This window comes from Camelus dromedarius, chromosome 3, assembly GCF_036321535.1.
Source record: "Camelus dromedarius isolate mCamDro1 chromosome 3, mCamDro1.pat, whole genome shotgun sequence".
NCBI lineage: Eukaryota > Metazoa > Chordata > Mammalia > Artiodactyla > Camelidae > Camelus > Camelus dromedarius.
This window is the reverse complement of record NC_087438.1, coordinates 62,890,947-62,963,035: the sequence shown is the minus strand read 5'-3', so window position 1 is coordinate 62,963,035 and position 72,089 is coordinate 62,890,947.

The following is a 72,089-nucleotide window of genomic DNA, read 5'->3' as shown; positions in this document are numbered from 1 at the left end:
TATCATCACTGGGCCAAAGGTGAATTGCCTAGAGACAAAGTTGGAATGAATTTTTTGCAGTCCCATTTCGCCAGACATTCAAACCACTTCATTCTGAAGAGTGGAGACCTTTAACTCTGTCACATATTTATGTATGCTTATAAGGCCAGGGAAGGGTCTTTCCGCACACCCTGCTCTGGGTAGTGGTATTCTAGAAGAAACGGTGTCTGCTCCCAAACCTTTGTTCTCCAATGTTATTAGTCTGAGTGAAGAGAGATACTGTTGCTGGTGTTTTCATTTACTTGCATTTTGAAACTTGAATGTGTATGCTTTTGTCTCCTGGCAGTCAGCACAGAATTTCAAGTCCAAACACAACCTAGACCTGGAGTAGGGTGAGGGCTGCACGAATGTCCATCTAATCCTGGGGGAAAAGAAAAAACCCAACCAAAGATTTTTTAGCTGATGTCTGCTTTCCATATAAAATGTGGCTTTGTTTTCTTATAGTTTTTTTTTATTCCCTACAGCAAAAGAGGCTAATATTCATTTAAAACCCAATAACAATTAAAACCCCCAATAACAATTAAAACCTACAATGAACAACTGCTCTAGCTTTGTTTATTGCATGCATAAATAATCATACTTCAACGAACACGTTAGTATCTATGATGCCTTCCCAGATTAGGGTTGCCTCGAGTCTGCTTGCTTTGGCTACTGTAAATGTGACATGAATTACGCTCAGGAAAATGTGTCTAACATGCTGGGTTTGAAGTAAATTATTTTCTTCTAATATACCTACACAACTGTCACAAGGAATTACACTGCAGATTTAGTGATGTTAAGTGTCAATTGTAATTTGGTGACAGCCATTTTATTGGCTATGCATACTGCTCTGCTAGGACTGCTGCTCAGTATGGAGGCCACCGTATCATTAAAAACCAGTGATCCTTCACTGATGACATAATTTGACTGGCAGAGAGAGGAACAGAGAGGGGCTTGCTTCCACCTGCACAGAATCTGCTGTATGTCAGAGATGAATTTGCCTTCAAATTAGAAACAGCACTGCAGATGAGGGGCTGTGATTTTGCTTGAGTTCTTTTAAGGCGTTTTTCTGGAATGGTTACTGAGCAGCTGATAGAAGTCTCCTTTAATATGTCAAACATATATATTATGCAGCCGGTAAACATTTCAAATATTTTTAGTCATAGCTTACAGTGAGTTATCTGTGAAACGGTTTCAGCTGAACTGAGCCACATGTATTTCTGCACTTATCCATCCATTCTTTTGTCTATAACTCTGTCTTTGGCATAGGTTCTGGGAGTAAAATTTATGTGATAAAATGGTAACCAAAAAAAAAAAAAAGAAAAAAAAAGCCCGACAAAACCCCACCAAGTTCTAATATGTGCCTATATTATGTGTTTCGGCAGGTAGGATAAATCACTAGTGCTATGTAAAAATTTACAGTAAGAACAGAACTATAATCATACATTCTGAAAATTTTATAAACTGACAATTCAAGTTATGTGTTTTATGCTAATATACGTTGTGGTTGGGTCTAATAAACTGGGACTCACTCATAAATAGTGGAAAAGCTGGTGGCACTCACAGGCAAGCACATACACAGACTCACACCCATTCTATACTTATGCAGGAAACAGGAAATAGAGTCCAAGACTTTCTTAGCAAATTTAAATCAATATAACTGCATTCCATTTTCAGTATTTAAATTAAATTTTTGGCTGCAAGGCACTGTAAGGAACAAAGCAAAGTACCTTAAAAGAAAGTGTATCGCTCATAATTTTACCTCATTTCACACCTATTTGACAGCTTCTCTTAGCCAATTGGTTTCATTGAAAACGCTGACAATACTCACCTATTAGAGTCCTGCCCTTCTATGTGGAGACCATTCCTCTTAGATACACTTTATTACCTTTCAACACGGAAAAATAACTTTTTCTCTCATCACACCGCTGACACCTGCCACTCTTCCCCCTTTCTCTTAGCACAGCATTATTTACTTATTTATTAAGCAAAGAAACTTTCCAGAACAAGAAATAGCATAAATTATTCAGCCAATTTCAGGCCAGCTGCATAAATCATACTGAGGCTGACAAGCTACTTATGACAAACGCTTTGTCTAAGAGAAATACACCGCTGAAGGTTTAATCAGAGGCGCTCAGCATTTCAGCCTTTCCAGTTTTCCTTCTTGGCCAGGAACTCTCCTTCTCTGACTACAGAGGCTCTCGAGAATGCTCTTTTTTTCCCTAGGAGGATATTGAGCCCGTTTTATCCACGGGAGGGAGGAGGGTGTTCATAAAAGTACACTTTTCTGCAGGAAAATTCTAAAAGGGGTTGGCAAATCTTCTCAATTTTTGCACGCATATTCCGGGGCCAACTAGTTGGATATGTTAATAGCTGTTCCCATGATGGGTCATCAAGTTCTACTTTTCAAGACTGGTCAGGGTGTTTCCGCACTGACCTCAGAAAAGGCCGATGGGATCAGAAGCCGGGGGACTCGGGTAGCTGGCACAGCAGGAGCCGCCGCTCAGCCTCTCGTCTCGTCGTGGGCTCCTAAGGCTTCTGCCACTTATGTTTTTTAACTGAAGCTTCCTCCTTTACTGCCTTGTTAATATAGATGGGCCCCATAAAAATGCTTGATGACAGCATGGTAGGCTAAAATATGCCCGTAAAAAATCTTTTTTTTGAGTAAGCTTCTAATAATGGTGATATTTTTTCCAGTAAGAGGAATGAAATCTTAATTCCCCTAAATACTTTAATTGCCAACTCTTTCTTTGTGTTACCACTGGATTCCTAGACCATCACTGATTCCAGGCATATATGTTTGTTATTGGGGACATCAGATATTTGGAACGACTTTGAAACTTAAAAAATATATGAGGTCTGTGCTTGATTTTGATCACCATTTACTCTGAAGGGAACGTTTCTACTATGTGAAAGCAGTTAGCGGAGTGATTTTTCCTTTTTTTAAATTTGGGGGTTTTTGTTTTGTTTTGTTTTGTTTTTGGCAACAGAAGACTTGTCACTTACTAAGGAAATCCAGCCATTTCTTCAGTGAGAATGGTCATGGCTGAGCAAAGACTAGCTCACCCAGTTCCCTCACCCAGTTTTAGTCCAAAAGGGGACTAAAACCACTGGGAAACACTGGGAGAAGGCGGAATTATGCTGGTAGTAGCAGTGGCAGAAGCATGAGGGATTGTGGTTTTGGAGGACAGAGGCGGGGAAAATGTCAGGAGAGATTCGTCCACACCTGCAGTCCCCCCAGCTCTCTGTGGAAGCCAGTCTGAGTGGCCAGCGCCTCCAGCCAACCTGAGGGCTCTCCTTCGGTGATGCCAGTAGAAAAGCAGGACCCAGTGCACAGCCTGACTTCCCTCTGGGCCTGTTTTTCACTGTAGTTTCCGGACTCAGCCCTGTTCGTCTTATAAGCTCTGAGTGAACTGTGGCCCAGGCAGCTGTGGCCCTGGGCCACGTGACCGAGTACTCCTTTTCTAGGGGACAGGTGGCATTTTGCCATAAAAAGTTACAGTGCGTGGCTCTCCTGAGGAACATGCATCAAGTTTATTTTCTGACTAGTAAATGAGTAAGTTTTTCTGACTCAATTGGGAATGAAAGGGAAATAACCTGCCTTTGGAGCTATCCCAGGATCTGATTCGTTTGGAGTGGTTCATGCAATTTAACAACAACAACCCAGTCTTCAGAGGACTCTGCTGTACGTAAGCCTTGCAGATGAGGAAACTCTGGCTCCACAGGCGCTGAGGGAGTCGTGGGTAACTTCGAGCAATGCTGGGGGAGAAAATTTAGCTCAGAAAAATGTCAGTAAAATTCCAGGTACCCCCATTCTAGACAGACTCATTTAAATCCCCAGGTTTTTAGGGGATGGTATTACAGTGCACTCTTAGAAATAGTTTGGTTGTGATTATTGTCTGTCCAGGGTTTATGTCCACTTGATTATATTTGTCGTTTATTTTGTTAGAGAAGTTGGGGAGAATCTATGTAGGCTAGTAAAGAAACTAGAGGAGGCAAGTGCAAGGATTGAGATCTTATCCTAGCAAGAGTTTAGAATTTTAAATAAAAGGAAAAAAGTCAGTACAGTGCAGAATGTATGACTTCTTCATTGAACAACTTAATTTCTCTTAGACCAAGTTATCATTGTCTGTAACTAGGGTGAGCCTCTCTCCCAGTTTTCCCAGGACAGTCCCAGTTTATGTCTGTTGAACAGGCTTAGTGATAAATAATATCCCCTTTTATTCTTAAAAGTGTCCTAACTTGGGAAATCAATTATGTACTCACCCTAACCAGAAAGAAAGTTCCCTTGGGAGCTAATAGATTTGTATAAAGGATGAAAGTGGAAATGTTTTGATTTGGTTTTCAAATCTGGTTTCCTGAAGTGATGGAGTGAGCAGGCAGGGAACGTGAAAACCAGAGCAAACCATGCCTAGGTGATAACACACTGAGGTCTGCATCTTTCCTCCAACTGTTGTCACATGTCCTTTGTCTTTCCTCCCTAGGCAAACTCTGAGGATATTTTGAAATGTTTTCAGATAAACAATTTAGGACTCTAAGTAGTTTCAGGTTTTCTTTTATGGTTATAATATTTTTTTTTTTTAAAAAGTGAGGAACTGAATTTCATATGTCTTGCTTAAATTAATTAGGAAGTTAGGAGTGACATCAACTTTCACTTTATTCCATTGTGAGAATTATCCTGGATAGAGTATTAGAGTAGATGCTAGCCTTCTGAGAGCAGTCATCAATGAATTATAAGTAGAATATGACCAATAGATTCAATTTTTGTGTGATGTGGAAGAAGTTCTGATTCTGCCAAAGTTAAAAGAGACTGCCAATGAGTTAACTTAAGAAATAACGTGATTAAAAATATTTGTAAGCGTGGACACTACTTACTTTTAAATATTTAAGCAATATTTTTCATAAATTTAGAAATTTCAATTTATCATATCATTTATGTTTAATTCTCTAGAAGTTAAAAATTACACTTAATTGCCTGACAGGTTTTTTGTTTGTTTGTTTGTTTAAACATATTCTCATTAACATGAGGTTGCTGTGAATAATGACTTTTTTGGGGGTATTTTTGTTAGTGAAGCTTGCATTAAATTAATTACTTGAAAAATGTGTACATGAAATGATACATTCAAGGTCTTTGGGAAAATAGGAAACGTACAACATGGGTATGTTTTGCTAGGAATATTATCTTCTATTTTGATTAACATTTTTCGTGTAACAAAACTCTAAATTGTTAATTGAGGAAACACCTGTTTTACCTGATTTTCTTAAGTGCACTGGATAGATAGTGGATGCCTTGCAGCAAAATTCTCGTTAAACCAAGGATCCCATAATATGAGCTACAATGGCTGAATTATTGCATCCAAGAGGATATTATACTAAAACTTTGCTGCATCGTGATCCTCAGGGGCTTTGCAGTAGAATTACTTGTAAATGGAACCATTTTATAAAAACATCCTTCTGATGCTTCAGGATTTTCACAGAATTGGATGAGAAGAGATACTTTGTTACAGATAGGGAACTGATTTGGGAAGAAAACAAACATTAGAAACAAATGAACATTTCTTGGGGTGAAAAAAAATACAGGATACATAGAGCCTAATTTATGTAACCTGTCTATCAACTGCCTGGAGAAGCTTAAATGATAGAAATATCCAAGCCCTGTGCTGCTCTTCTCTTGCATCCATCAGCATGTTCTCTTCTTCTGGGACAGTCTCTGATGGGTGGGCAGTATGTGACCTGAGCCAGCCCGGCCAGGGTGCTTTGAATACTGGACTAGAAATGCTTTCTCTGGGAAAGTTTGCACCTCATCTGCAGCTGAACCATCCTACCATCCCAAGGGGAGCCAGTTTTAGAAGAGTCTTATTGGATACTCTGAGGATAATGATACCAATAGGATTGCTGTGGGGATTAAATAAAGAGATGGTACATTATGAAATTTTCAAGCTTTATGATGACTTACAGCCTCTTGGTCAGTGGAAAGGCAAGGTTGCATGAAGATTTTGTAACCCAAGCAAAATACCCATCCCAGCAGAGGCTCAATAAATGTTTGTTGTTTTCCTTCGTTGCTGATCAGTGTCCATTCTCTGGTTTTGTCTCCACTTCACCTTTCAGTTTGATGCACGGATTGGTTCCCTTCTAGCTTCCATGGCCCTGTGCCTGGGAATGCCCTACCTATCTACCAAGGGGCATGGGAAAACCCCGCTATCAACCTTCACACATTATTGTGGCTGATGAATGAACTGTACCCTGCTAGCCCAAGTCATTAGATAGGGCAGTTTTACCCAATCACAGAGCAGCTGGACATTCCGAGCATTCTTTGGTTAAGTACAAATTTCCTTTGAGGAAAACCAGATTCAGGGACACAGGTTGTGGCAGATTGTAGGTTCCCAGAATGACCACAACAACACTTCCTCTCCCTCATGCTCTTCCAGAACGTCGCCACTCCCTCAGTGAGAGGCCGAGCCTGCATCTCTTCCTTATAAAGCTCAGTGACTTTGGTAACTGTTTCCAGATTAATGGAATATGGCAAAAGTGATGCCGTGGGATTTCCAAAGTGTAAGTTAAAAGAGGGGATACCGTCTCTGGAGATGCCCCCCATTAGAACCCAGCCAGTTTGCTGTGAGGACATGTAGGCTACCTGGGGAAGAGCCGAGACTCCTCCCAGCTGACAGGCATCCCAGCTTGTCAGCCAAGTGAGCGAGCCATCTTGTATGCTGTAGAGTGGAGGACAGATGAGCTCGCCCTGCCAAGCCTTACCCAAACTGCAGACTTGTGAGTAAAAATAAACGGTGGTTCTTGTTTGGAGTCATTGTTCTTGGTGGTCTGTTACGCCGCAGTAGGTGTTGATCCTCACCCCTTTATAAGGTCGTGCTAGTATTATGCTCACTTTATAGAGAAGGAAATAGAGGCTCTAACAGGAAAATAACTTGTCAAGGTCGTCCTGGTGGTAAATGATGGGGGCAGATTCTAGAGTCTTCCTCAAAGCACAGATTCTCACAGAGGATGCAATACCAGTGTATCAGTCAGGGTATGTTGGTAAATGGTGTGGGCTTTGGAGACAAACTACTGTAATGTGAGTGCCCAAATCATGCAAAGCACTGTTCTTAGATCCAGGGGCAATCAGGGATCAGAAATCCCTGCCCTCATGGAACTTCTTTTCCCGTGTGTGAGGGATAATAATATAAAGCCCTTAGCATGTAAAATGCCTACCACAGTCCCTGGCATACAGATGCAACATGAATATTGGTTACTGGTATGATTATTGAACAAGAAAACACTCTGGTTATCATCTGTGACCTTGATGTTACAAACACAATTGTCTGTCCATTTTGACAGCCACATTTCAATAGCTTGGATGGGAAATAACATTTGATTTGTGTGAGCAACATGCAAGTTTGAAACTGAGATAATTCTAGCAAATCATAGTGTTTAGTGTTTAATATTCAGCAATATTATATGGTGGCCTCTAGGACCTCACAGATCTATAAAGGGTTGTCAAGTGGGGTGATGAAAATAATCTCATAGATACTAAAAATAAACTCCAACAGAAAAATAAAGTAAAAGCTTGATTATCTGTGGTGTGATGGTGGGGAGGGAATGTGTCCATAATCGAAGTCAACAGATAGCCCTCAGCTTCCTGGTTCATCAAACCGTTTCCCAGAGCTTATAAGCAGCAAAATTGGCCGCTTTAAATTTCACATCCTTTTGTTACTCCCGTGGTGATGATGATAAATAATATGCAAGAATCCAGGTAATTAGTCCTTGTGGATGTTTGGAGCTGGAGGAACTTCAGAGGCTCCTCTGGTCTGGTTCCCTCATTCTAGAGTTTAGGAACCTGAGGCTTGGAAATGCTGTGTCCTGATGGCACGTGGTTGGTAAGCATCAGAGCTGAAACAAAGTCCCAAGGCCCTGACTTCCAGTATTACATTTCCTTACAGCTTTCTCTGATTTTCCTTTACACTGTCTCCCTCCTCTTCTTTCCGTATCTGCAACCGCTAAGCATCTGGGGTCTACACACAAGTAACTGAATTAAATGGAAACTAAGATTTATTTTTCAGTGTTGTGGTCGGTAAACATAGGACGGTAGAGGAACGTTGATTTTCCTTAAGCTAGAGTTGGAATTCCAGCCTCTGTGCCCTTGCTTAAGTGATTGACTCTACCCGGAGTGCCCTTGTGGCTTGAAAGTTCTCATCTAGCTTCTTTCCCACATAAAGAAAGCTCGTTCATCCTCATGGTTGTTGGCAGAGGTTGTTGAGAGGATGTGACCACTGGTTGACCTGTGAGCTGGACCCAGGCAACTGGAGGTCCTCACCCCTTCCCCTGTCCTTGGAATGTACATTCTGCCCACCATTCTCACAGTGGGAGCTGTTTTCAAGGACACAGCCTTGAGAGAGAAAGGTGTTGAGACATCTGGACGGTATACTGACTGAATCTAGTTAAAGCCATTAAATAAACTTTCAAGATTCTGGCTGGTGGGTGCAGAGATCTACCTGTTTGCAGATTCTCAGGACAAGCCTCAGATGTAAGTTCCCTTGCTTATCAAACCTGCCACCTACCAATCTGGAGAGGTCTACCTCTTTGGTCTCTTCTTACCCTCTGTGTAACAGAGGCCAGTTTTCAAACCAACAAGCCAGCTGAAATGCCATGAAGTCTTCCCTGACCACTGTGGCTGAGCTACACAGTTGGTTCCTCCCCCAACTGACCTTGTGTCACAGTCCCATATAATTACTTCTGTTCTAAACTGTAAGCTCCCTGAAGGAAGAAAGGCATCACAGTGACCGGGACAACAGAGAATCATTCATAAGTACAATAAGCTGTACATGCTCAGATGTATATTGTGTATCCTTCCTAGTTTAGTAACAAGTTTTCCACATGCCCCTTTCAGGACTTTATAGCTAGCCACCTGTATTTGGCCTATTATTAAATTTCAATCAATGCCAAATTACATGATCATGTGTTCTGAGTGTCAGTGGCAAGAGTAATAAGTGATAAGAGGGAAATGCAGTTGGCATTATAAAAGGGTTTAATAGAAATATTTGGATGACTCACTAGGTAAAAGGCAACATGTTAGGCTCTATGTTAAATAAAAAGCTGAAAAAAGGTACATAGTTTCTTCTAATAGTGTATGATAGTATGTCCAAATCATATTTTACCTAATGCTGTTCCTTCCCCTTCTTATAGGAGATGGAAGTAGGAATAGGGGCTGGAGAGGTAGGTTGTTATAGTTTTAATTTCCCTTTACAGCCATTCAGGAACCATGTAGAACCAGCTGTGCTTGTGTAACGTGTAACATATGTAGTCAGGATTAGGAGCTGACTAGTCAGTTCTTTAGAGTTCTCTTTTCTTTCTCTTGCCACTTTGGGCATCAGATCCTTGGTTTCAGTAGTCATTTGTATACACCCAACTCAGATATCTATCTGCAACAATGTGTGAAAGGGCTATTGCACATTTATAAAGAAAGTTGAAAAGCTTAATTGAATAGACTAGACCATATACAAGAATACGTATGTATATTCTGAATTTTTGAGGTTAGCTTTTCATTTTTCTCTGCTAGGCATTGGTAAACTCTTCAGTAAGATGTGGTATAGAGAATTTTCTTTTTCTTGTATGGTCTGAATTTACTTTCCCTTTTTTTTTTTTTTTTGCCAAGTTGTATTAATTAGGTTGCTGAAAATGAAACTGTGCGTAATCATTAGTCAAATCCATTTCACTTACGATTTTTTTTTTATTTTTTAACATTTTTTTATTGCGTTATAGTCATTTTACAATGTTGTGTCAAATTCCAGTGTAGAGCATAATTTTTCAGTTATACACGAACATACATATATTCATTGTCACATTTTTTTCTCTGTGAGCTACTGCAAGATCTTGTATATATTTCCTTGTGCTATACAGTATAATCTTGTTTATGTATTCTACATATGCCTGTCATTTTGAACTCCCAGTCTATCCCTTCCCACCCTCCTGCCCCTTGGCAACCACAAGTTTGTATTCTATGTCTATGAGTCTGTTTCTGTTTTGTATTTATGTTCTTTTTTTTTTTTTTTTTTAGATTCCACATATGAGTGATCTCATATGGTATTTTTTTTCTCTTTCTGGCTTACTTCACTTAAAATGACATTCTCCAGGAACATCCATGTTGCTTCAAATGGCATTATGCTGTCATTTTTTATGGCTGAATAATATTCCATTGTATAAATATACCACATCTTCTTTATCCAGTCATCTTTGATGGACATTTAGGCTGTTTCCATGTCTTGGCTATTGTAAATAGTGCTGCTATGAACATTGGGGTGCAGGTGTCTTTTTGAAGTAGGGTTCCTTCTGGATATATGCCCAGGAGTGGGATGACTGGGTCATATGGTAAGTCTATTCCTAGTCTTTTGAGGAATCTCCATACTGTTTTCCACAGTGGCTGTACCAACCTGCATTCCCACCAGCAGTGTAGGAGGGTTCTGTTTTCTCCACAGCCTCTCCAGTATTTGTCATTTGTGGACTTTTGAATGATGGCCATTCTGACTGGTGTGAGGTGATACCTCATTGTAGTTTTGATTTGCATTTCTCTGATTTCACTAAGGTTTTAATTGTCACTTGGAAAGACTTGCATGTCCTCCAAGTGGCACATCGCCCAAACAAGAAGATATTTCCCTCAGTTATTTTACAGGAACTTGGAGTCAGCTGGTTGAAGCTGAGCTGGTTAAGGCTGGATTGGACCACTGACCCTCCAACTGGGCATGCTTAAGTGTCTGGTGACCTTTTGACATCACGGGCTGGAAAACTCCACCCTCATATTGTGCTAAGTGCCTCCATCTTTCAACATGCAGAGGCCTGTAGCCTGTAACGCCTGTGCAGAAGGAGGATTACTGCACCTTTCCCCACATTCTCCACACCCTGCACATATTTGACACCCTCCATGCCTCAGACATCCCTGCTGCTTTATTCCTTATCTTATAAATACCCCAGCCCCCTGCCACGTGCCTTTTTGGTGGGAAGCTGGGATGCCTTATGCCATTAAGTTTGCTCTAATTTGTATAGTCTGTCAGTTTCAACAGTGGGAAGAAGACACAAGTTGTGAGGCTACTGTAGTAAGTCAGGCAAGAGAAAATGTACACCAGGACTCGCAGTAGCAGAAAGGAGAGAATGAAACTTGTATTGATTTGATGTGAGGTTAAAGAAAAAGAATAAATCTAGGATAAATATAAATAAAGGCCAAATTTCTGGTTTTGCAATGAGTGGGAGGTGGAACTTGTAGATCAAATACAGTTTTGAGGGAAAGATGATGAATCACCATCCATTGGCATTTTCAAGATGAATATATATCTACTGAGAAATTAGATTTAAGAGTCTGAAGACAGAAGAATGCTCTGGGCTAATTAGGTTGGGGAAACTGAAGCAGGGTGGTAGTGGCGGGGGGACACCGCTTGGGAAACATGCAGAGGGTGAGAAGAGGGACGAGGACAGAGTTTTGGGAAGCCTCACGATTTAAAAGAAGGGTTGGAGAAGTCAAGCTTAAATGGATGCTGGGAAGAAGAACAAACAGAACTTCATGTCAGGGAAATGAGAGGAAAGCGTCTTAAGGCAGGATTGTTTCACCGTTGGACTCTAGAGAGAGAAAGGAAGGTGAAGGCTAAAAACTACCTATTGGGTTTTATAAGTGGGTCACTGATGGAAGTAGTGATAGAAATTCCTTTCTGTGGAGGGAACGAAGCTATGTTAAACCAGGTTAAGGAATAAACAAGAGGTGCTAAATTGAGATTTTGAAGGTGGATTCCTTTCTATAGAAACTTACACGAATAGAAGCTCCTATTTAGGGTAGTGCCTCTGGGTGGTTGCATGATTAAAAGACTTTTTAAAGATACGGCTTTGATGTTCATAGGTTTACATACTGAGGGAGAAGGGCGGTTAAAAGATGAAAGAAGGAGTGGGGATAAGTTGAGAGAACAATATCTCTGAAGAGGCAAAGGGGGATGAAATGAGGTTACTGATTCTTCTCTGTCTGTCCCATGCTGTTCCTGTCCCATAACACACTGAGCCGGGCAGGTCACTTCCTTGTCAAACCTGAATATCAATTTGGTCTCCATATTGGTGCAGCCTCTGTGGTGTTGAATTAAAAGAAACAGCTCAGCTACCAAAGAAGTAAAAATTTTATTGATGTCCCTCTAAAAATGGTAGGGACCAGAGTATAGTCCTAACTTTAAGTAAGATTTAAATTTCTCTTGACTTCAGTTTGTATGTATCATAGCTGCATTTACTGTAGCTTTTCCACAGTATAATTGCACAGCAAAGCATACTATCATTCCTTTTTCAACCTCTTTCCCTCTTGCCAGAGTCAAACACTTGAAACTGGCATAAAAATCTCTCCTGTTACTTCTCTCTTTTGCAAAAGAAGTTTTCTGTTAGAAAGACTAGAAGAGAGCAGAGGAGGCTAGAGAAGTAAAAGGAATTGTAGTTAAGAAACTAGCCTAGGAGTTCTCAAACTTTAGCATTCATCAAAATCACCTGGAGAGTTGGTTAAACTACCAATTACTGAATTGCACCTCCTGAGTTTCTGATTCGATACATCTAGGTTGGGGCTGAAGAATTTGCATTTCTAGTAAGTTACCAAGTGATGTTGATGATTCTGGTCTGTGGACCACACTTTGGGAAGCACTGGACTAGCGAGCTGAAAGGGAAGCAGATCAGAAGGAGACTTGGGTGCAATGGAATGCCGTTACTAAAACCAAGGTATGAGGCACGGTTTTTATGAAGGGCAAAAAGCCGTATGTGGTTATTAGAAGATACAGAGCAAGGCCTGCTCAGTGCTGAGCTACTGAGTTACTTGCCCAGGTTCTTCTTCCAATGGGGCTGAAGCTGGCCGCACAGTGTGAGGAAGGGAAATATGCAGGGGTGGTAGCTGGCTGGGTTCAGGTTTCACGATTGGAAGTTTTCAGAGGCAGAGATAGCAAGGCAATTTTTTACACAAAATTTACAAAGGACAAACTGAGGTGAGATGGAAGTTAGTATTCTGTTTTTCCCCAGGGAGAGTGTCAAGCAGTTTTGTGAGTCTTCCAAGTTTAGTATGCACCCAGACTGAAGTCGCTTTTCTGCTCCCACAGATGAGTGTTTTTTCAACTTACAAAGTACTTAAAGGTGTCTACTTACAAGCAGTTATGTAGAGTAGTTTGGTTCTAATGTCTGACAGCTTTACCCAGTGTTGAGAAGTGATAAATCTGGAAACACATTTCTTAATCTATATAATCATGTATAACTTCAGTGAAATTTGAGCCATCTATTTTCCAGTTCAAATTAAATAATCAAGTTCCCATATTGTTGAACAGCTAAAAATTTTTAAGTAAAATTTAAAGTATCCCTTAAGAGTTTGTTAATATACTCTTTTACAGTGTTCTGTTGAGCAGAAAATGTTGACTTAAGCCAGATAAACAGACAGCAAAGCAGGGAAGACTACTAGGTGAATGAGACTGTATTTTCGTAAAATCTGGTATAAATTAAACACATGTCAAAAAAAAGTTCCATTCCCGTTAAGATAGGTCTTTGTGAAGTAAATAATACTTAGAATGCCTCATCGTGTTGTCTACTGCTATACAGCCGAGCAAGTTAGGTCGTAAGGAAATAACTGCATTTGTGAGAGGAGAAAAACAACAGGCACATAATCACCTAAACGTGGGGCAAACCTCTAAAATGGAAGCCAACCTAGCAATGAAATCACAATGAAATTATAAATTTATGGAGGAAAAGCTGGGAGGTTAATTTTACCCTTTAAAACCTCAATGAAGCACAAAATTCAGGGGAAAAACTAATAATTATGAGTAAGAATTGTAAGATTTGGAACATCAACTCGGCAAATGAAGACATTACCACATGGCCGACATTAGCCAATAAAAGGCATCCAATCACTCAAAAATGAGCTCATAACGCAAAATGTGAGCACTGTGGGTTTCCAGCGAGATGGTGCATTTATGAAAAAAATTCACTTATTACTTTCTGTGACTGAGCTCATTCAATCCACATTTACTGAGCACAGACAACGGTCTTGCATTTTGTGTGAGGTGTTTCGGGGGGCTAAAAAATGCATCCTGACCTTAAGGAGATTACAGTTTAGTTGGCATGTGTGACTGGAGGGAAAAGAAAGGAACAAAGAACTGTAAGATAAGGAGAGATGCGAAAGATAAAAAGAAACCAATGTGAAGAGGCAGAGGAAGTAGTAGGAGGGGTCAAGGAAGGAGGCAGAGTTTAGGACAGTCTTCAAGGAGAAGCAATTGTAGTGCGCCTTATGGCATATGTGGTACTCTGACTTTTATTTCAGATTTTCTTAAAGTACACACTAACTCATTAAGCTGAAAATGCCATGATGTACATGTATTCAGGTGGCGATTTGATACCAAATCAACACACCTTAACATGTGAATTAGATAAAAAATGCAGGAATGTAAAACTCATTGATGAATACAAGACAACATAGGCTAACTTATGCATCAGCAAGAAACTTCCCCTCTACCCCAGTGGTTTAACATAACTACTGTTTATACAGGATAGACTGCATGTAGAAAAGTAACTTTGTAAAAAAAGGGTGGAGAGTATCTTGAAGACAGGGAGAAGTTTTACAAGTCTCCTGGAAGAAGTTGGAGAAAGTAGCAGTGAGGGTTTGAACTGGTGCTGTCCTAGAAAGGGTGAGATGGAGTCAAGAGACTTTCACGAGTAGTCAGTGGGAACTCCTTGAAGGAGGGCTGAGGGAGAAAGAAGACATGGATATGATCACGTGCAGCTGGTTGAATGGCCGTTAACTGACAAGATACCTTTTACCAGAAGCAGCAGCAGGTTTGGAGGGAACTTGATTGCAGTACTTGCAGGAAAAGTACTTGGAGCTGTTGACAAAGCTGTTATAAATGCATATTTGGATCAAAGAAGAGAGATTGGACTAAACGTAGACTGGGAAATACTTGATCTCCAGGTGACAGCAGAAGCTGCGGTGGCCGAGATTTCCCTGGGAGGAGAGGGTTCAGTATGAAACTTGGGGAAAGGTCTCTACTGTGTGAAGGGGTGAGTCTAGTCCAGCTTTGCTATATTCTAGAGTAGGCTTTTATTAATTTTCTTGGGCTGTTGTTAGCAAAGTACCTCAAACTGGGTCACTTAAACAGCATAAACTTCATCAAGTTACTATTTCCCAGTTCTGGAGGCTAGAAGCCCAAGCCAGGTGTCAGCAGGATTGGCTCCTCCTGAGGGCTGGGAGGGACACTGTGGTCCCCGCCCTGTACTGGCTCTCGGAGGCGTGCGGGCAGTCTTCGGCATCCTTTGGCTTGTAGATGCAACACCCTGATCTCTGTCTTCATCTTTCGTCTTCACGTGGGGTCATCCTTGTGTATGTGTCTCTCTGTGTCCAAATGTCCCCTATTCATAAGGACACTAATATTTGATTAGGGCCCACCCTAATGACCTCATCTTTATCATTTGTTAAGACCATGTTTCTGAATAAGGTCATGTCCTGAGGTACTGGGGATTAGAACCTCAACATGTGAATCTTGAGGGTACAAAATATGACCCGTTACGAGTTTCTTTTACCCTCTCCTCCTAGCGTGAGTTACAGAGTCTGGAGAAAGGAAGCCAGACCGCAGTAGGCTGAGAATTAAAGGCGGTAAGAAAGTCAAGGCTGTGAATGCAGACTATTTGTTTGGAACTCTGTCCATTACAAGTCAAATGGTAAGGGCTCGGGCTCCACGGATGATACAATTTCCAGAACAAAATGCTTTACAGTTTGCCAAAGAATCCTTCAAAGTCTGCGGTATCTTAGCAGAGCTTCCTGCGAGATAATTTCTTCAACCTAAAACATACGGGCTTGCTTATTTGGTGAATAACAGCGCATATCCCTAGAACGTGAGTTCAACAGTCATTCACTTTGCATCTAGTGTAATGTGCTGTTTTCTGAGAAACGTGGAAGTTTGAGTTTGAAAAATGATGTGTCTAAGAGAGTATGGACTAAGCAGTTTCGGATATGGCAGAGCAATAAAAAACGTTCTTGCCGTGGATTCGTTGGAGGTGCAAGGACACAGGTTAACCTTGGGAGGTGTGTTCTAGCATTTATTTTTTCAAAGAAAGGAAAGACTTGGTATTTAAATTCTCGCTTTCCTGTGAGGAGGGAAAAAGATAAATTTTGGGATGTCTGAAAAATATTAAAATGTTGGCAGAATTAACCATCAGTGATAATATCAAATGTCACTCTTCTACTCCCTCACATCCTGGGAGAAACTAAAATATGTAACCAAGTGGTGGCATACCAGGCTGTTCTCTGCACTGTGGCGTGTTAATTTTATACCAAAAATGGCTGGGTGTAAATGTGTATACAGTTTTGTTTTGCATCTCCAATGATGTGGTTTATGATTTGCAGTTGGATTTAAGATAAACACCAAGGAACTGAAGTGTTTCTGTAACAGAATTTTAATAGTATTTATCTTTCAGTGGCATTCGTTTATCCTCCGAATTTTCCATTTTTATTTGCCTTTGGTTTACAAATTACACATGTTGAGAGAGCAACCAATGGAATATATTTTTCCTAAACTTTATACTTTTAAATCAGTGATGCTTCTAGAGCATTATGATTCTGGAAGAGCAGTTTCATATCTTATGGTTTTGTTTTTTTTCCCATAAATTATATAAGTGGAATGGACTGTTCCTGGGGAAAATAGCGATAATGAAGACAGATACTAAATTTATTTCTACCCTGGTGAAAAGTCAGAGCATCCAGCCATTTGTATATGGTACATTTTCCATAAATGGGCGCAGAGTGACCACAGTACAAACCGAGCTTGTGATGTAACCATGTCCAGTGTTACTACCCTCCCATGCTTGCCTGATTTCTCTGCTTTCTAATTGGTCTTGAGGACTCTACTGTTGCTTTGAACCCTGTGCTAGATGCTGAACCCTTTCCTTTCTTTCTCTGTCGGACAGAACAGCATCTCTTCTTGTTTCACCCACATCTCTATGTTGCTCTGAAGGCAAAAGGACTAAACCTTGTTTCATGCAAGAACATAAGTCAGAAGAGAGTCAGGGAAAAGAATATTCGACTTGGAATCAGAAAACATTAGATGTTCTTTAATCCTCATTAGGCTGCTTATAGCTGCGTATTCTCAGACAATATTTTAAACTTAATAATTCATGAATCCATTCACTTATTCACTCATTTGTCTACTTGTTTTCAACAAGCATGTATTGATGTTCCCTGTGTTTTAGGCACCATGTTAGACACAGAGGATGTTAAGATGAAAATCGGACACTCCCCTCAAGGAGTTCATAGACCAGTTAGGAAAGCAAAACAAAACTATGATCAAGTGATGCGTGTTAGAACCATCTAAATGAGGAGGAAGAACAGTATGATTTCTAATGCTCTTATTACTTCTATAATTCTATGGTTCTATGTCTATAAAAATCATAAAAGTTGTTCACATGCATTTCAACTTTGGGCTAAATCAGAAAGATAAAAAGCAAACTTGTTTCCTCCACTTAACAGGCCCCTGGCTGGAAAGGAAAGTGGATAAGTAATTGAATGTGTGTGTGTGTGTGCCTTACTTGCTCTTGTAGTCCTTGGACCACAGCATTCTCCTGTTACTGCAGGTGATTAATGGCATGCTGGTTCCCTGGTCTACAAATTGTTCAAAGTCAGAGGGATTTGGAAGTGAGTGAGTGGCAGCACATGTGGTGCTAGGCGAAGTAGGGAAAGTGTGACAAAACTCCGTACTCCTCATTCCCATCTGTGCTTAGAGAGACAAGGAGAGTCATCAGAGAGGTGAGAGCAATCAGACTCCAGAAATGTCCCTGGTCTTCCTTCCCCAATTCAAAGAAAATTTATAGAGTATAGGCCATCTGTGATTTGTGGGAATATGTGGCAAAAAACTGGGTCAACTAGTGTTTTAGTAAGAAATAACTAGTGTTTCTCATTCTCTGCTACAGACACCACTTAGGCTGCGGGGAAATGATTACCGTGGAAGAGGAAAACTTCTCTTGGGGTGGTCATGATGGTTAGTCAGTATTACTCCAAAGGTCTACATCAAACTCTTTTGAACACCAGTAAATTTGTTAAAAAACCAACTAATAATACTTCAATAGATAGAGTTGGTTTAAGTGAACAGAGCTCATGTGATTCTATTTCTGGTATCAGTCAGTGTTTAATCAGACAAACAGAATCCACTTGAGGAATTTCAAGTAGAGTTAATTTAATATAGTTACCAAGTGTTAGAAGTCTGGAGGCACTCTAGGGAAGGTTACCTAGAGAACGGTACCTCCACAAAAGCGCTACCACCCCTGGGCCTGGAGGCGCAAAGGAGAAAATGATGTTACCTGCAGTCCGTGTGCAGCCGAGGCTGCTGCGCTGGGACTGAGTTATCTGAGGACAACTTGGAGCCATGCTCACCTGGAGCTATTACTACTGCTGAAATTGCCATTAGAATCTGGGAAAAAATGGCTTCTTGTTTTCTCCAGATTCCTGCCAGTCCCTTCCGCTGATGAAAAGGGATCTTACAAAAAAATCTCTTCCCCAAGATACTATCTCAAAATGCCCCACTGTCTTCTCAGGTGGCAGCGGAGTCTGGGAGATCAAGCTTGGCAGGCTTCCTGCCCCGAGATATGAAGGAGGGTTAAGAAGAAAAAGGAGCCAAGAGGCCACATGCTTCCCAGCACACCTCCCATTGTCTTTTCTTTCCTTGATAATCTAGTTTACTTTCCAGAAGGGCCTCCACCACTAATGAGCTAGCGAAGGGGAGAGTGATTTAAACTGAGGGAAGGAGGGAGATGTAACATGGTGACAGTCTTGACAGAAGGGAAAGAAAAGTAGTAGGTTGGAGAATTGGGAAGACAGAGGGGACATGAATGTTAAGAGGTGAGATGAGTGTCCTTGAATTCATATGTTGTGACTTTCAAACCCTCTGGGTTGAGGTGAGCTGGAGGCTAGCAGAAAAATCCAGTTAAAATGGTGGAAATTATAAACTGAGGGTTAGGTTACGCTTGCTACTTGTTTCAGAATCTATCCTGGGAAAATTTCAAATGCCGTGCGGTCCCATGTTTACCATGGTATGACACCAATATGGTACCACATGATTGGCAAACTAGGAATGGTTGAAGGAAGCATCTAGACAAGAGGGCTAAATAATACTCCTGGATTCCCGAAGTCCATGAAGGGTATCTAGTGATTCTGTGATTTCCTAAGTCTGCTGTTACTAAGAAGGTCAGTGCAGGAAGCCCGGGATCAGGGCAAGGAGGCTGCAGAGCACAGGGGCCTTGCTACAGAAAGCTGAGTGGGACCTAAGGTCCTTGCGAATAGTGCCACCAAAACCCTCCCCTCTCTAAACCTGCAGAGCACCAAGCAGGATAAAACAGAACACTGGATAGGAGCACAGGATACTCAGTAACATGGTACAGTGAGGAATAGATAACAGAGGACAGCAGAGACCCCAGTGCTGGTGCACAAGCCACAGGTTCTTCCTCTGTCACCATGAGGACATGAGAGCATCCCCTTATACCCAGTCAGCACCTTGGGAGAGGGAGGAAGGGAGTTCTCTGTAAGATCCCCCAAGAGGAGAGAATCAGTCTGGATAGAGAGTTTAAAGCAGTCTTCTTCAGCAGTCGTTTAGGGTCCAAAGTGAAAGATACCAATACGGGTGCTGCCGAGCAAGACGGGGTGAGTTACGCGGTGGAGAACCTTCGCACGGCCTCTGTTCATTCTTTGGAGCATCATGGTTCTGATATGAGAGCTGTATTGCTCATACGTGGTTATATTATAACAGCAAAAATTTTTCAGTTGAACCCTTTTTAGATAGAATGTTGAAAATTTCAGTCTATTCATGGTATGCAAAGTAGAATAGCCCTAGAAAACTACTCGTTGGTTTGGAATGACTGGCACCAATTGTTTCATGAGATAGAAAATAATTAAAGCTAATTTTCAGGAGAAACAGTTTATTTTGTGATTACTCATTATGACGGGAAGGTCCACGTGGTATTCTTAAGAACCTATAGAAAGATGATTTGTTCTGAGAACTCATAATCGAAAGTGATTCATTTATTTGTAAAGATAGGGTTATTGTAAGAACAAAAGCATAGTCTTTATTAAAGTTTATAAGCTAAAGGAGAGGAGATTGTTTCCATTCATCTCCATCTTTCCATAATGTTTTTGTAATGGGAACAAATATTAAAATGATCCATTCTTGTCAAAAAGGGGTTCGTTCATATTTGGACAACTTAATAACAACTTCCAGACTACCCACCCAATGAGGGACCCCGACCCCAAGGTGCCGCCCTACCTTGAAGTATTCCAAAACCCCATAAGTTACATTCTTAAATCTTTTTTTGTGCAAACTCCAATATTAAATCATATTAGATAACTACTTAAATAAGTAAAATAATAATTTAGAAGCAAAATTGTTTGTGCCTAAATTCCTGTAGGCAATCTATACAGGCTGGGTATTTGTGTCCATAAGTGCGTGATGATTTCATAATGAGTTAGTTTATAGTTTTATGCATTTACTTCTCAGACTGCTTGAGCATCATTTTCTGCTGGCTATTATATTATTGGGTCACCATAATACTAAACTGTAGGGTGTTTTAGCTGATAATTCCTGAAAAGTGCTTACTTTTGAAATAAAAAGCAAAGCAAAAATAAAAAAATCAAGCCACAATGCTGACTGAAAAAAATATTTATATTGATATTAAACCCCTCAGCTAGATTCTGAGATACATCACTGCTTAAAATGCAGTCACCTGACAAAAACAGTTCTAATTATTACCCCCTTGGGCTAACATTTTTCAGAGTGACTGGCTAAAATGCACTCCAGCTCATAATTTCTGTCTGTGACAGTGGAAGACATAACCTAGTTTCCTCTAATGCAAAAGTCTCTAATCTAGAGGGCAAGACCCTGCTCCGTCTAACACTGAAGGGAGAAAATGCAATTTGAGCACAAGGAAATTGCACACATAGTTTGATAGTTCTACCACTCTCGGAATTTTTTTTTCCTCCTTGGGTTTAAATGTCTTGTTTTATTTTATACTAAATTATGACCTGGCTGAAATTGCTATGTTTTCTTTGTCATATTCTGGAAACCTCTTACTATAAAAGTGAAGGTTACACTATAGCTCCATACTTTTCTTTTTTTCAGGGGGGTGGGAATGGTCACATTTTGACAGTTGAGCAGTGAAAACATTAAAAGTTACTGTGCTTGCTGCAGCAATATTTTCTTCCTGTTGAATAATAGCTCTTTTGTCTTGGCAAATGGGGCATATATACTGCATTAGGAAAAGGTAATTAAATCATTTTGCAATGACGAAAGTGCAGATTTTTGACTCGGACTAATCGGTAACAACTTCATTGGTGAATCTATGAACGAACAAACTTTTATGATTGCCAAGAGAGGTGAATTAACCTCAGATCGTTCTGGTTCACTTCCCAGGTGGTGGCTGAGTAATACACAGCCCTGAAACTGATAAGCCAGAAGGCTAAAGAAGTTTCAAGGCAGTCAGTCAGATGTCCTGCAAAGAAAGCAGCTATCAGCGTAGGGTACTGGAGATTTTCATTAACAATTTTTATTTCTGTGAATCGGAGAGCCTTCGCCCCCTTGCCTATCTCTTTCTGCTGACAGCTGCTGCTTAACACCTTCCCTCCAGCTGGGAGGGCAGCCGGCTGGCTGCGTGTGCAGCTAACGCCAGGATGGCTCCTTAGCGAGCAACCGGGGCATCGGTTTCCTCCTGGAGACTGCACATGTCACCTTCACGTCTCATGCATCTTCCATCATTTACATGAATATATCAAGGGCTCTGGTAGAAGGCACTAGGCTATGAAAGTGCAGTCTAACCGGTGACTGGGAACAAAGGCCGCCTTCAGCTATGAATGATTCACTGCCGTGGTAAAGAATACTTTCTTTTTGCTTTCACGATGACTAGACTTCCTTACCCAGAAAATAAAAGTGAAAGAAGAGAACTGAAAAAGAATTATTAAAAAAATACTGATTTTGATAAACCCTTATAAAATGACTCTATGCCAAGGCTTGACGACGTTGTAAGGTAGACTTGTAATGTCAGGAGGAAGGTTTATACTCAACTCTTCCCACACATGTTACTGTACCATATCACCCCCAAGTTACTCAGTTTCCATCGGAAGATACCACAGTGTGATCAATCTCATCAGTAAATGTTGGGTGCCAGTTTGGACAAGATTAGAGTGAATTATTTGAAAGGTCATGTGACTATATCTAATAGGTACTTCAAAATATCTTGTGTGGTTCATTAACCAGTTTAATCCAGTGAGTTAAAAAAGAGGTTCTATAGCTCATCTCTAGAAAACTGAAACATGGATTTTATTTTTCGACCATTAAATTACAAACACCAAACAAATTGTTTTAAAGATACTTGTTTCCTAACACCCAATATGACCTATGTCTTTGGGAAGCAAATAATAATGAACAGGATTAGGAAATAATTTAAGCCTAACTGTATAACCCTGAGACGGCTGTGAAGCGTCCCTATCTCTCCCTGCGCTTGGCCTGTTTAGAAGACAGGCTTGTTCTCAACCAAGAGAGCAGTGAAAGCGTGGCGAGGCTGCAGCCCAGTGCTAATTTACTGAAGTCTTTGGGCAACATTTTGAGAAACTTCAGTTTTCAGATTATGGACACATCGGGTAGTTTCTTCTAGATATTAAACTTCTTTAAAAAGGATTATTTTAATATATTTAATATGGTATTTAAAATAAGTTGTCAGTAGCAGATACCTGCTAAGCTGTGAATACAAGAAAATAGTTCACAGTAAAGAACAATTGTATACTGAATACAATATTTTGAAAAATATTTGGATATTAAATTTGTCTTCATTAATATTAGTTATGGGTCCAGAGAAATATGTCATGATCGATTCCTTGCTTTATTTTAACCTCAAAATATTATCTCTAGGGGAATTTTAAAAATAGTGTACCAGAAAGCTTGCTTCTAAGCTGTTGAGTCAGGTCTCTCTTTCATAGAGTTAATAGTTTCTATATATTTCCATATTTGGCCGTCTGATATTATCAGAACAATTATGGAATACTCTTAGTAATACTGTGTCAACAAGGTCTTTGATATTTTTAAAATATGCATCCAATAATAGCTTTAAAATATGGAAGATATTAAAATAATTTAAAAACTAAATTAAAAAATAAAAAATATTAAAAAATTAAAAAATAATTTAAAACTAAAAGTAATGGACTCTCCATCCAGAACTAGTTTTGTACAAAGCATTTACTGAGGGCTTACATTACGCCAGGCACTTTTTTTTTCAGTGTCATACATGTATTATTTCATTTAACCTTCAAAACAATCTAATGGAAAAATTACCAGTATGAGGTTCATTTTTACAAACAAGGAAACTGAGGCACACGCAGGATATGTAACTTGTTACAGGCACATTGTTGGTAAGTGGAAGAGTTGGTATCAAAACCTACGTAGCTTGATGCTGTGTTCTTTGCCCTGATATTTTATTATATCACCTCACACTAGTTAATGTTGAATAAAAATCTATGTTATGAGACTTTTTTTTTTTTAAAAAATGTAGGCGTATAAAATTCATTAGTAGGAAAAATTAAGCTGTTTGTGTAGAACTAGCAATCACAGCATCATCCCTGTGTCCCCCATCCCTCCCCATGAAGCTCGGCAGCAGTGCAGGGAACACACTGCATCCTCTCGAACAGAGCTGCATGGAATGTGATTTGCATGTGGGGATGCGAACTACGAAGGCACAGAGTAGAGGAGCGGTTCCACACAAAATAGGCAACGTTATATTCTTTCTCTTGCTTACTAGTGAGATTTCTACATTACAATAGGAAAAGATGACACATCGAATTAAAATACTAACCTACTGATACCAAGGTTTGTACTCTATCCTGAAATTACACGTTTAAAATAGATTTTTTTGAGAGGTGAAAATCATGGCCCTTTTTTTGGGGGTGGGGTGGGATCTTTACCGGAGCTTCACTTTTTGATTAAAAGAGAAAATGAATCCTCTGATAAAAATTACTGTGATAAAACTGACTTCAGATTACAGTCCGTGTGAGTCATGAGTTTCCCATGAAGAATTTTATTTTGACCTAAACGATACTTGAGATCAACTTAAACCTTCATACGTTTTTGACGTGACAGAAACACAGTGGCCTCTCGGTGGGTGTCAGGGAGGAATCACTCTGAGGAGGCCTCTATCTGTCAAGAGCTGGGCTCGGGGAGCACGGTAGCCTGAGGTCTCCTTGGTTTGCTTCTCTAAAACCAGACCCGATAGAAAGCAGGAAAAGTGACGTTTCTTCTGAACGGGTTATCTTCGCTGCAGACTTCATAGATGTCAGACAGTTAGCATAGAGCAATGAACATCCCTGATTTTTTTTTTTTTTTTTGGTAATAACATCCAGCAACTAAAATCTTGTTAACTTTTTTGTCAGATGTGAGAGAATATATAATTCTATGGTTTCTCATGTTTGTTTTTTTTGGAGGGAAAAAAAATTATTATTTTGTCATTAGAACCTGTAAAATAAAGTCCCAGTAAAATCCATCTATACAGATCTATGCAAATCAATAAAAGGAAAATATGTGCAAACGTGTCCTATTAATGGAAGCCAGTTTCCCACAATTCTAAATTCATATTCTTCAGTGAGTTTTGTCTGTCTGTCCTATCCAATTTAAATGATCATACTTGGGAACATGCACTATCCACGCACACATACAACAGAAAATAGTTTGGGTTTTTAATTAAAATTTCAGAGGCCAGCAACTACTTTTTTCACTTAGTGCTCTACTTCAGTCTAGTACTCTGTGTTTTCCCCTCATTTCTGTATAGACCACAGTAAACATTTGGAAGGCATTTTGTATGGCAAGTTTTGTGTATTGCAATTTTTGAGCAATGCAAACATCCCCCTTAAATAAATGAAAACAGATCCCAGAAAGGGTACGCTTCCAACACATTCCCCCAAGATCTGAGTGCCGCTGTGCATTCTTGCTCAATTTAAACAAACTAAACTTCAGTTAGTCTCTCCTCCCCTAATGGGCACCCCCACTGGGAACATTGTTAGGTTACCACCATGGACAAGGCCTCAGTGCAGCTGGATCTGTAAACAAGACCATAATCCGCATGAAAGAACTCTCAGAGTTTTGGCAGCACTCACAGTGTTGTTAACATATTGTGCCAAAGCAATAACAAAGCCATCATTTTTAAGTTTGTTCACGGATTTATATTAATCAAGAAATTTTCCAGAAATTACTTCTAAATGAGGAACCTTCCAGAAAGTTACCATTTGGCAAGAAGACTTCCAGATGCCTTTTTTTTTTTCTTTTTGCTTATCTGCAACATATTCTTCCACATAAATTACGAATTTGTGGAAGTTCAGAGGAGACAGAAAACACATTGCTGCTGTGCTGGCGGAAGGAGGATCCCTTCAGCTCGCTTCCTGCTTCCTCAAAGCCTGGCTAGGAGGAGGTGGCCAGGCCATCTAGCTTGGCATTCTGGCGATAAGCATTAAGTATTGGTATTTGGATCGGGAAAACGATTATTAGATTACACTCAGAACTGAGCACTAAGCATTTAGGGAAAAGACCAGCAGAAGGTGTTGGTCCTTTGCTGACATTTAGTTGTTGCTTTTTATTGGCATCCTAGGCGATCCTCTCAAATTTGATTTTTTCACTTTAGACCCTATTTTCAAAACTTGTGCACAAGCAAGGCTTTTGCAAACTATTGAAACTACTCTATAGGAAAACAGAAGGGAGAAAAAGGAGGGCATAACAGTGCAGTTAGAACTAGGGTGGTGGGACAACCTAAACTTATCTTTCAACAATGTGTTATTCCTTAAGTTCTTTTACGGTAGTAGTTTTTCAGGTTTCAGTTTTGTGTAATTAAAACAAATCCTGGGTAAAACAAACTTTTAAAGGGTGCTAAATATTCAAAATGCAGCAATGCTACAGTCTTAATGAAGGGTGCATCTGTGGCTCCTCTGATGGTCTCTGCACGTGGACTTAGAGACTTTTGTGTTGGGGGTTGAGAGCCATAAGTGAGCATATCGCCAGTGAGTTCATGGGAATTTTGGATTACCGTCAGTCTAGCTCTAGCTTAGTCCACCAAAAGCAGACGCAAGCCCAATTGGCTAAAAGGACCCAGGCATCATACCACTGACGGGACAAGCAGGGCTGCATTTGCTCCAAGTCTGCCCCCAGCCTTGAGGTTCTCAGTCAAAAGAAGTTGCTTGCCTAAGGTGTTGGTTGTATTTTATCATTTATTCATGTCCATGGTATCTTCTGGATGACCTCTATTTTTATTATAACAAAAGAAAGTCTTTCAAGTAATGACTAACTGTAAATAACCCTTTCTCCAGCTGAAGACCACCCTCAACGCGCAAACTACCCTGGAATGAAATGTCTTCTTTCCCCCTATGGTGCGTTGTTTAAAGTGCCAATATAACCTGTTTATATTCTGCCTTGTTTTAAAGTTACTTGTGTTCCATTTCCTACTTTCCCTTTGAAATTGTAATGTTCCTGGATGTCTCTCCAAATAACTAATACAGTGCTTTGTACATAGTAGATTTTGCTTGAATGCTTACTTAACTGATTTGTGAATGTTTATTTCTTAAAAAAAAAAAAAACTCCTCCACTGAACACGCAGTACTTAAGGTGGTTCTCAGCATTATTGGGTCAGTTATTGCTCCAACTGTGTTAGTAATTCTCCAGCATTATGCTCCATACTCCAGCATTTAGTATATGATAAATAATACGCACTACAAAGACATGACGTGAAGACAGAGTCCTAGCTTCAATTTTAAAGCTCATAATTGTTCTTCAAGAAACAGCAATGCTAGGCAAGTTCTTCATGGGTTTTTGGGTATCAGCATCCTCTCCTGAAACAACGTGAAGTTGAGTTGTTCCTGGGTTTCTGACTGCACATTATTGTGGTCTGTCTGTGATGTGTCGATGCTGATTGTTTTTTCTGTGCATGCAGGCATATGTGTTCACCCTCTGTCTTTGAATTAACTCCTTTTTGAGTGGTCTGTTACTGCATGAGATTGGACTTACCTAGGTCTGCGCAAGAGCCCTCATCTGAGAACACCCTGCTTTCTGTTGCTTGTGATCCCCACTGTACCGTGGCTTTTGTTTTCTTTTCTATCTAGTTAATGGCCAAGTCACACTACTCACTTGACTATGTGGGTTTAAATGGCCCAGAATAAATTTCCACAACGATTTAAAAAATTTGACTGAAGGTGAAGTGGATCAATAGTTTGAAAATTACCCTCTCTTTTGTATCAGTGGAGACTTGGAAACATTAATAAGACAAACTATTTCAGGCAATAGGATTTCTTGAATTACACCCTTGACATTTCTTTAAAACCATTTCTCTGTTTTTTAAAGGAAGATGTCTTTTATCTTATCCTTGAAATTTGTAGTACTCACTTCCTGAAAAAGCCAGTGTAGATCAAGATGAATCCTAAGGGTAAATTCAAGAAACAAGCTGTACAGGAAAATGCGATCTAAATCCCACCAGATGAAGATTCTCCAAGCTGTGCAGATCAGAAGGACCTGGCTGAAGACCCAGGAGAAGGATTTCCTGTATGTGGGGTGCCCAGTGATGATGGCAGATCGTCATTTCATGTTGGAGTCACAAGCCTAAGGGTTGCCTTAGCCATTTCTAGGTAAGATCTATTATTGACTAGAAAGAGCAGTAAGAAAATAAATATTGCTTATAGTCAACCAACGTTAAATTGAAGAAGCTCTTCCCAGTAAACAACAGTTTGCAAAAGCAGAGGTGAAGCCGCAGTTGTTTGTCATGTTTTCAGAAAGCAAGTTAGCCAGAAAAGCTGAAAACTCTGACCCAACCTTGTCAATTAACGGAGAAGATGGCAACTTCCTCTCTCAGCTGCTTTTGCCTACCTGACACCCAGTGTCCCCTTACAATTTTTACTTTAAAAGATGCTTTAGGAGTTTTACTTTTAAAGCGATAACTCAACCAAAGAAATGTTTGCATACTCTAATCACAATTTCTGGACAAATTTAAAAGATGGACACTTTTCCAAATGTTACTGATTACACTGTTTGAAAGTTATGAGAGGAGCCATGAATTTAATTGAAATGTCAAATTGTAAAGAGAAATCAAAGTGGTGGTTATGGATAGTAATTAGGGATAATGGTGGGGAATGTAAACAGGAAGAGGGGGCAGCTCTGGCTGACAATGCGTAAGTGTTACGTGATGAGAAAAGACATGGTGTACACAATAGCATTGCGTGCGCGCGCACACACACACACATTACGGAGACTATTATTCGCTTAAGCTGGCCAGTGGAAGATGAAATTTCTGTAAGTCCAGGAGGGAGAAGCCACTGAAAGGTTAACAGTATCAGCAAGATAACAAAAAAGCTTGTCTTTTGTTTGGGAAAGGAAAGGCGTCTAACTGTAGGAATTCGGAAGGTTTAACTAAACTATTATTTGTTACTTATTTTTTAATGTGTCATGACCTGTAGGGTGGTTTGGACACACAGGGTGAAGTTCCTAATACAGTATTTCTTTGATCATTATCCTAGCTTAACACCATGCTCATTTTGATTAATTAATGGTTTAATTAATACTATGTGCTAGATACTGCATTTGAGCAGTGAATGGCCAAGACAAAGAAGGCCACTGCCTTTATGATGTTGTCTAGTAGGGGAGCAATCAACAAACAAGGAAATTGTATATAATTATAAATTGTGGTAAGTGCTAGTTTAGTAAACTTTGATATAATTCTCATAACCCATAAAATAAATAGTGCATATTCTTGTGAGTTTTAAGTTTTCTTTCTCCCCATTTAATATCACCTAACATTTATTCAGCACTTAGGAGTCCTGTTAAATGCTTTATATATCATCTTATTAATTCTCACAATTTAAGGCATATGTACTATTGTATATATACAGTACAGTTAAAACGCGTTCCCAAAGACATACAGCTAATTGGAATAGGGACTGGATTCAAACCCAGCGCTATTAGAGTCTGCAGAGCTTTTAACGGTTTTGCTATACCACATCTCTGATTGAAGGACAAGACCTAGGACCTAGTATGCTGATACTTGTGATTAGCTGGCTTTGTCACATGTATTTAATTTAAATCTATGAACATGAACAAGGCATCAGTCAAGGGAAGAGCATTTCTTACCCAGGGTCATATTTACTATTTTATTTCTCTCATCACACAGCTGGGCTGTTGAACATTGCAGTAGAAAATCATGAAACTCTTCTGACTGGATCTGTACAGAGTCATGCTTTCTAATTTTATAGCTGCTCACAATTGTTTTGCTGACTCCCTATCACATTTTCTACAGCAGCATTTCCACCCCATCCTCCATCTCAGCAAAAGCCTTTACTTCTGGCTTGACTGAGATTAATGTTTGGAAGTGTGCTCTGTTGGAGAATTCTCTTCCTGGTCCTCCTGTTTCCATGTCTTCCAGGAACGAACAGTATGGGAGCAGTTTTTCCTCTCCCCTGTCCACTCTTTACTGTTACCCGTGAGGATGAGTGACTGAGCTGATTGTTGGTACACGTAGACTCTGACAACCAAAGGTCTATGTTCTTTCATTAGGCAGGTTGGATATTTCATTCAGTTCACTGCTGCCTTTACTTATCTTTCTTCTACGTCTTCTCAAGTAGTCTGTTCTCAGGGTGAATGTGTTATCTTCTCTCCTTCATGTGACAACTTAACCGTGGCAGGCATACATGGCCCAACAAGATACCAGTTTATTCAACACATAGTCACAAAGTTCATCTCCAAGTAGCATTTACTCTGTGGCACTCACTGAAATAGGCTCTGACGGGAGTAGAGAGATGTCTAGGACCATTCTGGTCCTCAAGGACATTACACGCTCATTGGCAAATTAAAGCCAATAACTGGAAAATAAGGTCTGTAAAGATAAAAACTATGTGTGTTTCTGAGAAACATACAGAGTATGAAATTCCAGAGAAATAAAACAGACGATGTAAACAACAGACTATGGAATTCCAGAGAAATAAGAGATCACATTCAGTACAGATGATAAAAAGAAGAGATCATTTTCAGTGAGATAATCCAGAAAACACTCCAGGTTCTCTACAATCTGAATACTGTAAACTTCTCTGATCTTATATGCCACTACTTCTCTGTGAGAACAGGAAACAGTGTTTTCTGTGCTTCAGTTGATCCTTATAATAATGCTGCAAAGAGGTATTCTTATGTCCATTTTATAGACACAGAGCTGCCTAGAAAATTGAAGTCCTTAGGATTAAGTAATTTGCTTAGAATCACATGGTTAATCACTGGTAGGAAAGGAAAACCCAAGTTTGCCCATTTTGATGTCCATGTTTTCTTAAAACGAGGCCACTTTCCAAATTGTCTGATGTAGGATGAAGAACTCTGGTTATGGTTGAGAAAGTCAGGGTTTGAGTCCTGGAACTCCTATTTCCTATGTGTGTGACTTTGGACATTTCACTTCTATACTCTGCAGTGTCTTCCTTTGTGAGATGGACATGAAAATTCCTGTCTATTCCAGGAACTTTGGAGAAGTTAAGATAAGACAGGCCTGAGACAGGCCATCTGAGTGCTTGTTCTGGGTCTATGCAAGGAACCACACTCTTATTTCCACAGCATGAACAGACTGGCTTCCCTGGAACCAGACTGTGAGATGGGGAGTTGCATGCTAAAGTGTTACTGGACAGTGGTCTTGGTAGACACATCTCTAAGGAAGTAAGCAAGTAGGCAGAGTAAGAAACTGGATAGCAGTGCAGGTACATGCGTGGACTCAGCTGATCACCACAGGCACTCTGGGCTGAATGGCCTTTCAAGGTTGACTCAGATTGAGGCAAAGGAGCCTGAGCCTTTTTCTCCCTGAATAAGCCAGTCACTGGCTATGGGTCACCCCTTGGGAGGGGCTGTAACCTTGGGCGGGGCAATTCTCTGTAGCTGAAGGCCATCCCCAATGAGGGGTGGACTGACATTCCCAACAGCCTGAAAAGGGCCCTGAAGAGCAGATCTGGGTGGGGCACCTCGGGATCCACTGCAAGGACACAGGTCACTAGGAGCCCTACCACCTCTGCCACGTTCTCTCAGTGCTTTCTCCTGTTTCTTAGCCCTTCCAACATTACAGTACATGCCATCGTTGGCACTTTCCTCCCCATCTGACTGTGATTTTAGAGCCATGTCTTGCATCTTTGAGCCTCCAGCTCAGGCGTGTACTAACAATAGGTAGAAACAGCTCAATGAATGTTTGATGTTGGTGATGTTACTGGTGATGATGATATACCAACTATACTGCTGGGCAATGAAGAATCTGGAAAGAAAGATAATAAAATCCATTTGATTTGTCAAATATGTAATTATAGAATAAAACTAAGAGACGTGAAAGGATTAACTATAATTTACAAAGAAACTTAGACATAAATAAGTGCTCAATATATTTCCATAGAGATGAGTAAATGGATGAATAAATGAATGTATAAGAGCAAAATTAAGTGCCAACTGGCTGGCTCTAATTCTGAGTGTTACTTGGCAAAACCTTGAAAGGAACAACTGTGGACTGCAGATTAGGAAGTCAGAATGATTCCTTGAAGATGGTGGCCTTGAGCTGGGCCTTGAAGTCTGGGTGGCATAGAGATGGGAGAAAAGTTGAAAAGAACTCAGAGCGGGGAGATAAGGGAATATTCTGTGGCAGGCAGGAAAATCTCAGACATGAGAGATTTGGATATGCACAAGGGCAAGTAAGGACACTTGCTCGCTTGGGGTGAAGTGTAATTGTGGGTGGATTGTGGGGTGCAAGGCTCAATAAATAGGGGAGTTGGAATAGACAGTGAAAGGTTAGAGGTGTTGACAGTAGTAAGTCATGATGGAGTCCTGAGTTGGAGAGTGAAAAATGAAAAAATGACTTCAAAAAATGCAGGTCCTCAGAAGAGAGCGAAGAGAAAATCCATTAGAGGAAGAGAGACCAGACCAGACAGAAGTTTGGAGTGGCATTTAAATATAAGTGATGAAAGTCTGAATAAGGAGGGTGTTTGAAATTGGAATAGAGTATAAGGGTGGAGCTCAGGAGTTAATCTGCAAGGAGAAAAAAAATAGGACTTAATAATAGAACTTGCTGATTTTTCCCACTTCTTTATTTCTTAAATCCAAGAATGTTGTTAAAGATGAGAAAAAAAGGAACTTCAAATTTCTGGAGTAGTTATTCTCTTTAAAAAACTAATGCCATTATCCACAATGTGTGTGATTCTTAAAGCATTAAGACATACCTCTGCACCATGACCAGAATGACTTCTTTGAACTGACTAGGCCAGTTAAGTCCCAGTTTAACCATTTCAACAAGCCAATTATCTACCCTGTGTATAACTTTTCGCAGTCTACTAAGTGTGTTCACAATTTAAAGTGGCCAGTTGTCCCGCTGGCGCCCCCATGGCTGAGGAAGAGGAGGACGAGTACGCAGGGGGGCTGTGCTAGGGGGGCTCCAGCCTGGCCCTGCTGCTCAGAGACACGCGGCTACGTCCCCGGACCGCCCGTCGCGCCCCATGTCCGTATGCACGGTTCTTCTTTCCCTAACAAGAGCTCTTGTAAGACACCAGCAGGACTTAACCCGAAGATGTTCTGTCACACGTTAATACAGTCGATTTTAAAATTGCAAAACCAAACTCTAGACTCATTTGTTCTACACAAAAGGGACTGTAGGCATAGTTACCTCTTCTCTGGGGCTCCTATAATTGACTGTTAGAAAAGTTTCTTTGCATTGAATTTAATAACAGCTGCTAAAAGTGAAGTTTACCAGTTAAACAAAACAATATTTTAAACATTTGTTTTCAAAAGGAGGTGTATCGCCCATGATATTAGCTGTATTTAAATTATTAAATCTTCAGAGGTGAAAAAAAAAAAATAAAGTGGCCAGTTGAAAACAATAACTCAATTTAGCCAAAAAATCTAAGCCAACAGTACACTGTTACTATGTATCTCTAACTCTTACCTACCTATCAATCATCTGTATCTACACCAGCAAGACTAAAGTTAGGTCATTCATTTCTTGATGTAATTTCGCGGTGACTTGGTCTTGTCTCCAGGCAGGTCTGGTACAATATGACCTTGGTTGAAGGAGCATGTTCCTTGTAAGTACAGACATGATGTGTGATGTACATGGTATTTGTCATGAGTATTCAAACTCTGACATTCTAGAAATGCAAAGTATATTAGACTGAATTCTTTTCTACTTTTTCATCTTTCCTATTTTAAATAGCTGCATAACTTAATGGAAACAAACACATGAGTCTACTTCCTGAAAGGACTCCGTTTGGGGCTACATAAAATTAAAACTATTCTTTTAATATTTTATACCTTTTTAATGTAAATATATCTTTTGATTAGTTGTATTCTTTTTATATTACTGATTTATTCCATCACTACTTATATAAAATGAACCTACCTTTAAAATTTATTAAATGTATAGCAAAATACAATGCTTGAGATTACTTTTTGTTCCTGTATATTGCTGCTAGAATACTTTGAATTTCCTTCTTGTTTCATATTGCTAGGCAGATATTTCAGAAGGAAGAAGCATAGTTTTCTTCTTCATGGTTTTTATTCTTTTTAATGCCAGCCATTCTGTTGGGCTATTTTTTAAAATTAAACTTTGCCTTTAGAGCTAATCCTAGATTTGCAAGAAATAATACAGAAATATCCTGTGTATTCTTTACACATATTTTCTACAATGGTAATATCTTCCAAAACCATAAAATAATACACAACCAGGGTATTTACATTGATATAGTCAACATACAGAACAGTTCCATCACCACAAGGAGTTCTCATGTTGCCCTTTTATAGCCACACCCACCTCTCCTCTGTACTTTACCCCCGCTGGTTCGCCACGAACCTATTCTCCATTTCTGTCATTTTACCATTTCAAGAATGTTACATAAACAGAACACTACAGTATGTAACATTTTAGAATAGGCTTTTTAAAAATTTAACCTGTATAATTACCTGGAGAGTTAAGTTGTTGCTTGTATCAACAGGTTTTTGCTAAGTAGTAGTATTCTGTGACATTGATTGGCTGTTTAAACAATCACCTGTTGGACACCTGGGTTATTTCCAGTTTGGGGCTGTTATATAAATATTTATAGCAACCTTATTATAGATGATAAAGTCAGTTTACTACCTTTGCCAGGTGTGGATCATGCTTTTTGTGCTGAGCCCTAGATCCTGAAGATTCCTCTCATGTTTTTTCCTAAAATCTTATAGCTAAAAGTTTTAGATACAGTAACTCTTACCTATTTTGAGTTAATTTTTGTATAAGGTGTTAGGTTTATGTCATAGTTTTTGTTTTGTTTTGCACATGGATGCATAGTGGCTCCAGCACTAATTGAAAAATCTATCCTTCTTCCATTCAAAATCTTTTGTACTTCAGACAAAAATCAGTTAAACATATATGTGTGGTACTATTTTTGAGTTCTCTATTCTGTTCCACCGATCTATGTATTTACCCCTTCATCTGTATCACACTGTCTTGATTAACATAGTTAGGTGGTAAAACTTACTATCAGGTAGAGTAATATCTCTCACTTTTTTTCTTTGTCAAGATTGTCTTAGCTATTCTTGTTTCTTTTTCCTCCTGTATACATTTTGGAATAATCTTGCCTACATTTCACAAAAACTTGCTGGGATTTTTATAGGAACAAATATGGAGAGAATGACATCTTCACTATGTTGGCCTTCCAATCCATGAACATGGAATATCTCCCCCTTTTTTCAGATCTTCATTTTCAGCATACAAGTCCTATGCATATTTTATTAGATTTGCAAATATTTTATTTTTTGAGCAACTGTGAATAGTGTTGTATTCATAATTTTAGTGTCCACATGTTCATTATTGGCATATAGAAATGGAATAGATTTCTCTGGTTGTCTTGTATCTTGCAAACTTGCTGAACTCACATTACTTTTAAACATTTTTAAAAAGATTTCTTGGGAATTTTTATGTAGTCAGTCATGATCTGCAAATAAAGGATTTTTATTTCTTCTTTTCTCATCCATATGCCTTTAATTTTCTTATCTTACTGCACTGGGTAGAATTTCTAACACTATGTTGAGTAAGAATGGTGACAGTGGATACCATTGTTCTCAGTCTGAGGAGGAAACTATTTAGTTTTTTTTTTTAACCATAAAGTATGTTAGCTATAGGTTTTTTTTGTAGATGCTCTTAATCAAGTTGAGAAAATTCACCTTTATTCCTGTTTTTTGGACAGTTTTAATTACAAGTGGGTGTTGAATTTTTTCAAATGATATTTCTGCCTTGATTGATATGATCACATGAATTTTTCTATAGCTTGTTAATATGGTGGATTATATTGATTGATTGATTTTCAAACATTGGACCAGACTTGCAGCTTTGAAATATAATCCTTTTGGTCATGGTATATAATTCTTTTTATATATTGCTGAATTCTATTTGCTAATATTCTCTGAAGGATTTTTACATCTAGATTCACAAGGGTTACTGGTCTGTAGTATTTTATTGTTTATCTGTTGTTTTTTGTTATCTTTATTTGGTTTTGGTGTCAGTATAGTACTAGCTTCATACAATTAAATTAGGAAGTGTTTTCTCCTCTTTTGTTTTGTAGAAAAGATCGTGTAGACTTTGTATTAATATTCTTTAAAAGTTTGGTAGTATTCTCCAGTGAAACCATCCGAGCCTGAGGAACTGGACATGGTAAGGATAGATTTTTAATTACAAATTCAGTTTCCTTAAGAGTTAAAGGTCTATTCAAACTGTCTGTTTCATATAAGATAAGCTATGGTAGTTTGTGTTTTTTGAGGAACTGATCTGTTTCATGTAAGCTGTCAAATTTATGTGTGTAGGGTTGTTCATAGTATTCCCATATTACCCTTTTGATGTCTTGAGACTCTGTAGTGGTATCCTCTGTTTTGTTCCTGACACTGGTAATTTGTATCTTCCGTTTTTGTCAGTCTTGTTGGAGGGTTATCAATTTTATTGATGTTTCTTAAGATATAACTTTGTTTCATTGGCTTTCTTTATTATTTTTCTGATTTCCAATTTTATCCATCTGCTCTTATCTTTTAATATTTCCTTTCTTCTGCTTGATTTTGCTTTATTTTTCCCTTTTTCTAGATTCTTGATCTGGTAGCTTTGATTATTATTTAAGACTTTTACCTTTCCCAAATAAGTGCCTCTACTGCTACAAATGTCCCCCCCACCCCCGACAGCATTGCTTTAGTGGTGTCTCACAAATACTGATTCACTGTATTTTTATTGTCATTCAGTTCAATGTACTTTTTAGTCCACTTAAGACTTCTTCTTTGACCCATGGATTATTTGGAAGTGTGTTGCTTAGTTTCAAAGTGTTTGGAGATTTTTTTGTTATCTTATTGTTTTTGATTTCTAGTTTAAGTCCATTATGGTGAAATAACAAACTGTAAATGATTTCAATACTTTTCAACTTGAAATCTGTTTTATAGGCCAGAATATGGTCTATCTTAGTGTATTATCTGTAGACATTTGAAAAGAATGTATGTTGAGGTCTTATTAGGTGGAATGTTCAACAAATGTCAATGAGATCCTGTTGACTGATGGTATTGTTGAGCTGTTCTATATCCTTGTTGATGTTCTGTCTTAGTTATAGCCATTGTTCAAAGGCGGCGTTGAAGTATTCTATTATGTTTGTGGATTCGTCTATTTCTCTGTTTAGCTGCACCAGGTCTGCTGGTGCTTTTTTCTGTAGCTGTTTTTTGGTGAATACACATTTAGGACCGCTGTATCTTTTTGGTAGATTAAACCTTTTGTCATTAAATAATGTCCCTCTTGTCTCTGGTGACTTTCTTAGCCCTGAAGTCTACTTTATCTGATATTAGGTAGGCACTCCTGTTTTCCTTATAATATAATTGTCTTAAATATATCCTCTAGATACATTTAGAACCACATCAGGTAGTGTTATAATTTTTGCTTCAACTATCAACCATAATTGAGAAAACTCAAGAGATGATACCCATTTTCTTTTTTCCCCTCTATATCTCATACTTGTTTCTCTTTCTACTTTGTACCACTTTTTAAATTGAAATTACTATTCTTTTCCAGATCTATAAGTCTTACTGCTTTCCTCTGCTACCAGACACTACTTATCATCTGAACTTGTTCAAAGCAAGTGATGTTAGAGATCTCTTTTACTTTCTTCTGAAAGAAAATGAAATCTAATTATAATTTTTACACAAAGATAACAAGGATGATAAAATCCTGAAATGTGAAAAGGAGATGTGAAAAAGAACATTCACAATCATCTCAAAGAGTTTTGAGACACACGTTTGATGTATACACTGATCTGCAGCAAGATCTTGACATTGTCATGTAACATTAAGACTGCAAAATAAGTAAAGACGGTGTTTCATCTTACACTAATTTTTACCAAAAGATGGGGCTGAATAAAAGCCAGCTGAACCTATGCCAGGCCCCAGGCACATGTACAAGGAATTGCACAGCTATGAAAAAGCAAAACTACAGTAAATAATGTGATTCAAGTAGACAGATGTTGCAGGTGACTGTGGCTTTTATTGTAAATAAAAATCTAGCTATCCTTTCATTAACATGACTTTACTTCATATTTTTCCCAAAGTTACATTCTTCAAATCCAATTTACATTATAATTTTTTATTTTCTGAATTGCTTCTTATCTCTGCTGCCTATTTGCTATGAAGGTAAATACAAATGATAAATCTTACTGTTTAAGCACTCTGGTTTTATAAAGTAAGGACAAATGGAAAACATTTTTGGTTCAGAATTTGTGTCCAGAAAATTGTGTGGAACATTAATCCTTAGATTGTGGAGTTTGATTAGAAACCTCTGAAAGTTGCTCCTTTCTCTCTTGCCTTTCACGTGGTAAACCTTACCTCTTTGGAAGTGTTTGTTATTTTGCATCTTAGTTTATTGACATGTTTCTGTCTCATGAGAATGTGAGCTCCAGGAAGGCAGGGATTGGCACCTTATATACTTGTTAGCTTAACTAATGTATTATTAGAAGGAATGATTTTCACTGCAAAGTTTATTTATGATTTTATAAATGATAATTTTAGAGGAAATAAATCTTCTAGCTAGTTGCAAAAATATTGCTTCATTATCATTTGTGAAGTGGACATGGACTTTACTATTTATCAATCCATCAGCTGATAAGTATGTGACATCTACCTTAGGTTGTTCGATATGCTGATCGCTGTTGGAATGTGAAAATAGTATAAAGCATAATTCTCTCCTCATGGGAGTCTCTAATTTAGTTGAGAAGATAAGACTAATAGATGGAATGATTCAAGTAAATCTAAGCTTACATACAACATGGGCCTGCAATCATGTGGTACAGAATTTGCCCACTAGAGTTTCAAAGTAGGAGCAGGTCACAGAGGGCTGGAGGAGCAGGGAAGGGCTCCTCGAGTAGGTGAGACTGACATAGGGTCCTGAACTATGTGGTACAGTTTGGGTGGATGGAGGGAAAGACCAGTGGTTTGGGGAGAATGAGGAACTTCCTAACAGGACTTTAAATAGGACATATTTTTTAAATTATGGAAAAGAAAGAAGAGATCTCAAGAACCATTGAATCTTTTGAGTTCACTTCCTCTTTGTTTTATGGTGAGGATCAACCAGATTTCTCAGAGGATGATGAGTGACATAGATAATGAAATACCTTTGTTGGAGGCTCAGGTTAATGGCTGTCCAAGCCTGACAGGCCGTCTTCAATCTCAATGAGCAAAGACTAAAGCTTGTAAATGGGGTGGGATAATCAGAGACCTCTGGGAGAGAGAAAGATCAACAAGCAAAACTGCCTTCGGCCCTGGTCTCTAACTTGCAGGGTGCCCAAGGTGACACGAGGGCAGTGGCCTCAGAGCTTCAACCCAGTGAACTCATTAAGGAAAAGACTTCTGGTTAAGGATTTTTTTTTTCAACCATTGCTGAATACATCAACCCTGGCATGGTTATCTTTCAATTGGAAAGATTATGCCTGAGTGTAAATTTAATACATAAGTGTTTAATTATGTAAGTTATGTATTTTTGGTATTTGTTTTGAATATGATTTATGAAATGTTGGCTTGTAGAAAATTGGCATATGTATGTTGAAGCAGGTTTAGAATTTTTATCAACATAAATTGTACATGAAATATACATTTTATATACCTCAGTAGTGTTATCACTCTTTCTAACACATTTAAAGGAGGAAACCTATTTTCACATTGTGGGTTTCAAGAATAAGTGGGGAAAAAAACTCATAAAACAATTCTCTAGGTTTCCCTAGAAAATGTTCTTTCTGCTCCATATGTGCCTTGAGTTTTATAATTAAACTCATGCCTGGACCAATGTCATTTGAATTTTAAAGGTTATGTACATAGAATGTCAAAACAACCATTTAAAACACATTAGTAAAGTGAAGGATTGGCCAAGATCCTTCTTGAAGTTTCCCACTACACTCAACATTATCTAAGGCTCTTCATGAGAAACATTGTATCTACTGTGAGTGCTTTGGTTGACACTCTGCTAAACAACCAGTTGACTGGCTTTCTTGACAAGGCCCCAGATTCTCTGGGGATGCAGACACAACGTCATGTGAAGCAGCACCCTCCACAATCACTAGTGGATCGCAAGGTAATCATGGTAGCAGAGCAATGAGAGAGGCGGCTGTCTCACTGCCATTAATCTGGGCAACACATGTTTGCATGAAAAATTTGTTAAGTACTTTAACTTGGAACTTGTTTTGTCTGTAACTTTTGGGAACAAGAGAACTTCTATTGCCAAGTTTAGAATGGTCTTGAATTTTACGGCTATTTCAATTTGTATCCAAATTTGTGTCAGCTGGATTTCACTTTGGTCGTGTTGGCAACACATGACTTTCTGGTTCTGAGACAGACTAATTAGAAGGTGCATAGTCATCAGATTGCTAACCGCACATTTTAGGGAGCTAAGTGTAAATAAATCAAAATCATATGAACTAAATTTACTGAAGAATACATGTGAATTTAAAAATTAATGGAAAAAAATCAGTGCCAAAACGACCTGTTTCTTTTCTCAAAACCAAAAACACTTAAGACATTATTTACTGAACTTAAAGTTGTAGTTGGGCTTGTCAATTCCTGTTGGAAAGAAAAGAAGCTCAAAATGGCAAAGCAGTGGATGGAAAAATACTCTAACAGAAGAACAAAAGGCAAAATTCTATTGGAGAAGGTTATGCTTTTCTCAGATTGTGAAAGGCATCTCTGTTACCTCAGGATACAGGATTTTCCACCTAGAATCAGAGATGTCATCTCAGGCCTGGCCCATCCTTGAAGGCTGCTCAGCCAGCACCACTCCCGCCCCCTGCTGGGTTGAGGTCCCCACCGTGTGGCTGTCAGTTTGGACTTGGACTTGGCACACAAATCTCTGTTCTTGAGGCAGCCGTTGCACATTTAGGGACTGCAGAGAGAAACCAGTCTCTCTGGAGCTTCCCCCAAGTGGTGTTTATTCTCTCCCTTCAGACTCTAGAAAACTGGTTTAATTCATTTTTCTCAGAATGGTTTTAGTTTTTAGTTATTTGCAAGGGTGGAAACTCACATGTGTTACTGTAAGAAAAAAGGGGTTTTATTATAAGGATTTACATGGAACGTGAAAGAGAGAAGATAGCAGGAGAAAAGTCAGCTCTCTAGAGCCTCTCTCTCCTCCCCCTCTCCCCCCCAACACACACTGTCTCTCTTTCTTGTTCTCTCTCCCTCCTTCTCAGCTGCCCTCTGAAGTTTGCTCTTTTTTCTCTTCTCTGCTGCTGAACTTTGCTTACAAATTGTTTTGCTTTCTCATCGTTTTAGTTTACACATGGTCTCAGTTTGCCGTGACCAACTCTATCTGCTGGCTTCCTTTTAGCTTTTGCCTTTATTACTAACTGGTTCAGTCTTTCTGCTTTTTCTAAAAAAAATTCCCATTTAGGGAGAGTGAGGTCCAGCTTATCTTCTTACTCTCGGTGCTGGCCTGAGTGGCTGGCTTCACAGTCAAGCGTCAACCACTTGTCTAGTCACCCCTGATTGGAATGGTGTTGTGTGATACAAAGCATGGCCATCGCGTGGGGATCTAGGATGCAGGATGGTGGTAGAGGCAGCATCTCTTTCAAAGGGAGGGGGTGGACGGTTGTTGACACACGTGGACACATTTCTTAATTTATTTGAAGTGTGTGTTTATATACCTTTATTTCCAGGCTTTTTAATTTTGGCTTACAGTACAGGGTTTTGAGGTCTTTACTATTGTATCTTTTTTTCTGTACATAATTTGGTTGATTTTATATTCCTTTTAAAGTGACATCTGGAAGGTCAGAAGTTTTTCCAGGCTGATCTGACCAGTTTATTATAGGAACACCACCTGCCAAGTTTTAATACTTTACTTGAACTAATGCTGCCCAAAATTCAATTAGCTTTTTCTGAGAGTCAGTTTGTCTTGTTGGCTCATAGACCTTGCTGTTGGCTAGAGTCTCTAAGTCCTTTTATGTCCATGCTGCTAAGACAGCCCTCTTCCTATCTCATGTGCAGTTGACTGTACTTAAGTTCAAGACTCTTTTGTTGTTTAAATTTTATTTTTGTTAAAAATAAAAACATTAATAAGTAAAACAAAACCTGCTCCCTGTCCACTAGAAGCTTACATTTGTCACTGATCAATACTGGGTTTAAAGAAGGTCCTTAATTATTTAATAAATAAATGGAGAAAAGTCAGTTCATTAGGATTTGCCTTTGCAATCACCTGTTAAATCTTTTCAGACTTATCCCTAATCTGTTACCCAATATTGTTACTCTCAACCTCATGGGTAATAGTCATTTGATCATGTGCCCTCTGATCCAATTATTTTTGCTCTTTTGCTCTACTCTGCTCTGTAGCCTAGAGGGTTTGACCTCATTTTCCAGGATCCATTGTTAGTTGGATTTTAGCCAGGTTTAGACAATGGAGATACTTAAGGAGGACCGGAGGGCAGGAGGAAGGGGGAAGCCAGGATATTTCTCCCTGTCATTTTTGCATTGATCATCAACCTCCAGGGCATTGGCTGCTGCTTTTGTAGGACAGCACCTCAGTCCCTGGTGTTAAAAACTCTAGTTGACCTTGACTCTTGGCCTTGGGTAAGGCTACCCTCCCCCTTTGTTATCTCAGTCCTAGAGGTGGTGGTAACTTTAAGTCTTGCTAATTTCTGGGTTGCCTCATCGTTGGCTTTCAGGCCTTTCGATTCTTCCTTTGCCTTTGTAACTGGTTCTGCATATGAAATTCCCTTAGTATTTGTCCAGTGGACACTGTTTTCCTAGCTGGACTCTGGCTGATGAAGACATAGGAGGCTGCTAATCATATCTACTGATAACATACATTCTCTCTTGCTTTCAAATCTATACATAGTAAAAACAAAATATTTCTTGAAGATACCCCATTAACAGCTGACTTAAGGTGGTACAATGTAGCCATTAAGAGCATGGTCTTTGAAACCAGACTGCCTTGGTTCACATCTCAGATCCACCTCTTATTAGATATGTCACCTTAGGCAATATGTCTACACTCTCTTTATCTCAGTTTTCCCACCTGTAAATTAGGAATATTAAAAGCATTTATTTTAAATAATTGTGTGAGACTTAAAGAAAGCACTTTGCTTATTTGAAATAATTTGAGCCATATGTGCTTTGAATTGAGAGTGTTTTTTAGAAAGGTGACATGGTACATGTGATTTATATTTATGTTACATAATATACTGTATATTACATAGTACCCCCAGTGGAATCTGGGGCACTAATTAGTAGTCAAACATGAACACCTTCTACAGCTAAAAATCAGGTCAGATTCTGCTGCCAAATGAATTTGGTCAAGTTTTGCTGACAGTTGTGTTCCGAAAAAACCTGGTTGACAAAGGTTCTCAGATTTTAGAGTTATGAGTGAGGGATTATGGACCATAATGCAAAAACATTTAGAACAATGTCTGCTACGTAGTAAGCACTAGATAAATGTTAGTGAAAACTTCTTTCAGTTTGGCACTGATTCATCATTTTCTCTACCCAGCTTGATTAAAAAAAAAAAAAAGTCCATTCAGGAGGAAGGGCCTCAGGTTTTTCCTGGATTTAATAGCTCTGAAATCATGAGGCAAGCCAACCTCTGATTTTTAAAGTTCAAAAATGCCACATGTCTTTTGTACTAATTATTTCAGCTCAATAGAAAATATCAAAAAACATGGCAATTGAGCAAATCAACTGTTAAGCCCATGTATGTAGAAATTTATTTTGTTAGCCAGAAACACCTAATAGATTGAATGCTGAAGTTATCAAATATAACACCAAAAAAATTAGAGAAATACTGGTCTAAATTTTCAGTTTCATCCTGTGTTTGAATCACTCAGTGGCAGTGACTCACTCCCTAGAAAATCTAAGTCTTCTTTTGCAGTCGGGCTGACTTCTCAGCCACACTGCTCAGTCTAGTGCAGGAACCCTGCGTATCAGCAATTCTGCGCATTTCCTCAGCTCTGGTGGATTCAATAGGCTGCATTTGTCTTGGGAAATTGAGTTCTAGGATAGAAACAGAAATGATATTTTTTTAAAATTAAAGGTAAAATATTAAAAAAATAGCTCTAAAGGATGAAGTGTAAAAAGCTGTCATAAACTTTAAGATTGGAATTGTCTCCGCCCCTGTTAAAGTTGGATGCGTTAATACATACATCACGGATTTTCTTTCTAACTTTTCCTTGCGGGGACCATCACTTTTCTTGCTCATACTGGGCTAATACAGAAAGTTTAAAGTGAGTATCTGACTAATTTCGTAAAAGACTTTGGAAGATCTAATAGCAGTGTTTAAAAAAAGCCCCACTATTTAAGCATTGTAATACCAAAATTATTGAATAAAATGCCTGTTTTGTTCTAGGCAAATTTCCCTTTCATTATTTTCTATGGCTCTGTAGAAATGTTTCTTTTGGAACTGCTCATGGAGGTTTGTTCTCCATCTTTTCTAACACGGATAATTCTTCCAGAACGGAACGGTACCTTTCACCTGAGCCATTTAACTCAACAGGGGGCCCAACAGACGGAGACCAAGCTGGAGAGAGCCTAGAGCTTTTGGCTCCAGTCTTCCACGCCAGTGGTGGGACAGCAGCCACAATAAGGGCATGGAAGGCCAAGCTGTCAAAAGCAGACTTGGATTTCCTTCCTCCATTGAGGTGAGGTACCCTCCACAAAAGCTTGCCTCCGGCTACTTACACGTTCCCTTACATGACTTCAGAGTAGAGGCTGCAGCAAAGGGCAGTCCCCTCTCCTCCAGTCCCAGTGCCATCCTCTTGGGGCCACTGTCAGTGACTCCTTGCACGGTTTCCTTTTCTACCATCTCTGTGCAGCTTATTTCTGAGGTTGCTTCAGTCAGACACTCTATCTTATTTCAGAGCCCAGCTCACAAACTGTTTCTGAGAAAACTTCCTGTTTTAAAAATTTCTGTTGCTAAAATGCCTTCAGGTGTTAGATTGTCACTTCGGGATCTCTGCCATTTATTTATTTATGCAAAAGCAAGTTTCTACTTCACTTTCTGATGGGTATACGTCAGTATCTATCAGTATTGTGTATCCACAAGTAGTATTTATTGTACCATGTCTGTATATCTGTCCTGGCTTGGACTGTCAGAACAAAACACCACACACTGGTGATTGAAACATCAGGGGTTTATTTTCTCACACTTCTGGAGGCTGGAAGTCCATGATTTGGATGCCAGCATGGTTGGTTTCTGGTAACTGCTCTCTTCCTGGCTTGTAGAAAGCTACCATCTTGCTGTGTGCTCACCCGGCATCTTCTTTGTTTGGAAGTGGAGACAGTGAGCAAGCTCTCTGGTGTCCTTTTTATAAGGGCATGAATGTATCATGAGAGTCCCATCCTCATGACCTCACCTAAACCTAATTACCTCCCAAAGATTCCATCTCCAAATACCACATTGGAGGTGAGGGCCTCAACATGTGAATTTTGGAGTAGGGGCCGGGGTAGGGGGGACACAAAACATTCAGTATATATATGTTGGAGAAGTTCACCACCCCAGGGGCTTAGCCCCATAACCATATTTAAGCCAAGCCTGTGCTTCCATCTAAATTAAAGGCAAAGCTCAGTATCTGTGGCAAGATGGGAATAATTTTGTCCCTTAAAGTATCCTGGTAGAATTAATTATGTTTTGAGGAAGCATCAGTCTCCTGCTAGGTAAGTAGAAAAAGTTCAAATATAAATTTAAAACCATTATAGGAAATGTAATACATAATAATAATGAAGCCAGAGGTAAAGACAAAAACTCACAAGTACCAAATATTTCTTAGGACCAGTTTCAGTTACTAATAATTCCCATAGGAAAAGCCCAAACGAGACAATACAGATGTGAAGCAGCTTTGTAAGGCATGAAGCCTTTGAAATGCATTTCTGTTATTTGTGTTGCTGACTTGTGCTATTCCATTGTCCTGTACCTTGGCCCAGATTCTCATCCCGCAGGGCCAGGAGACCAGATTTACAGCAGTCCCCGGGGGAAGACCTGCGGGGGTTCTGTAGGTGGGGGCAGAGGAGGCTGGCTGCTGTGAGAGCTTGGAGGTTGCGTCTGTGACTTCTTGTCGCATCTGATTCCCAGAGTGCACAGACAGGATATCTGAGCACAGCACATTGAATTCCTCCAAACCCCCACTTTCTGAAGTCCCTCAGAGAGGCGCACAAAAACTGCTTCTGGGATGGCAGCTAGAAGACGAGGTCCTGCTTGGGAGAACACGTGGGAGGAGAGGGGAGCCTAAACCAGGGTGCAAGCTAAGAGTCCAATATCATTGACCTTTTCAGTTACAGAGTACAAAAGTGAATCCCATCTTCCTGAGTGAGGGATGTTTACGCTCTTTCCAAATTTTTCCACTGTTTTGCCTGACAGAGCCTAACAACCTCTTCTTTACTAAGTTTTATATTCATACGTGGTAAGAAGGAGCCCAGGCTATGGAGTCAGCCGACTTGGATTGTCTTACTCTGCCTCTGACTAGCTGTGTGGTCTTGGGTAACTTACTCAACATCTCTGAGCTTGTTTGCTCATTTGTAAAGTGGGCTAATGTTAGTACCTACATATTATTGTTATAGTGAGAATTTAATGAGACAATGCAGGGAAAACACCTAGCCCAACGCCTTGCACAGAGTAGGTATTCAGTAGCTATCAGCTATTCTTGATTTTATTGTGGCTATTATTATTGTTTCTGCCTAAGGTTGAACCCTAGCTCTACCACTTATTAAATATGTGACTTTGGGCATATTGCTTAACCACTAGCTCTGTGCTGCAGTTTTCTCACCTGTAAAATGGGCATAATAATACTACCTATCTCATAGGATTGCTATGAGGATTTAACGAACTTAATAGCTATAAAGTCCTTAAAAGAGTGCCTGGGACATAAAAATGCTAAGTAAGTGCTGGTTAAATAGTAACATTATTCTCATTACACTAATCACATTCAAGAGATTCTCTTTCTCTTTACCTAGGAAACTCCAAACCAAGAATTTGCATTCTAATAAAATAGGCTTCTCAAAATTGTGAAAACTATCCAGTTAACTATACTTGCATGAAAAAAATTAGGCTAGATTATTTAAAAATCTTAGAACTACTTTATTAATGAAACACTTTCTGGATATTGCATTTAATTCATAGAGTTGAGATTTTCATAAATATTAACTTATGTCTTAAACTTCCACTGCATAAAGCTTGCAGGCAAACCTTAGGGCAATCAAAAGATTGGCCTCAGCAAAATCTAAAACAATAAAAAGGGACATTGGACTCTGAGAACTGACTACATATGCTGAAAACTGAATTATGTAAATGGATATTCAAGTTTCTGGAAGTAAAGCCACACTACTCACAGATAAAACTCCATCCCCTATGCTCGTGAAGGGAATGTAGAGTGTCGGTTAACTGGGGCGGTGCTAGCTCCCTCCATGGCCAGGTGAGGAGGTGCCAGCACCTGGGATGTGGTTAAGGAGGTGGTTTAGGTATGGCTATTAGGGCAGGGGATCACAATCTTTCTTTGGGTCATTCACTTCTTTGAGGGTCTCATGTAAGTGTATCATCTCTCCTGAACAATATAAGTTTTTGTTTTTGTTTTTGTTTTTGTTTTTTTTAAATCTCCCTGAAAAAAGGATGAAAAGACTGCATGAGTCCCAGGCTGAGAACTCCTGCTTAAATGCCTTGGAGCCAGCCTGGGCTCCACACCTAGGAAGACTTCAGGGTCTGGGCAGGAGATTGGACCCCTCTGGGATCTCTATAACGTTTTATTATCCCTATGGAAGGGGGAAAAGTCACTCTTGAATGGCAACATCCAAGCTTCCTTGGTGGCGGACAGGTCAGTCCCTGGCAGTTGGTTTGCACACAGCATATATGTGTTGAGATAGGAAACTATACCATCACTTCTGGGCACTTGATATGATCTAAGTTATTTCATTTTTCCTTTGACATGGAAATTCTTTGTTTTACTTTTGGGGGCTCGTAGAGGAAAAGTTGAAACTCAGAAAGGTTAGGTGGCGTATCCAAATTTACACAGCTAGCCCCGGTGCCCAACTCTTCTTCCCGTGTGGGGGAAAGGCATTTCTCTTCTCCATTCCTTGACATAATCCTTTGAAGATCTCACCCAGGTGCAAAAAGGACTTCCCCATCACTGGAATTTATTTTATTACCTTTGATAAAATTGTTTTTGGAGGGAAGATTATCACCTTCTATCTTGTTTGTATGTAGAATTTTATTTTTGCAACCTTTCACTCTATTGGTGAGAAATAATAATAATCCAAACTTACATTTATTTGGTAATCTTCTTTTAAGGAACCGAGTGACTATAACCCCTGACGATTCTAAAATTCTTCAGTAACTTAAAAGTGTGTTGAGAATATTGATGTCAAATGATGTCTCTCAAAGGGTTTCCTTTTTCTATTGAAGAAAATTTTATTTCATTCATGTTAAACCAGTTAGTCAAGTCATGAGTTATCATACACTGAGTACCTACTATGTGCCGGATATAATGCTAACGGGCTGGTTGGATGAGTTGATTTTCTCCCTTTAAAATTTCAATTCTGCCTTATCAAATTTGAGATTAACTTGAAGTTTTATGAAAAGCAAGATACCAAATACAGGGTATGCCAGGAATTGTAGAAATTGGGATAATAGCTAGTATTTAAGGATCATGGTGCTGGCTGTTACTAGTTTATCCTCTAGATCCATTTCTGCACTTCTTTGCCCTGTGCTATTCTTTGGAGTGTGCGTGTGTCACAGTGAGGATGATGGAAGCAACAGTGGGAATGCTGGTCTCTGCGTGTTGGTGCTCCTGGCATCCCTTGCCTCTGTCTTCTGCTTAATGTTTGACCAACGGCAGATTAGCGGGAATCCAGAAGGCGGGAGGGGAGAGAACCCAGTGTATTTACCCTTGCTCTCTAACTCCTTTGTCGTGGTCTGGCAGGGATGAGTTCCTCTCCTGCTTTGCCTCTGTTGCAGGTTGCCTCTTTCACGGCACCGGCTCTCTGCAGGCTGCATACATCACACTGTAGATCTGTAACCTTGTATTGACTACTTGCCCTGTCCGTCCTAGGGCTGGTACTGGCTGCCCGCTGTTGCTAGTCCCTGGAGGCCTCCCCATTCCTTATTGGTTCTTTTAGCTCTGCCCACAACCCTGTAAATAGCCCTTTATTTTGAATGTGCCATCTGTCTCTTTTAGCATCCTGACTGATACTGCCAATTAGTCTGTGCCAAACACTACACTACAACTTCAACATGGATTATCTCATATAATACATACCTGCCCTTTGAGTTAGGTTCTAATATTACTATTATTTTTTAAAAAACTGATCAAAAAGAGATTTAAAGAGTGACTTGCCCATGGGAACACAGCTTGAAGGTGGCCAGGATTCAAACCCAGGCAATCTTTTTTTTTTTTTTTTTTTTAACATTTTTTATTGATTTATAATCATTTTACAATGTTGTGTCAAATTCCAGTGTTCAGCACAATTTTTCAGTTATTCATGGACATATACACACTCATTGTCACATTTTTTTCTCTGTGAGTTATCATAACATTTTGTGTATATTTCCCTGTAGTATACAGTGTAGTCTATTCTACAATTTTGAAATCCCAGTCTATCCCTTCCCACCCTCCACCCCCCTGGTAACCACAAGTCTGTATTCTCTGTCTGTGAGTCTATTTCTGTCCTTTATTTACGCTTTGTTTTTGTTTGTTTGTTTGTTTGTTTTTGTTTTTGTTTTTTAGATTCCACATATGAGCGATCTCATATGGTATTTTTCTTTCTCTTTCTGGCTTACTTCACTTAGAATGACATTCTCCAGGAGCATCCATGTTGCTGCAAATGGCATTATGTTGTCGGTTTTTATGGCTGAGTAGTATTCCATTGTATAAATATACCACCTCTTCTTTATCCAGTCACCTGTTGATGGACATTTAGGCTGTTTCCATGTTTTGGCTATTGTAAATAGTGCTGCTATGAACATTGGGGTGCAGGTGTCATCCTGAAGTAGATTTCCTTCTGGATACAAGCCCAGGAGTGGGATTCCTGGGTCATATGGTAAGTCTATTCCTAGTCTTTTGAGGAATCTCCACACTGTTTTCCATAGTGGCTGCACCAAACTGCATTCCCACCAGCAGTGTAGGAGGGTTCCCCTTTCTCCACAGCCTCTCCAGCATTTGTCATTTGTGGATTTTTGAATGTTGGCCATTCTGACTGGTGTGAGGTGATACCTCATTGTAGTTTTGATTTGCATTTCTCTGATAATTAGTGATATTGAGCACTTTTTCATGTGCTTTTTGATCATTTGTATGTCTTCCTTGGAGAATTGCTTGTTTAGGTCTTCTGCCCATTTTTGGATTGGGTTGTTTATTTTTTTCTTATTGAGTCATATGAGCTGCTTATATATTCTGGAGATCAAGCCTTTGTCGGTTTCACTTGCAAAAATTTTCTCCCATTCCGTAGGTTTTCTTCTTGTTTTATTTCTGGTTTCCTTTGCTGTGCAGAAGCTTGTAAGTTTCATTAGGTCCCATTTGTTTATTCTTGCTTTTATTTCTTCTAGGAGAAAATTTTTGAAATGTATGTCAGATAATGTTTTGCCTATGTTTTCCTCTAGGAGGTTTATTGTATGTTGTCTTATGTTTAAGTCTTTAATCCATTTTGAGTTGATTTTTGTGTATGGTGTAAGGGAGTGTTCTAGCTTCATTGTTTTACATGCTGCTGTCCAGTTTTCCCAACACCATTTGCTGAAGAGACTGTCTTTATTCCAATGTATATTCTTGCCTCCTTTGTCAAAGATGAGTTGACCAAAAGTTTGTGGGTTCATTTCTGGGCTCTCTATTCTGTTCCATTGGTCTATATGTCTGTTTTGGTACCAATACCATGCTGTCTTGATGACTGTAGCTCTATAGTATTGTCTGAAGTCTGGGAGAGTTATTCCTCCAGCCTCTTTCTTTCTCTTCAGTAATGCTTTGGCAATTCTAGGTCTTTGATGGTTCCATACGAATTTTATTATGATTTTTTCTAGTTCTGTGAAATATGTCCTGGGTAATTGGATAGGGATTGCATTAAATCTGTAGGTTGCCTTGGGCAGTATGACCAATTTAACACTATTTATTCTTCCAATCCAGGAGCATGGGATATCTTTCCATTTTTTAAAGTCTTCTTTAATTTCCTTCATCAATGGTTTATAGTTTTCTGTGTATAATTCTTTCACCTCCTTGGTTAGATTTATTCCCAGATATTTTATTACTTTGGGTGCTATTTTAAAGGGGATTGTTTCTTTACTTTCTTCTTCTGTTGATTTATCGTTAGTGTAAAGAAATGCAACTGATTTTTGAACGTTAATTTTGTAACCTGCTACCTTGCTGAATTCTTCAATCAGCTCTAGTAGCTTTTGTGTGGACCTTTTAGGGTTTTCTATATATAGTAACATGTCATCAGCATATAATGACACTTTTACCTCTTCTTTTTCAATTTGGATCCCTTTTATTTCTTTCTCTTGCCTGACTGCTGTGGCTAGGACTTCCAGGACTAAACCCAGGCAGTCTTAATGCCAGAGCCCATCCTCTTAACCATGATGCTGTATGTTTCTGGTCAGGTCCTCTGGGAGGCTGACTGTGAGATGAAGATTTGCAGGCAGGAAGAATTTTAGGGGGTAGAGCTCTCAGGATGAGCACTCGCAGAGGGTGGGGAAGGAAGCAGGGTCGGGGGTGAGGAGAAGCTGGACTGCAGTGCAGGGGAAATGGCTAAGCCAGGCCAGGAGGGACTGGAGCTGGGAAGGCTTCCAAACTGGGCTAAGGAAGTGAGACTTGGACACCTTGGGACTGACCAGTCATTCAGTGCAGGGCTCTAAGCTTGGGCCCTCTTTGGCCAAGGCAAGTCTGGAAGAGAGACTCTGATGAGAGTATTGACTGCTAACACTCCCAGAGCTGGGGGGATGAGGGCCTAGTCTCGGAGGATGGGTCTGGGCAGCACGCCATGGCATGCAATACACTGTTGGAAACACATATGGAGGTCATGAGTTAGCAGCTTGCTCAAATCATGTGTGACCTTTGAAAACTTTATTAGACTCATGTACATAGTTGGTTTTCCTAGCATGCGTGTGTGTGTGTGTGTGTGTGTGGGGGGTGATCATGATGTAATCATCTGATATTTGCTGAAAAACACTGAAGCGGGAGTCACAAGACATGGATTCCGGTTTCTGCTCTGCAGCTTACTATGCGTCTTTGTTCAATTCCCTTAATACTTCTGGACCCAGTTTCCTTATACATAAATTGAGGAATTTTGATTAGATGGTTTCTAAAGCTACTTTAAGCTGTAAAGTTCAATGTTTCTGTTAATTTATTAGCTTTCTAAAATCCAGAAATGGCAAAAGTAGCATGTTGGAATGCTTTATAAGTCATGCTGGAGACCATTTCTTGCAGCCTCCAGTTAGTGACTTTCTCAGCTTTCTCAATAAATCATGATGAACATCATGAAAATCCTGCACAGCCCCAGTGTCACCCAATGATCTCTGAAGAGCAGAGATGCCCCTTTTCTCACTGGAGTATCTTCATTCGGTGTATGTGAGATTTTAGAATGCTAGATGCTTCCCATTCTTTCTGAACATAGCTCATACTGGTATTTTATTTTAAGAATTGTTTTGACATTGCTTCTGCAGGGTCACTGTTACACTTTGAACAGGCATGATTTTAATTTGGAGAGAGAGATATTGCTCAAAGTGAGAAGGAGTGGAAAATAGCCTTAGCTTGAGTTGCTAAAATGAAACTGATTCTCAGAGTCTAGAAAGGCTAGACACATGAACAAACAGGTAAACAAACCAAAACTAGGTAACAAAAAAGAAAATGAAGGTATTGATAGTTTCCTTGACAGAATTCTGAAAAAATCGAGTAAGTACTCAAACATTGTGAACCTTAATTAAAACTAACATAAATATATCTTATCGAGATAGCAAAGGCGTAAATACTGAGCCAAGCAAATATAGAAATCCTTCAAGATTGATTTTCCTGAGCTATGGTAAAAGATTCAATGAAAACGGAAAATAACTATGATTGTCAGTCATGTATAGCGCTGCCTGTATGATTTCCCAGTGTAAGCCTTATGGTCAAAGCTGCTTGAACCATAAATAAATAAATAGACGTACCTTCACTCTGGCTTCCTTACCTGACTCTCGTTAAACCCTATCAGCAGCTGTAGAGGGCCAAAGAAGCAATTTCAATAAATATTTCATTACATGGGAGCCCCATTTGCTGGCGTTTCAAATAAATAAGTACATTCTCTCACTCAGTGGACACTAGAAGGGGAAACTCTCCAGTTTCCATTTTCAGACTTTTCTTTTACTTTCTGAGGCAAGGTCCATCATTTTCGTTTTCCAGTGTACAACTGGATTATTTATTGGAGGAAAATGTTTTAAAGTAGGAAAAGGGGAAAAAAGATCCAACCAAATAATTTATCAAAGACCGTCTCTTGGCAGATTAATCCCTACCGCTTGGCTAGGGCTCGTTTCAGAGTGATCAGACTGGCCAGGCTTAAATTGTGTGTCCACAAGAAGTTGCATAAATAACCTCAGATACTGTGAACCTCTTTGCACTTGGTCATCTTCACGACCTTCAAAGAAAATGTCAGAAAAGTAGTAAGAAAAAATACAGCCCGAGATGCTCTAGTTATGGTATTTTCTCATAAATAACAACCTTTTTTGGCTCCTTTCATCTCAACACATTTATCAGTTAAGACTCATATGCTTCATGCTAAGTGAGTCAAAATGCTGCCTTTTTCCTCGTGGGTAACCTGGAAATACAATTAAATGTATTCTAAGTCATGCTTAGGGGCTATATTTAGAGCCAGGGTTAACTTTCGTAAATAATAGCTTTATTTTACTTTCTGAACTGTATTCACTTTGAACATGGCCTTTAGAATATACCGTGGTCGATTTTTAATCATTCCCTTAATAAAGAGACTGTATATGTGGTAATGTTTGAAGAGATGATTTCCTGAAAAGCTCCAGCTTCCATCCTGCTGATCCAAAGGCTGAGCCTTGATGGACAGCTACAGAGAAACAAGAGCTGTTTTAGTTAGAATTTGCTTGGCACCTCACATGTAGAAAATTCTCAATTTTGTTGGAAAAATTCATGAATAAGATAAATGACACCTTGGTTTATTTTCCTGGGAGAAGCAGAGTGATACAGTTAAAAAAAAATCTGCCAGCTATTGGAAGTCCCATACTCCAGTTCCACTTACCATTGCATGATGATGAATGTCACCAAAACCTCTCAGTGAGATGCAATAATAATACTTGTCTCAGATTACTTTGGGTTGGTTTTTATACTAGTGAGATAATTTGCATGAAAACTCACTGTAAAATGTACAATTCCCTGCTAATAAAAGTAAGTTGTTATCACACTCATATTTTCACTGGCATGTACATGTGTATATTAACCATTTTATACCTAGTATTTGAATTTAGTCATTTAAAAAATACTTTACTATGTGTATCAGTTAGCTATTGCTGCATAACAACCCACTCCAAAAACTTAATGGATTAAAACAACAACTGCTTATTTAGCTCATGATTCTGCAGGTTGGCAGTTTAAGCTAAGATCAGCTGGATGGTTGTTCTTGACTGGGATCTATGGCAAGCTACTTGGGGGCTGGTTGGACCAGGATGTTTCAGCCAGAAAGCTTGGCCTTGTTCCATGTGTCCTCTCATCCTCCAGAAGGTTAGTGTGGACTTGTTTTCATGGTGGTTCCAAGAGAGTAAACAGAAGAACATAGGACTCCTTGAAGTTTAGGCTTGGAACTGGCACAATGTAACTTGGTTAAATTTCTGTTAGAAAGCAAATCCAAAGCCAACCCATATTAAATAGGTAGGGAAATGTATTCCATCTCTTGTGAAATATCTCCAAAGACATCTTAAAGGGTTGTGAACAGGGAGGGAAGTAGTTGCAGCCATTTTGCAAACAATCTACCATACTCTGTCAGTGTCTTCATTTAATTATTTACCAAGCCACAAATCTGATCGTGTTACTTCTCTATCTAAAATCCTTTAGTGACTCTCCATTGCCTATAAAATGAAGTCCAAGCTTATAGCAAAGACCTCCATGAACTTTCTACACTGGCCTTTTCTGCCTGGTCTTTTACAGTTTAGGAACAGAGCATTTCTTACAGTTCTTATAAAGCTGTTTCTGTTTCTGGCCTCTGCAGTTCATGCTGCTCCCTGTACCTGTAGAGTCCCTCCCGCCTTTCTTGCCTGGATAATCTTACTCATCCTAACGATGACTATAACAATACCACTTCTCATACGCCAGACAGTGTTCTAAACACTATATACATATTATCCCTATGAGGGAGGTACTATTTTTAGCTCCTTCTCACAGATAAGGAAACTGGGGCACTGTGAAGTTAAGAAACTTGTCCAAGTTCACTCAGCTAGACGTCTGGTTTCAGAATCAAGATCTGGAGTCTCTCAGTTTAACTTCCACGGTCTCCTAGCCCTTAAGACTCAGCTCAGTTTGATCAGTTTCCGTGGGTATCTTGACATTTCCTATGTTCAACTACCTGCTTCAATATCTGATGCCCCTTTGAGTTACAAGCATCTCAAGAGTACAGAAATTGCCTTACATTTGTAGCCATTGAATCTAGCATAAAATCATGTCTCTGTTGCCCTCTCCATACTTATCAAGATATGTCTTTTGCATCATTAAAAATCTCTGCTTCTTGGATGAAAAAAATCAGAGCGAAGACTATTAGTCCTCACAGCATCTCCAAGAAAGAAGTGACGAGTGGGAAGCTCTATCTCATTTTGCAAACAGGAAATTTAGGCATGTGGAGATGAAATCACCCAGTGCTGTGCCAGGATTCTTTTTTTGGTTTTCCGATTCCTAGTTTTGTGTTCTATCTACCAAAAAGTGGTATTTGTCTATGAAGTGCAGCTGATGGTTTGCTTAATTTTCCCCAGAACAAAGTTAAAAAACATAACAATTAAATTAAATCACCCAAGAGGGACGCCTTCTTCCATTGTAAAGTTTTGAGGGAACAAACTTTGGGGGAAACTTCTTTCCCCTGGGGTATAGTGCTTTCTTCTCTTGCAGCAGAATATATTGTGTTTGATGGAGCAAAAAATTGTTTTTAAGAAACCTTGCACCAATCTGTCTGCCCCAGCTCAGACACATGCTCGCACAGAAAATTAAATTCACAGAAATGAGAGAAAATCAAGAGACTCAAAGGAGCATGTCTTCTGTTTCCCAGAATCATTCTCTAGTGTATTTAGTGGCCTGTTGGGTGACAGGGTGATGAGGGGAAAGAACTGGTTGAATGCAACTAATTTTTCATGTCTTTTTGCTTATTTCATCAAAGCACTGTGGAAAAGTAAGCATGATGCACATTTTACCTACATGGCTTTAATCTGTAAGAAGCTTTATGAGAACGTAGACAGTTGAAACAGTTTAGTTTTTTTTTTTCCAGCTCGAGTTTCATTACTACCATTTGCTTCATTAGCAGCAGTAACTCCTTGGGTGTGAAGCTTGCTTGAAATGGTTACTACTTAGGGAAAGTGGAGGGAGATGAAGAAATAAAAGAAGAGGCTTGAGGAACAGTGCCACTGAAACACATTCACTGGAGAGAAAAGCGACTGGATGGTCCTTCTGGCCATGTTAACTGTTTTTCTTTAAGTTTTTTGACATTTGGTTTATATTCTATTATTTCCTAAATAATCATCTTTAAATCTCCTTACAGTCATCTGTTATACAGATACTCATTCGACCATGCCTTAGGCAGAATTTTTACACACATAAAAATGTGTTTTGAGTTTGTTTTTGCCTCACAGTGACTTCCCAATTTTGTAGCCTCCTTTCGTCTCCTATCTCTCTAAACTTCATTTGCCAATAAAAATAAGCATTTGAATACTTGGTTCTCAGCTTTGTAAAAAGAGGGACTCTGGCATGTCTTGTAAACGATGTACTTAATAAGTGTTAGGCGAGGCTGATGAAAATGGTCCCACAGATGCTGACCTTTCCTGGTAATCTCTGTTCCTTGAAATGATTGTATTTGCCTCAGTGACTCAAAAAAAAAAAAAAAAAAAACTCCTTTTCCTGATATCTCAAGAAGGGATCAGACACTTTCCAGATTTTGTCATTTTCTCCTCCTGAACAAGAGTTTGACTGAGAAACCAGAAGCCGAGTCCCTTCGGTCACTGAGCACAGTCGTGAAGCTGCACACGAACCGGCAATTAAAACTCGCCAACTCCTCAGCGCGGCTCAGATTCTTCCCCCCGATCTCTTCTCACCTCTATTCTCAGAGTGGCTGGTTTGTTATGAAACTAATTCTTTTCTAGGCCAAGTTTCCTTTGAACAGGGTGCAAAGGCATATGATCCTGTGGATTAGAAGTGGGTTGTCATCAAAATGATCCAGCTCTGTTCTCCTCCGTTCCTTTCTTGGAAGGGCTGAGAACAGACTTGCGAAGAGAAAAACTTGTTGGCGTTTGGGAGCTGCCAGGTTTTCGAGAGCCCAATTATGTCTTTTTTGAACTAGCATTTCTTTAATAGAGTTTAATTTAAAAATGTTTTTTTCTTTTCATTTTTGACATTTCTGGTAGTTTTTAATTTGAAAGGATGAGGCTGTGTTTACTCACGGGGAAAGTAGAAGCAGACTGTGGATGAGTCAGCAGGGTCAGCTGGCTGATCGTGATGTACCTGGTGTGGCCGTCCAACAGCCCCCTATACTCCAAACAGTGCCCTTTGAACTGACCTTTTCCCTAAAATCCCCCCATCGCTTGTGCCTTTGCTTTAAATCCTTGTAGTTCCACTAGACCACTCTTTCTGTCTGCAGTTCGGCATCCATTCCATCGACTGCACGAAACAAATGCCCATAGGTTTCCTATGAAAATCCACCAGCTCCTCTTGGGAGGAGTTGATTCCACCCGAGTTTGAGGAATGTGCCAATAAGTCTAGTCCAGTCTCCCCACCAGGGATGCTGGTTCAGGTACAGGCACATAGCTCTATTGAAGAGATGGTAAGAGACCTCTGCTGGATTTAATTTTTTTTTTTTTTTTCCTGAGAGAAACCTTTTGTTTTTCATAAGATCCATTAGTCTTTATCTTTATTCCATGGGAGTTGTTGGGGGTGGATGTGGGGTATGTGACCCCAACCTTCATTTTCCATGATAAGTCTAGACCTGGGGAGACCACTGTGAATGGAGCCTGAGTGTGGAGCTGGACGTGTGGAAGGCAGAATAGAGACAGCAGGGAACGGGGCCCTTGGTAGCATCCCTTCAACACTGGACTGAATGCAGTGCTACCTCGCATACACTTGCAACTTTCAGTCATAGGATTATCATCTATTGGATTTAATCATAAATATTACTACCTTTTCAGCTCCAGAGAGTGTGTGGGGTGAGCAGACGCTGCCAGGCCTGCATCACAGCTCGCCCTCTCTCTCCACCCCATCCTGCTTCTGCTCTTCCACAGGGGTTGGTCCGAGGAAATTTCATCTCAGGGTCTTCTTCCTGGGGAACCCAAACCATGACAGAGGTAGCTCATTTTGGACAGACTGATTTACCATGGGCTCACCACAGAATGAAATAAAGCACAGCAAACTTATTATACTTCAATTTTGTACAGTTCTGCGAATTCATCTGTTAGGTTTTGCTCCAAGAGCCAATAGTCAACTTACGAGATCGAGTTAGCCCAGAAAAGGGTAGGAGGGAAGGAAAGTCAAGAAGACCACTATATTTTATTTTTGATATATGTATATACTCATGAAACCATCATGATGATCAGGATAATTTAAGTATTCTTCATTCCCCCAAAGATTCCTCATGATCCTTTGTAATTCCTCCCTTCTGCCCCCTCCCCCTTCCCCATGCAATCACTGATCTGCTTTCTGTCACTATAGATTTTTTGCATTGTTTAGAATTTTACGGAAATGGAATCATGAAGCATGCACTCTTTGGTTTGCCTTTTTCACTCAGAATAATTATTTTGAGATTCTTGCATGTTGCGCACATCAACACTTCATCCCTGGGTAGTTCTCCATCATATGCATATGCAATAACTTGCTTATTCATTCACTTTTGATGGACACTTGGGTGTTTTCAGTTTTGAGCTATTATAAATAAGGCTACTATGAGCATTTAGGTACAAGTCTTTGTATAGACATATGCTTTCATTTCTCTTGGCCAAATACTTAGGGATGGAATGGCTGGATCATATGGTAGGTGTATGTTTAACTTTGTAAGAAACTGCCAAATTGTTTTCCAAAGTGGTTATGTCATTTTACATCTTCATCGGCAGTGTATAAGAGCTCCAGTCCCTCATATCCTTGCCAATTCTTGTGTGTCTTTTAAAATTTTAGCCACTTTATAGGTATATAGTATTAACTCATTGTGGTTTTTAATTTTAATTTTTAATTAGGCCCTTCTCTAATGACCAATGATGTTGAGCATCTTTTCTTATGATTACTTGCCATCCACATAGCTCCTTTGTTGAAGTGTGTTCAGATAGTTTGTTGATCATTTAGTTGGGTTATTTTTTATTAAATTTTAAAGGTTTTTTTTTTTAAATAACATATTCTATATACAAGTACTCCATCAGATATATGCTATAAAAATATTTTCTTCCAGTCTGTGGCTTGTCTTTCTACTCTCTTCCCATAATACTGTCTTTCAAAGAGCAGAAGTTTTTAATTTTGATTAGGTCCAGTTTTTCAATTCTTTATTTAAAGAATTGTGCTTTTGGTGTTCTAGCTAAGAAATTTTTGCATAACCCAAGGCCACAAAGATTTTCTCCCATGTTTTCTTCTAGAAGTTTTATAGTTTTAGGTTTTACATTTCGGTCTATATCCATTCATTTTTAATTTTTTATATGATCCATTTTGAGTTAATTTACATATATGGTGAAAGATATGGATTAAAATTGTGTGGGTTTTTTTTGCATATGGATATTCAAGTGTTCCAGCACCATGTGTTGAGATCGCTCATCTAATTTTAAAATATGGAGCACATAATTCCAGTGTGGTCCATGGACTATCTCAGCATAATCACTCCTGGTGCTTGTTAAAAATGCAAATTCCTAGGTCTCACACCAGCTCTCTTGAATTAAAATCTGACAACAAGTACCCTTGGTGATTCTTGTGGATACTAAACTTTGGGAACAACTGGCATCATGCCATTATTATGCCATAGTATTCATTAATACTGCAAATCAGTACTGTCTCCATCAGAGTCCAGGATGGATATAATTTAGAAAAAGTAAGTCCCTACAGGTTAGAAATAAACCAGAACAGTTTGTTTTTTCTTTTTGATACAGAAGATGTTAAACATATACAAAAGTATGTCAAATAGTGTAATGAATTTCCATGTACTCACCATTCAATTTCAGCAATAATCAATATTAGACATTACTTTTTAAAACAAGAAGAAAATATGGGTGAAATTTTGCTATGTGGAGAAAAACTTCCAAGCTTAAAAAGCAATGGGGAAAAATCAAAAGTAGACAAAAATAGAATGAGCAAACATTAAAAAAAAAAAAAATCAAAGATCACTATGTTTGCCATCACATAGTAAAAACCTCTGTACATCAAAAAATCTTGTGGTGACAAAGACACACATAATCTGGGAAATCTTTTTCACTAGAACAGGTGATAAATTTTTAATCTATAAAGACATATAAAATGATTTTAAAAAGACTGAAAAACTCACTAAGTGATAAATGGATAAAAGGGCAAAGGATATAAAAGATACTATTGAGATAATATTGAGAGGATGTTATGCAGCCAGTAAGATGATCTTTAAAAATAATTTTTATTGCAATGGGGAAATGCTTATGATATAGTGTAAAAAGAATTACATATAATTGTGTATTACACATATCTTGAATACAGAATTACATATTTTTTATATCCTCATGTATTTAAAACAAGGCTCAGGAGAAAAATGAGAGCAAGTATGCTTCTGGATGTTATTTTCTAAGTTAACTCCAATGAACATGTATGTATTGCTGATGTAATCAGAAAAGGGGGGAAAAAGTCTATTTTTCAAGATAGGAACACTTCCTTGGCAAAGTCAAAGATTGGCGCAGATTCAAAGATAGGGCAAAAAAGAGGCACAGGGACGGATAAAGACAGGTTTTGTGCAGCACTGCCTTAAATGAAAAGGTAGAGGTAACAGATTCCTCCTTTGCAAATCTTACCAGTGGATGAAGACTGCTGTACTTGGGTGCAGACTTTTGGGACTGACAGAGGTGGACAGATTGTAATGGTCATGTATATGTAGACCCTGCTCAAAACCATAGAGTACCTTTTCTTGACTCCAGGAGAGGGGCAGGAAGGAAAGAAGTTAAAGCCATAATAGCCCATTCATCCGCTGGGTGACTGTGGACAAGTAGAAATGTCTGTTTGTTCATAGACTCTGAAGTGTTACTTTGTAGCATTCTTCTTCTACAGTTCAGAAACTAAATCTAAAATATTTCTCTACATTGGAAACCCACTCATTACTTCTGGCTTTATACTTCTGAACTGGAACTGAACTCTGGCACTTTAGTTCACATGACGTTAGAACAATATAACTTTGTTTTGAAAAAGAATGGCTTTAAAAGTCTTATAAATGAGTCCTGCCTGTTCTTGGAAATCAAGTAGCACTTGTAAACTCCAGGGCCTAAATATTGTGTAATTGTGAATAAATAATGTTAAAGAGGCAGAAATGTACTGCTTATATATCCCAGATTATATACAGCTTCAGAAATAATAAAAATGTATTTGTCCCTCTAAAATTCTAGTATAGGAAATTGCATCAAGAATTACAAAAAAGATTATTAAAAGATACAAATTATGGTTCAGGATAATATATTTATTAATCAATGGAGTAAATTAGAAAGTCAAGTAAAGCTAGTGAGATCTCCAAAGTGCTACAAAGTTTACTGGAAAAAATTTTTATATACTTACTCTTTAGATGGTTCTATAATTTGATAGCTCCAGGTAGTACACACGAACATTTTCATGTAGTCTTCTTCTGGGATCAGCACTAAAATAACTATCATCAAAACAACCACTGAGTATCCAAAGTATGCAGAACGTACCTCATAAAGTGAAATAAATTTGTGTAAAAATGTTTTTCTCAGGCTTGTCAGGAAAATAAAGCAGAGTGATAATGAAGTATAAAAACGGGGCAACTTCTCTAAAATAGCAACACAGGACACCCTAAGGAGTTTAAAAAATAGATACAAGGATTGATCCAAGTTATTTTCACTCTATTTGTGGAGTCTCTTTTTAAAACTAAGAATTGAAATATGTAGTATGCTGATTATGATTCTCCTTAAGGGAAAAACAGAAACTGAAAATCTGAAAAAAAGAACAACATCAGACAATTACTGCATGTTTAATTGCTTTATATGCTAAAATACATACTATTACATTTCTCTGACATGAAATACACATTAGTTTTATTTACTTATATGATAAGTGTGAAGTGTGCTAAAAAGTGGAAATGGAAATAAAAGGTAGAATTATCTATAGAACATTGAGCTCTGGACCTCACTGTACCTACAAAAGTGATGTCAGAGCCAAATTTTCAGACGTGAGGGTTTTAACTTTTTCATACACGTTCCACTTAACTGTTTGACAGTTCGATAATAAGCACCATATATTAAGTATCACAAACGTGTAAGGCATAGTCGGCAATGTTCTTTCTGCCTTTGTGGAGGAGGGTTGTCAGGAGGATATGTAAATAACATTTTGAAACTGTTGTGAAGGTGTACTTATCAAGATGAGTTAGATTTTCACACTTAGCTGGCCAGATCCAGGATATTTGACTTCAGTAAATTCTGTGCTGTCTCAGATTCTGTACTACCATGAGCATTATGGCTGAAAACACTGCATTTGATACTCCAGGGAATGCTGGCCAGTTAGCAACACGTGAGCCATTATCTTAGAAAACAGGAACAGTTCTGTCCCAATAAGATTGACTTACCTGTTTCTTTAGGCTTGAAAGTTACATGGCCTCATATGTGTTTATTCTCTTAATGAATTCCAAAGTTACTGCTCCTGAATCTGTTTTTGGAGATGGTCCACAGAGGAATGCAATTCCCAAACTTCAACCATGCTATTCCTCAAAGAAAAACTTCCTGGACTCAGTTAAAAATTACTACCTTTTATTTAAAATCAGGAACCATCTATTGAATGCTAACTTCATGTCAAGTGCTGTATTAAGCACTGGAATTAAAAAAAAAAGCATAGTATGGTTTCCATTCATCGAAGCACTGTTTTATATTTGGCAGTGTGCAAATACAGTATCCTATTTCATCCTCACTGGAACTTCACAAGGTAGGTATGATTTTCCCCATTTTACAGGTGATAAAACTGCAACAGAAATGTCACTTACCCAGGATCACACTTTTAGTCGAGCCAAGACAGAACCCAGTGATTTTTGAACTCCTGGTTCTATTCTTTTATTCAATAGCAGGTTTTCCTACTGTTTCTCTGTCAAGAGAAACCGTGCAAATATTTGAATGCAGAAATCCCTCTAGCCCAAAGTAAGAATTTCAATACCTTGCCTAAATTTCACTCACCATATCAATATCATAGGAGCAGGAAATTATTCAATTCAAGCGAAAGAAAATTCATGCACCTGTGGATTTCATCTTTTGTGCCAGATGAATCGGTGAGGTTGGATTTGATTTACTCCATGACTAAACTCTAGAATTGGGATTTAAAATGGATGTGTAATCTCACTCAGATTCCGTTTCTCCTGCAATGCTGCCTAATGGTTATGCAAGTCTCAGAAATGTATTTAAAGTAATAACATGCCCTTTTATCCAATAACATCAAACTGAGATCTTTTGTGTTCACTTTTGCTAGACCTCTAACCTTTAAAGGTGAGTCAGGCAGCTGCAGAAAACCTGATCTTATTTTCTGCCCCTGGCAAGACTTTTTCAAGTTCATCTTTTTTCCCTTCTCTCAAAATCTGATGAAAAATGAAATGTCAGGAAAACAAGCTCTCGGGCTAAAAAACTTGTGTCTGTCTCTGTGACAGATGTCAGTTTGAAAGGTTTCAGGTCACCTGTCAGAAGTGTGCCAGTGTGATCTGCACTCACACCGACTTGACCTCACACCAACACTGAGTTCTGCTTTTAAAAATATCCTTGGAAAAGAATTAAATGATTTGAAGTCATTGCCTTTTCCTCTATCTGTTAACTCTGATTAATGAGACAAAGGAAGGAGAGAGAGAAAGAGAGAGAGAGACTTTTAAAAGGACAGTTTGACCTTTGGGTGCCCCTGGCAGTGAACCAATCAGCATTCTTGTAATCCAAACACAGATGCCTGGAGCTAAACAAATCCTATACTTGTGAACAAGAATTCAGTTTGCTGTCAAAATATAGCACGGATCAGCACAGTGCTTCTTTCAACAAAATATCATGAATTAAAGTTTGAATGTTTGTGATTAATAGAGAAGACTAATATTGAGCAACATAACAGCTCATTGGTGGCTCAATTTAGTAACAAATATTTCATTAAAAAATCATGTGTTCTGAAGTCCTGTATTCTAAGTCCACATCCTGGTTGTAACTCCCTAATATTTTATGCCAGAAACACCACTGATGTTATAGTACAAGTCAGTAGTTAGTAATGACTAATTGATGGGGTTGAAGTCTGTTCTTTTTCTGGGTTGGTTACACGACATTTGAATTATTTATCACAGTGATTTACAAAAATGTTTCCTTTTTTTCATGAACCTTTACCATAGCCCAGGAAACTTAAGGACTGGGGGAAAGAAAGATGGATTTTTTTTTCACCAGTTTGGGAGGACTCAGGGCTTTGCTGTGTAGCCAAGAAGATAAAAGATGATAGCTCCAAAAGCACGTTTGTCAAATCTACCATCCTAAACAAGAGGACAGATCAGAAGAAATGAGAAAGTCCGTGTAATATAACCCCAGAAATTTTAATAGCACAACAGAGATGTTGGTTTTTTTTTTTTTTTTCCTTTGCTTGACTGTTAAGTATACAGTACTTCCTTTCTTTCAAGTGAGCCCACCCTTGAGTGAAATACAAGTGAATTTACTGGAGATGTGCTCACTGTGTCCATGTTTGGAACATTATTTTTGTGTATGGAAACCTTGTGGGGAAAGAGAATATACTGTACTGGAATGCAATTAGTTAGTTTGAAATAAAGGTGGAAAGCTGCTATTCTCAGCAATGATTGGTGTAATATCTGTGAATTTTCTTTCCGTTCCACAGCTATGTTTTAGACCAGTGCTTCTTAGACTTAATGTGCCCTTGACTCTCCTACATCTTGTTAATAGGAAATAGCGATGCATTAGGTTGAGGTGGGGCTTGAGCATCAGTTCCTGGCAGATTCCCAGGTGATGCAGATCCAGCTGAGCCTGGACCTCACACTGAGCGCATGTTTTAGGCTCTTCTCAGTTCTACTCAAGAGTGTGTGTCAAATACAAGTTTCCCAAGTTCAAGTGGCTTACCTTAATTTTTAAAAAATCCCTTTTCTGACATATTTTTTCCTGTGTTTGTGATCTTTTTCTATGTGCCTGTGACTTGGTCTCTGTTTGGGAATTTCACATTTCAATGTAACAGTAGCCATATCATCTCGGAGTAACCCTACTGTATTACTAAAATAAAGTGCAGTATAAAGATAGTTAACAGTGTCAGGTTTTCTCAACCCTGCTCTCAAATCATTAGTCTTCCTCTAGATCATGGAATTATTAAGAGTGTTTTGCAAGCTACTAGGTAGTTCCATTAACACTGACTGACATCTCTTCCTTGCTATCTGACAGTTAGACTGTCCATAATCAAAAGGTTGAAAGTCTCTATAAGAAGGCACTCAAACTAAGAAACACCCAGAGGAAAAACAGTTAAAAACAAGAGTAGTCGGAATTGTCAGCAGTGTTTAGACCCAGATAACCACAAACATCCTGGAAGTTACTTAACCATGTCTGATTTCCCAGTGAGTCATGTTTACATCTCTAGATGTTAGTTTACTTTCCCTTCATTTTTTTTTTTCTTGATCACTCAAGCAGTGGAAAACGGAAATGAAATCTTCCATGGCAATTAAAGTGCCAATACTTGTGCTAGCTATGGGTTCCTGCTACTGATAGGGAGGGACCTGGCCATCAGTCAAACAAAGCTATACCAATTTTCTCATGCTCATTACGTATTTATAATATGGGCAGGCTGGTGACATGCAGCTCCTTAAGCAGGAAACCAAGACCCAATAAGAGCATGCCAGATTTAGTTTTACCAAGATACAATGCACCATATTTAATGCTCAATTTTCATTCTGTGTGTGTTAGATATTCACACGATTGCTGAGATTTTCATACCAGTGTCTTCAAACTTGTGTATTCCACTACAGGTTATTTTTATCCTTGGTAAAGACTCTTATTCTCTTTTTCTGCCAAATACTAAGATCATTTAAACAAGTGAGAAATATTTGCTATTTTTCTCAAAAGGCACAAAGTGTCTTCTGTACAGAGGGTGTAGCTCAGTGCTACCTTTTCTTAGAAGAGCCAGATGTGAAGTGGTGGCCCATCATCTGGAAGCATAGTATGTAACTCTTTGTATCATCTGTTGGTACATCCTATCAACTTTTTTTCTGGCATGTATTCCATTCTAAACCTCTGTAAAACTTCTATTGTTCCTGTAAATATTATATAAATATCTATTCCATGATAACCTTAATTATCAGCATAAAATGGTTAATTTTTACTCAGCACAATGTATTTTTGAATGGCTCTCTTCCCAAATGTCTTTAATAAAATGTGGATTTTGCACTGAAAAAAATTGGTGAAATGTTATAGTTAAGGCTTATTGCAACGAACGTGACTTTAAGGTTTTATAGATTATTTTTTTAAAGAAACTTACAAAAGATGCCATTTAAAAATTAGTCATCACTATCATAGACGTTCTCTGTACTTTTATAATTGCATCACGACAAAGGAACACAAAGAGGCTAACTAGTAACAATACTGCCCCGAAAGTCTTCTTGAAACTATTAGATTCGTCAAGATACTCATTTGAAACCATGTTAGGAGATTTTTTTTTTTTTTTAAAAGAAACAGATCAAACAGTTTAATGGCAGAGGAGAAACAACCAACAGAAAAGGACTACTGGATCCTACTTTTATGAAAGCCTTTATTTCACACGGCCAACTTCCTCTGGTGAGTCAGCCAGTCAACTGTGAGGACATGATTATAGATGAGGACCAGAAACAGAGATCCATTATTGCTCTCACATAGACTCTCAATGATGACTCTGAATAAACCTTTCCCTGTAAGGAGAAGGCTTCAACCTTTTTGATGACTGTTAGTGGAGGGAAAAAATGGGGGTTCTAACACTTGTGAAAACAGATTTTTCTGGCGGAAATTAATAATTCTGAGCGGTACTAAAATTAATTACTCTGCGGTTATAAGTAGGCAGCGGATTTATGGTAAATGACAGAGTGTTTGCAAATTTCCCTGACTACTCGATTAGAAAATGCACAAGTGGAGGCGTCAGCCGAGCATGCATTATTTAAGTGGTTGGTGTCTGGCGACAATCTGGAAACTGCAATTGTTGTGGTTGCCGTAGGAAAATTCGCACTTTCTGAGAGAAATTCTTTCACCTTTGTGTGCCCACAGCATGGATCTCTCCTCGTGGCAGCTGTAGGAGACACAGGGACTCCGTGACCTGGAAAATGTGGGACAACTGCCACAAGGTGACCCTGGAAGGCTGGGGTAGGCCCAATTAATTTAAAATTTTGCTTGGCCTTGTCTCTTCCAATTTTCTAAATCCTCTGGAAAAATGATTAATGCGTACACTGCCAATGCGAAAATATTTTTGACCCTATTAAAGTCGACCAAGGGTAAACCAAGTGTAGGCTGGCATTGTATCAAACTAGCTTTATTAAATTTGATTGGAGGTTTGTATGAGGAAGGGACAGACAAGGACATGATTTTGCACAGCGGCTCTCTTTTAAATGAAAATATCAAGAGGAATACAAAGTAGCAATATGCCCTGGACAGGAATCATTTTAAATATAGGAAAATACCATGAAGAACTTTGTTTAAAGGGTAAATTATATTTGCTAGGAAATTTTCTGCTGTCTTATTGCTATGCCAGTCAGTTACCAACAACGGTGTTTTAATTTATGGAAGGCTTATGGAAGCCTTATATATATTTTTTCGCTTACAGATGAGCTAGTTCAACCTTGCTTTCTTTCTTTTATCTGTCATTGAATTCTACAAGTTAAATTTGTCTGTCTGCATTTTGAACCTTAGCAGAATGTTTTCCCAATGAATCCATCCTGTGCAATCATTTAATTAATTAATAGTTAAAATGTTTTTCTAATTGTTATGAATGAAAATGTTTTGAACAAAAATGGTACAATTCAGGCACAATTGCAAAGAATAGAATTTCTTATAAGCATTTCTTCATTCTCCAAGAAAGAGAAAATCCATTTAATTGTCATAAAATACAGTGTATACATAAGTTAATTTAGGAGTCAACATCCAGATTTCATATGTAATAGAATTCCTTTGAATCTTAGAGTATTCTCAAACCTAGGAGATACTTAGCCACATGACAATGATCATAAAGCATATATTTTACCCATTTGTCATATGGAAAGTATAACAGTTTTCTTTATGGCAGAGGTGGGTCTTAATAACTTAGGGATAACAAGCACATAGGAAATATTTATTGATTGAGTCAATTGCAGAAATTGCCTGTGACCATCTATCAAAGGGGAGACTAAAGTTACAGCTGGAATGACAGTTTAGGGGGTGGAAATAGCCCAGTGAAAGTTCTAAAATAAACTAGTTATTTTGGTCTAGTGAGCATGGTTGTGGAGAACAGGTAGTCACAGGATACAAAAAAATCCTGGGGATCTTAGTTTCGCCTCCGTTTTTTTTTTTAACTAAAAACTTTTCACCCATGTTCCCTGGCTTTCTCTTCAGTGTCTTCCTGTATCTTTGCACTGTTTAATGCAGACATGGCCTTTTGATGTGGTTTGGCCAAGGAAATAATGAGCAGAAGTGAGGTGTGTCATTTCCAGCAGAAACCTGCAGAGCTGGGGCAGAGTTTGCCTCTTCTATTTCCCTCTGCACGGCAATCAGCAAAGTTCTAGATACAGGGCGAAGTGAAGCCAGGTTACAGCTGACTTGTGACATACACACTAGTGTGCATGGGAAACAGACGTCTGTTATCACTAGCCTTTGGTGTTTTGTGACTGTCTTTTACCCCATAAAACATGGCTTTCCCTGACAGAAATGTAATCTGTATCCTTGCAGCATGACCCGAAGAATGTGATTTTGCGAGCTTTGGGATGAAATTAGCTGTCATCTTCCTGCTACCCCATCTAGGAGCCTACTTGCCTCCACACCCATCTGTTCCTTCTTCTCTCTTTGTTGAACAGAGTGAACCTACTCTGAACAATGGCCAAGACCTCGACTTGGGCTTTGCACCCCCTCTCCTCCCAAATGTCTAATTTTGCCCTGCTTCTTAGCAGGATTTCAGTGAGGTGTCATTCCCTCCCTCATGAAGGACCCTTTACTCAGCTTCCAGGACACTTTTCTGGCTTACTTCTGTGGTTGGCTCTTTCTTCTTTACTCACTTGTAAAATGTGTCAAAAGCAGAACTCCTATGGGTCAGCATTGAGTCCTCTTCCTGACGATCTGCACATTGTCTTCGTGTATTGAATTTGGTCCCATGACAACTATTGTTTTGAGAGTTGCTGTTTTGACATTCCCACTGAGAAATACTCAAAAAAGCCCCATTTGTATATGCTTTCTTATTTCCCACTTCAAAACATTTTTCGTGAAATTTCAGGCAGAATTTATAATGTCGTTATTTTAATCCCCTCATTTTATCCTTAAAAAAACTATTGATCATCCACAGTGTGCCAGGCACTATAATAAATGTTAGGAATATAAAAATGAATCAGATAGAATTCTCACTCTCAAAAAAGGGCTTAGAGGGGAGGAAGTATGCACACATTTATGGTAAAATGAGTAAAATGAGAGCATTTCTAATAATGTACCTTGTATAACACATGGTGAGAACATAAAGGAAAGCATCTAGGTTTTCTGGGGCAGTAAGAGAAAGATTTCCAGAGGAAGTTATATTTGGGCTAAAACATAGTCAAACAGGAATTTATAGAAGCAAGGAAGAGGAAACATTATTCCTAAAGGCAGGGAGATGTGAGGAGGCCTGTCATGTGTAGGGAATTTAAAATCGTTCAATATTTTTACAAAGAATATGTGAGGTGGGAGCAGAGTAAGGGCTGAGGTTGGACGTAGGGACTGGCCTGGGACAGGATGGAGGGACTGGCCTGGGACAGGGACTGGCCCGGGACACGTTCTTTCAGCCTTGGGCTGACACTTCTGAGCCCTCTCCAGTGTTTCTGTTTACTCCGTCCCAATCCTACATGCGTGGGTCCTAGCAGCCTGAGGGGAGGGACCACATAAACAATTCTAAAAATTTTGAGACAGGAAGCACTGCATTCTGTCATATTTCTAGTCTTCATATTCTTCTGTTGTATCTGTCTGATTGCATTCTAGTCTTTTATTTTCTCTTTACTTCATTTGGGTTTGAGTAGCACTTTTCTGGAAAGACAGATGCTTAAAGTTTTAATGTTTTTGACAACTACCGTTACTATTTGTAATAGTCTAACTCCAGTCCTTTACCTTTAATACTGGAGGGAAGTAATACTTCTGAATACTGAATGGCTCTGTGAAGACTAAACTTTCTTGGTTTCAATATGGATAAACTCAGTTATAAAATGTTTGAGAGCTCAGTACTAGAAGAAAATCCCAGCTGGTGTAGGGTGGGTTAGCAAGTTACTGCAGTTTTCCTGACAGAACCCATTAGAAGTGCAGGCATCTGGGTGACTTGGCACTGTTTGAGTAATGGCAAACATGACAATTTCTACCATTTTATTATGTTTACATTCTAAGCCTATGTTTATTGATATTTCTTGCTATGCTCATGATGAATAAGATTTTTTAAAAATTAAAAATGGCAAAACCAGTATACATACATGGACTCCTTAATGTTCAGCACCTTCCAGATCAGTACAACAAGAATATTTGAAACTAACTCAGAGAAGGCAGTTTTGTTTCTAAATATTATAATATAAATAGTATTTAAAATATTTAAATTTCAGGATGCAAAATTCAGTTGAGTGGTGTGAAAAATGGTTTGATTTTGTTTTACCTTTAAAAAAAACTCTCCTATTTTCAGTTCTTTATTTACAATAGGATGAAAAATTGATTATGAACAGGGCCTTCTAGATGAGATCTTAAACTTCATGGATGAATATGTTGGGGTGAATCAAACAGTTTCACGGACAAACCTTCCCCATGGAGTGCTAGCAGGCACCATTGTCTTACTTGAATTATTTTATAGTTGCAACTGAATGGACTCTGATAACTTCTCCAGTAAATTAGTCATTCTAGTGAACTGCCTACAGCATTTTTGTGAGAGCAGTAGAACCAAGAACAAAGAGACATTATTGGTATGAATCAGATTCTGTCCTGTGACTTCAAAACTAAGTTGAAAAAAATGGGATGGTAGGAAGGAAAGTAGCCTAATTTTCTGAAGATAGAGGCAGTTTGTAAAATGACTCTAAATATACAGCAATTTCTTCTCTGCTGAGCTCTCACCCATTCAAATGCTCATGATAATTTTCCATTAGCATTTGATAGACTAGGCCTGGGTGGGTGGCCACTGACTTGTAAGTTGGCTCCACTAAAATAAAGTCTCATTGATCACATAGAACTTGAGCTACTAGGCACAGGGATAGTTTTTAAATACCTACTCTTCCCACCCCTCCAACAACATGTGTCAGGACACCCTCAGGACTGAAGAAGTCTATACTCCAGATTATGTAAGGAGAGACTATAAACAGTTTGAAAGATGATTGAAATAAAAAGCTAAGTAATTATGGGCTTCTTTTTTTTTTCCCATAGTGCTGACGCATCCTCTCAGCGTTAGGTAAAGTGTTTTGGGATATTCATTAAGGATTCCAGGCCACTGGAGCACTACTAAGTTCGTTAATTTCTACTAGGAAGCCTCACATGTATTACTCTAGTTGAGTGGGTACTGGGAAATCTGGTTCATTATTTCTGATAATGGAAAATATATTTTTCTGCAATGGCAGCTACACAGCTCACAATTGTGGATATTGAGGAATTAGGCATTAGCTTTTCCAGATGTCTAGGGTTGCAATCTGTATCTCTTACATGTTACGGTTCTAACAAAGGAGCTAGTACACTGTCAAAGAGCTTAGCTTGTTGGAAGATGGGAAGGTCCCAAGTGCAGAGAAAAGTTTGACTCAGGCCTTAAAATGAAATTAAATGAGAAAAACAAATGGCTTTTCATTTGCCTGTTGGGTTAAAACAAAGTTAAATACATAAAAATTTTAAATTAAAATATTTATTTATTGTTTATTAAAACTTTTAAAAGTTTACTTTCTATGTTGTTTGAGATATAGATCAACCTTATTTATTAATGTTAATATAAAAAAGTATTAACATTTGGTATTTATAAGTAGTATTCTAAACATTATAGGGGATAAACTGTTTAGTCAGGCGATGTTCAGGTCTCT